Below are 51,010 nucleotides of genomic sequence, written 5' to 3'. Positions count from 1 at the left end.
GGGCAATTTTTTTCCGAGTTTTAGAGTAAATGCATTTAACATGGCAAAACACTAAAAATCTTGGAATGTAATAAACAGTAAGGCAAATTCCGTTGGTCTTTTTAATGTCAAACTGACTGTTTAGTTTAATACACGGGACTTAAATTTACAGTAGCGGCACATTTATGAGCCCCAGAGCTTCCATGTGTGCTTAAAGGATCAGAAAAAAGTCCTGGGCAAACTCTCAGTGGATCTATTTGGATACAATGTCGACTGCAATAATAATCTTTTACTAGATGGGATAATTATTTTCTAGTATCTATAAACTCAAGTATTCACTTCAGTTCTCTCTCTCTCTCTTTCTTTTTTTTTTTTTTCTTTTCTTTGTGTCTTGTGATACTTTCCAGAGTAGAAAGGAATTCCTGACCCACAAACAGGGAGGGGAGTTGTAAATTTCTCAGTTATGTGTTATTAATGTTTAGTGTTTGGTTACTGTCCTTCCTCTGACCTGCAGGAGACGACACCAGTTTGTGTTCCAGTTAAAACGTATTAGAATAGAAGACTAGAAAAACACTTTATTCATCCCACAATGAGGGGAAATTCAAAATTATGTATTATCCAAAAATCTCCTCAGCTCAGCCATCACAATAAGGCTTCTTGTATGTTTAGGTGATACATATTTTCTTGAGTATTTTCAGAGATAACATTGATAGTATAAATTCAACGTTTACCAGCTAAAAGCAGCAACTTTAAACATGTAACGTAAATAGCATTAATCATACGAAGTTGCTACTAAACTCCAGTGTCTACCACGACACGCGTTCATTGATATTTGATGTCATTACTAAGTGATGGTCTTCATGATCAGGGTACCCGCAGGGCCCAATATTAACACCTTCACTACACCAATTTTCTACAGTACAAAGTATCTTCTTCAAAGGGCACAAAACCTTGTCACGTTCTGTGCGTGTTGGCGGCTGGATTTGTCGTCCAGAGGTGTGTGCATGGGCTCCGAACCTGTGCTTTGTCAGGTTGACGGAAAATTAAACACCAAGTCTGAGGCTAATCGTGACGTTTCTGGAGGAGTGTGTGCTCTGCGAGTATGACATGTGGTTAAATAGTCCTTACTGGGGAACTAATGTGACTTTGGAGAATGCACAATGCAACATAGAGATTCACCTCACAGTGGAGAAAAAAAATAAAAATCTTAATCTTACTTTTGTGAAATCTTAAATCCAATTTTTTGGCGCTCTGTAGGAACCAACTTGACACAAATGTGACAGATTAGTTTTAAGCTCTATGAATGGACCAAATTGCACTAATTGTCTCACTAAAGTACATCTGATGTGATGGCCAGTGAAATATGTGAAAAGAATATAGGAGGCCCATCCCTCTGGCAGACTCCTCACATTTTCCACTCTCTTCTCCACAAGAGACATGCATGTTACTGTTTGTACAAGTGATCTGTTCCTCAAGTCTCCCCTCATGGTTCCCAGCAAACTAGGGAGCTGGTCACCAGTGCCAAGAAGTGTGCTTTTGCAGCAGAACAGCCGTAATCCTCCGTCCATCCGCCTCTCACTCCTGACAAATAAACCACCCGAGGACATCAAGGGTGCAGTAAAAAGTGCAGAAACCTCACCATCTTTCATTTGTCATCAATATTCAGTGACACAAACACGGCCTTCCCTGGCTGGACTGAAACACGTTGATGGTCTTTCTCTACACATGCATGTCAAGTAATTGTGCACGTGTCGTTTTTCTAAACCAAGCACAGAGACAGACGGACCGCTCCATCTTTACCTTTTCTCAGTCCCCTCCACCCCACCCCCACCCTTGCCTCTTTCTGTTCTCGTCTTTTTCTGTGTGCTCGTCCTCGGTAACAGGTTGATCTATGCATCTTCTTCTGACATCCGTTATTCCGGATCTTTCCAAGGTACGCTGACAATGTTTGTGAGTGATGATGATCCTCTAGACAGGAAACCAGGAGACACAAACTCATTCTGCAAGATGGATTAGGAACTGGTTCAGGGACTAGTTATAGAGACGGAGCCAGAGGCCGAATTCAGTTAGGCGTATGTGTGCTTACATTCATGTACTTTAACTGGCTTAACACAGACAAGCATACACACAATGTCTAAATTGTAGTCTATAGGAAACATTTTTAAATCAGTTTGATTTACAAATTCACATATGATACATACCTGAATTTTAACACATTCCGTACAGTAATGTTGTTATTTCCCACAAACACAATTACTATAAATTAATCACTAAGACCTCACAGGATAAAGAGTAGCATAGTCTGAAAGACTTCTGATGGCTTGAACAGAAGTTTCATTTCACATCGATCCGTGCATTTTCTATACCATCTCAATCCGATTCAGGGGTTCTGGAGCCTGTCCCAGCTGCCTTTGGGCAAAAAGCAGGGGGTCGCCAGTCATTCGTTTCACAGATGGGTTTAATTTTACATACCTACCATATCTTCTGAGAACGCACACTCCTCTCTGTCTTTCATCAGATATTCATGATATAGAATATCTCAATATAAACACAGCATCCATGTTTATTTGAAAAAAAACAAAAACAACATTCAGCATCGGCCTCTGATTTCCAATCATACAAATCAGTGCAGTTTTAGATGAAGAGATGTTTTTTTTTTTTAAGAAACTTTGAGGTGTCAGAATGGAAGAAGAAAAGAAAGCATCAAATCACTTGTTAAGCTTGATGTGTTTTGTTGTTTGAGCCCAGCTAAGATTGAAAGTTAGTTTTCTATTTTTTTTTCTTCATTTTTTTGTTTTTAGTTTATTTTTCTACATGTTACTGTGGGAGTAGACACAGCGAGGACTTAGTTTTGCATCTCATTTGATCAAAAGACTTGATTTTTTTTACTACTCGTTCATTAAAACCTATAGCAGACATCAGATTGCTTTCTGACTTTATTTTTCAGTTCCTTCACATATAATATTCTTCATTCACTTCACACTTATCATAAGATTCAGGTTGGGGCTCATCAAATCCATTGTCCTTTAGAGAGGACTCGTCATTTTAATGTCTGTTACACTAAATCAAACAGGAAGTCATACATAGAGGCATCAAACACATTCAGCCGAATATTTCAGTGGAGTTGATCTTCATCATTTGATTATTTGCACTGAAATAACAACATACTAATTTAGATTGATTTGTTTTTGTTTATTTTACTCTGTAGCTTTACATGCTGCACACTTAGAAGCACTGTATTTCACAGTGGCTACATACTATAACCCCAATTCTATGAGATGTGAACCAGCTGTCTAAAAATGATCTGTTGATACCCGTGGGGAGAAGTAAGGTTTTAACAAGTAAAGTTTTATCTGTTTTATTAATGATTTTTACTTGACTCCAGTTTCAATTGTCATTTTAAAGATAAGTTGAAACACTGATGAGAAAATGGCTGCGTGATAATATTCGGTGGCTCGGAAAAGGCGCTATACTCTAACAATGTGTTCTCGTTTGTGTGAGTGCATGGTGTACATGGCGCACATGAGAGTGTCTTTGCAGAATGTAAACACATACTGAGACTTCCTGTCTGAGAACCCAACTGATGGGGGGGGGGGGGCTTTAGAATGTGAGGGAGGGAAATGGGAAGGCAGAGTCACTGAATGAAGTGAAAGAAGAGAAATGATGCTAAAACGAGAAGAAAAAAGGGAAGAATAAGATGCAGTGAGAGCTGTGAGACTAGCAACAGGTGGAGGCAGAGAGACATGAGGATGTTTTGATATTATAGCAAGAGAATCATACTCTGAGCTACAGACGAGCTGCGAAAAGGGCAGAATTGACAATAATATCTTGCTGCTCAGATTTGAAGGAGATCGCTTATGATTGCAGCCTGCCAGCATGAATCAAAAACACGAGAGGAGAGACAAAATACTTTCTGAAAAGCTGAACATGTCAAGACAAAAAAAAGTGACTAATGTCAAAGTGGATGTTCGGTGTTGATTTGAGAGTCGGTCATCTCTGGATGCCAATGAAGGATTTTTGGATTAGGACAAGGGGACAACTTCAGCGGACACAGGTTTGATGAGTTCAGAGTCAGTCGGCCTAATCTTTCTCAGCTGGTAAGTAGACGTCGTTTAAGGTCTTTTTTTTTATATTGTTTTAGTTATGTGTCATCCAGGAAACCAAACAAATGATAACATGCGCATAGAAATCTAAAAACAACAATCTTGAAGACAGGGGCACATACAGTGTATTTTCACATGTTGGGGTAACTTATTGCAGGAGCAGAAATTTTTGCAATCACATTGAATAAACAAGCAAAATGATCTGATATACCCCCCCCGCCCAAAGTTTCTAAAATGAATGGTATATGAAGTCAAGGTTATAGAAATACCTTGCCAGCTTTTGTTGGAAGCACAAATCCAACCATCTCTAAAATTAGAGTCATAGCAGCAACAAAATGTTCTGTTTGCCTCGAGGGCTCCTCTGTAAAGCTATAATTTGATGATGTGCAGCGTGAGAGCGCCGCACCACTATCCCATCATGTCTATCTCCCTTTCAGTATATTTCTGTCTTTCAGACAGTAACAGCAACACACACACACACACGCACACACACACACTCACACAGAGGACTCCCATACTGCTGGAATTTATTTGGACAGTGTTATTTGTGATCTGCCTCTAGGCCTTCTGTTCTCCTCTCAGTATCCTTTTACAGTTATTGCATCACAGCTCTCTTTGATGTTGGGGAAGGAGAGCAACAGTAGGATGGAAATAGTAGTGCATCAGATTTTATCTGGGTTGACTCAAATCAGAGACAATCACAACCATTTGTCGAGGTTTTCGTACCCGTAATTCAGTGTTTTATCGAAGCACCTTTGGAGGCAATAAAATCTTTGAATTCTTTACAACCTTTTACGAGTCTTTATGAGATTTACTCACTTGGATCTAGACTGTTTATCTGATTCTTCTTTCCAGATTCTCTGAAGCTTCTCCAGATCGGATGAGAAGCATTTGTGAACTAACAAACAAGGCTTTGGATGGACCACTTAAAACAGTCAAAGACTGAGATGTTGAGCTAGTCTTTTGTCTCTGTTCCCTGCTGTGTTAATATGATCTAACACATAATTTATCACGTTTGCTTGGCAAGGAGCCCTTTGCCTCACATTTCAATGCACACGGTATCCCTTCGGTGCCATATTTCACTGTGCAGAGGTTAAAAGACTTCAGTATATAGTCCTGCTACATCTGATATAAATGCCAATTAACTGTGGCCAAATGTTCTTTGCTACTGTCATCATTGTCACGAGACACGTCACCAGGGTAACCTTGGAAACGAAGGCAAAACCTGTTGCATAGGAGAAAAATATGTCTTCTAACATTGCTTCATCTTTTCCTTAACCTAACCATGTGGTTTTGATGCAAACACAGTATAACAACAACAGTCCTTCACAATAAACTAACTCCGGTCTCGTAAGGGAAAGTCCTGCGATTTGTTCCTCTACCATCCCTTCAGCCTCTAAAGTCACATTAAAAGTACCCAGTACGTTTAGCCTCTTAGCGCCATTAGAGAGCTATTAGGGAAGTGAATAGCACCTTCATACTGCAATTATTTGTGTTTCCACTGCAGTCTAAAATACCAGAAAGAGTAGGCAAACTGTTCATGTGGGCCCCTTTGTACAGGTCTCTGCTGATGTGTGTATTTTTATTTGTACTTTTGAATATAACTAATCTGAAACTATCAGAAAGGGATGTTTTCGTTCTCTGAGTCTCTGCATTGTCCTCATGTCACACTGAATGCCCGTCTCCCTCCCATACATCGAGCTGGGCAGGAATGGCCGAGTCTGAACATTGCATTTACAAACAATAACAACTGTCCCAGCAGTACAACTCAAAGATAACCTCTTTTATGAGCTCCTTTGGGGACTTACAGTGAGATGACCGAAACTGAAAATTGGAAATGAAATGCTGGAAGTACATGACTAAGCAGAAATCTTTAGTGCTGCAAGTTCTATAAGAATTGAACAGTGTCAAAATGCTCCTGTCAAAACATAGCCTATGATGCAACTCTAGATCAATGCTAAACCCAGAAAAAAACATGTTAATTCTACCTGTTGATGGAGAGCAGATGGGATGGTAATCCTTTTAGCAGGCACTCACTTATATAAAGGCTATTTTGAAGCAGAATGACCATTGGGGTCTTAGTCATTTCCCCGTCTGAGGCCCTTCTAGTTCAGTTACCCAGTTTGTCTGAGCAGCTAAACCATTATTAAGGCCTCTGTGCTCCTGGGAACACTCATTCCTTTAGAAATGAGTTCATACCCTTTCCTGGTCTGTGCCCTCCTGCAGTTTTATCATGAAGGGCAGAGGGTTCATCGGACTTTCCTTGAGTCTAATATTTGTGTGTGTCTATAGTACAATGGCCAACAGACGTTTGCCGCAATGGGCTTCCCTAAGCTCTGGGCTTTTTAAAGCAAACAACTGGCATCGGACCATCATAACTTGCTGCAGCATACGGTTTCTGCATTGCAGAATCTGGTAGTTATGTTACACTGTTAGTTACAGCATAATCTGCTGATTTAAGTAACTCATTAAAGTATTCAGGCACGACTGGAAATTAACAGCTCTTTGTAATTCCTTCCTTCTGTTGTTTTCATTAGTCCAGGCATTTTCTTACAAAACTGTGTTTTTCTTTGGTGCCTCTTCAGGCAGTATCACAGCAAGGCTGATATATTTGGGATTCTGTTGAAACCCTTTGACTTTGTTCCATTTTCCTCAGAAGTCAGAGCTGGGGATGACGTTACACCCGAGTTGAATGTGTTCCAGTTATAAGTCAGAAAAAAACAGTAGGATTTGCTCGTTTCTCTGCTCACTGACCAGAGTAGTTATCATTACTAATCATATTGATTAGTAACCACTGATCTGACAGAGGTTGGACAGTACTATGTGCGTGACGTGAGGGGCAGCTATGTTGAATTTTTTAAGCCGGGGGCTGGTGAGGCTTCTGAGACTTTCTGTGGTCGAAAAATCCAACTAATTAAATGAAGGAATACAATCATACTCCAGACCAAAGACAAGTGGTTATTATTAGATTATTAGGGACGTTGGGGTTTGTCATATGATCATGAATGAATCCCTCTTAATTTATCCAGTCGATTTTTCATTCCCAGAGCTGAGCACAGCCTGTAGCTGTGGACATCAGTTAGGTCAGGATGTGTTTGGGCTCGGCATTTATTTTCCCACAGCTCAGCTTTAGTCAACAAGCCATCACTGAAAACCACTGGAAGGTATTACTTGTTACTGCCATCTGTTCTTAACAGAGGAAATACATAGTTTAACACACAATTTCCCCAGAGTGATGCTCATGACACTCGTTAGCAGTGTTAATGATGATGAGCTAGCTCCAATAAGCTGACTAATATCAGGGGATGTTGCTGTGAAAATACCCATTTATTTTCTTCATTGGTCTTAATGTTCTGTGGCAACACTGATTTTGTTCCTGAAGATGAATCACATTATTCATGCCCCAGCCACAGCATAGCATATTATTCTCATTAGCCAGAGTAGGCTATATCTTTCATCAGCTGGATGATATTTTGCTCGGAGTTGAGTTATGAGCAATGAGCATGTGCAACACAATATGCTGAGCATCTCAAATTCTCCAGTCTGGGGTTCACTCGAGCAATTAAACTGCATTTGTCATGGCAGAATACATGACATGCTCGCCTCCAGCCAGTTTTGGGTTGATACTTGTTAAGAACTCCAAGGAATGGAAAATGTGTTAACATCCTGTGACTTGGCAGTTTTTAGACAGTATTTGAAATAACACTGGATGCAATTAGAATTTTTGGATCTCCTTCACTGTCTTCACCTCATAATTTATGTCCTCGGATCAGCTTAGTCAAAGCATATGTATTTTTAAAACAGCCATGTTAGCATGTACACTGAATATCATGTGGTCACTGACTGCCCTCTGCTGTCTAATGTTCTCATAAAAGAGAATCTCATAAAAGCAGGATGTTATCAATGAAATGTGGAAAAAAAAAAAACACCCATGACCCTTGATATTCTATTCTATTCCAATTGGATACTTTAAATTGCCCCTTTCTTGTTGCTTCTGCACTGCTGTGTGTGCGCTTGTATATTGTACACTCTGTTGCAGTTATCTCACTACTGTTTGGAAGATGTTGAATGATAATCTGTGGATGTTTCATCCGGTGTCCTTTCTCTTGGTTTTTGGAATGTCATCCATAATGTCACATGGCAGCTAAAACACATAAATAAGTAGAACCACTTGTTATTTCAGCCAATAAATTTGTTCTCGAGGGTGGAGAGGTCTTTGCACTGACTGTATCCACTAAGTGAATGTAAAACTTTTAGCATAATTAATCAAATTAAATGACACACAGATTGAAGCCGTAAATATCCTGTCCCCACACAAACAGATTGCACATATTTCCACTGTGTTTATTCCTGTTATGAGAAAAATTTGACATCTTTCTTGAAGTAAATAAATAAACACAGTCCAGCTTTGAGATCATGGCTGATTCATGCCAGCCCAAAATGACTCTCTAAATTACGTGAAACCTCACTGCATCTTTCTTTTATTTTTTGTGTTGACTCCATTGTCACATATTGGCCAGAATTCAGATGATGTTCCTTTTTTTTTGCATTTTGTATTTAGAGATTTTTTTTTTCTTTTTTAATTAAAAAAACGGAATTAGATATAACCATAGGGTTAGAGAGAGCATAGGCTAAATCGTTCAGATATTGGTTTCTAAGTGGCTTTGTTAGTTTTTCTGTGCCAACAGCAACAACCGCTGAGGGGTCATATGTGGAATGAGGGGGCAAGTGTGTGAGCCTGTGTGTTTGATAGATGCAGAATAAAGATTTATGAAACAAGAAAAGTATTCAAAGTTGAACAAAGATTACAGTCCCAAAACATGATTCCAGTTAACACTGACTACTGTCAATGACACCTTTGGATATGACGAAGACTCCATTACAGTGGACAAGTAGATTATGTGAGAAAGCTGAGTCATGGCACATCAGTTCCACTCTGTCAAAGGACATTGGAAATGAAGAGCATGTCATTAAATGAAATGCAGACTGCAAATACTACAGCAGTCATTTGTTGAGTGTGGAAAATGAAATAAACACTGATGTGTCTTACAGTCTTACTACATCACAGACTCAACATCATCTGTGTCACCGTCGTCATTGATGCGGATCAACGTCATCAGATCACCACTACGATGAAGTACAACAGCACTGAATCCTGGCTCTTGATGAATACTTCGTTTTCCATCCGTCCTGTAACAACCAGCCCAGCTAACATCAGCATGGAGGCGTATCTTCTGGCACATTTACATGAAGGACTCTACAATGACTTCTATGGCCTCTGGATCGCACTGATGGTCATAAACTCTCTCATTTTCTTGGTAGGACTACTTTGGGTGTCTTAATACACTTCTTCTCTTTCGCAACTCAATCGTAGCCTACGTTGCTAGTCTAATTCTCCTCTACTGCATATCTCCCTCTGTTTTCCAGGTGGGCATGGTGCTCAACACAGTTGCACTTTATTGTTTTTGTTACCGCACCAAACAGAAGACCACCTCGGTGATATACACCATCAACCTGGCGGTGACTGACCTCTTGGTGAATCTCTCTCTGCCCACTCGCATACTGCTCTACTACAGCGGAGGAACTTGTCTCACATGCTTCTACATGCACATCTTCAGCTACTTTGTCAACATGTACTGCAGTATCCTGTTTCTAACCTGCATATGTGTTGACCGATATCTCGCCATTGTGCAGGTATGTGTTGCAGGTCGTAGTTTGGCTTAACAGTTTGTCTAAGTAACTTTGTCTGAAGCGGCACCACCCCTTCGTACTTGCTGATCTGGACTTTAAAGAAGGAATCTGAAACGTCTTGTGTTCTTTTGTCCTTGCAGGTTGAAGCTTCACGTCGATGGAGGAACTCGAGTGTTGCCAAGTGTGTGTGCATTTCTGTCTGGCTGTTTGCCATCGTGGTCACCTACTCCTTTCTCTCCTCTGCCTTCCAACATACAGGCTGCTACCTCTTAAAGCTTCTCTTTCTTACAATCACTGAGTTCTTCCTACCCCTTCTCATCATTTTGGTCTTCACGTTGCGCATCATGTGGGCCCTTGCTGATCGTCGCCTGATGCAGCAGAGCAGGTAGAACCAATGTTACACAAACAGATGCAATGAAAGAGACCCAAACAACTTGCACATCTTAACTTGACAATATTTTACATAATACATATCTACTGATACAAAAATACACAATACAAGACTAAAAGGTCGAGATCGTGAAAGCATTACTCCCTTCTGAAGCAACGAAAGCAGTTGTAGCATGCAGCTAATGTCAAGTCATATTGATGGTGTTTTTACAGGGAGAGGAGAAGGAGGGCTGTTCAGCTGCTAACCACTGTACTGATCATCTTCACCATCTGTTTCACACCTTTCCACATCAGACAGGTGAGTGCGGCTCTTTAAAACAACATCGCCACCTTAAAAATCCAATTAAACATTTGACCCGTTTGACCTCAGCTTAACCATCTATGACAAGGACAATGACACGGTTGTGCCAAGGATTCTTCAGTACTCTCTCCAAAGACCAACCACTTCTTGGGGAAATTGAAAAGCAGAGATATGTAAATGGCACCTGTGTAAAAAAAAAAGAGAACTGAGAAGCTTTCAAAAAACGTGTCAATGTATTGGACACAACACACACCGTCAACACTATCCTAAAACACAGCTCACCTCAGTTTGTTCCCTCAGGGTTAATCGAAAAGTCCGTGAAGCAGTGGGAAAAAAAGACAACAACAGGATGTCATTCAGGATGTCATTCATTCATATTCATTCGGTCTGAACAAGTGGCTGCATGGTGGCAAAGAAAGGGAGGATGATTAGAAGGAAGGGAGAAGAGCTGCCAGAATGCAAGACATGTAAGACACCTACCACGGCTTTGCTATGTATCAGGGCACTTGGAGTCATGATGAGGAAACAAGACGAGATCAGCAATGAACAAAAACATTCAAAGGGAAAGACTATTACTGAGAAGCCTGCTCAGCAGTAAGAATGGGGATCCAAGCCACCAACTTGTGGTCTCCACTAATTGTTATATGCACGGCTGGGATAGTGAACCAGTCACAGGAAGAAAATAGATGCCACTGATGTCAACACATTAAAAAAAAAAAAACCTCTGGCTTAATAAATAATGAACAATTGGGCTGGAAAAAAGGAGCATTCATGAATCCATAAAGTCAAGTCCCCTTTAATAATATAGAACGTTTAAAATGACTGAAATTGACGAACATGTATTGCAGAATCAAAGCACAACAACAACAAACAAATACACCACAGTAGAAAAAGTGAAATCTGCAAAAAGGATTGCATTGCTCAACTGAAGAGGATGGCCAAGAAATAGAGATTGGTTCTTTAACAATGATTTGAATTTTTCAACTAAAGGAGCAGATTTAATATGAGCTATAATTTAAGCTGTTCTGCAACTTAGGAGAAGCCACTCCAAAAGCTTGATCACCCATTGTTTTTTGTCTGGTTTTTGGCACATCCAGAAACAGACGGTTGGCAGGCCACAAGTGTCTCGCTGGGGTATGAGCTTGCAAAAGGTCAACTAACGTGGAGCCTGTCCATTAAGGCATCGAAAAGTAACAAGCTAAATTTTAAAATTCAGATGAGAAGTTAAAAAGGCATGGATCACCCTCTCCAAATCATGAAGGGGCATGACAGGGTTTTAACTTTGCTAGACATTATAACAAGAAGAAACTGGACCTAGCAACAGGTCATTGTGAAATTAGAAAACAATGGCAAATAAACACCTAGACTCTTCCCAGAGGAGTGATAATTACAAGCTAAAGGGCCAAGAGTGCCTATCAGCAGTTTAGGATGTCCAAAAGCCTAACACATCATTCTTGTTTTCATTTAGCTAGAGGAAGTTTGAACTCATCCATGACTTAATGTAACTCAGATAAGCAATCAGAGATTGCAGCGAACATGTGACAATGAAATGAAATGTCATGTTTGTGGAAAAACTGATGCAATTGGCAGTAAAGATATAAAGAGAGACTATGGGGCAACACCTCAGGTGTGAGGCCATTTCAGAGGAGTGATCAGTTAGGTGGACTCCTAAATCAATTTCCAACTGTGATTAGATGATGGAATGAGCTTTGGTGTCAAAGGCAGCTGTTAAGTCTAAAAGCACCAATCAAATCATTTAAGGTTAATCGGTTAAAATCAAATCATTAAAAACTACGAAAGGATCAGATTCAGTGCTGGGTTGAGGCTTGAAAGCAGATTGGAATTGTTTATTTTCATCAGGATGAAAAGCAGTGTTGCCCCTGAGTATGCACAGCAAAAAGGTGGGTAAGATGCTAAGTTTAACAGTGTACACTGAAGGCCAAAACCATGGTGCTGGGAGAGTGAACAGGAACAACATCAGGGCCAAGTATTGATTAAGAAGTCCCGTTGGGACACTCCATTGAAAGTGACTGAGAAAAGCAAAGCCAAGATTTAATGGGGCCCCAGACAACAATACAGCAGCTGGCCAAGTAACAAGACAGTGGTGGTGGACAAGAAGCAGAAGCTGGTTGTGATGGATGTGTTAATCTCAGCAGATAGGAGTATTATGAAGAATGGACAATTCAAGGAACTAAAGGAAAAACTGGTACAGATGTGGAAAGTGAGGTTCAAAGTGTTCTCGGTGGTAGGAGCATTCGGGCTGTGATGAATTCCAGGTACAACAACTAAGATCTCCGTCCAGAGGAGTGCAGTCCTAATAGCTGCTTAGTCCCTCAGATTCTGTGGTATTTGGTAAAGGAGGAACACATACACTTCACCCAAGTAAGGAGAACAAGTGGCAACCTTAGGAGAACACTGTATATATCTATATCAGTTATCTTGTCTATTATATTGTGATATTATTTTCTCTGATTGTTCTTTAAATGTTGCTTTTCTTAAATGAGAAAGTAAACGGTATCAACTCCTGCCTTTATCTGTGAGCAGTATTGCTTTGCTAGAAGAAGGTACAGGCATAAAAATATAATATTTTTTTGGAAAAGATAAGATGTGGGAATGATAACGCAATAAATTTGCACATTGTTATGTTAACAGCCGTTGTCTGTGACTGGCTTTTTCTTTTCGTGTCGTAGGTGTTGGTGTACTTCTACCCTGATATGCCCCACCATGTGATTGTATACCACTTAACCGTCACTCTAAGCAGTTTGAACAGCTGTATGGATCCAGTTGTCTACTGCTTCGTTACAAATAATTTCCAGGTACGACTCGGAAAGTCTTGTCCTTCCTCTCTACCACCCATCTATCCTTCCCTGAAACCATAATATGTCCACCCGTGACTCGTTCATCCACTCTGTTACTCACTAAATAATTTACCACCATTGCTGCCCCCAGGCCACTATGAGGCATCTTTTCCGTCGCGCAGAGCCGGAGCAGACCAGTGGGGATATTGTCAGTATGCAGCACAGCTCCAAGGCCTCAGGAGGGACAGCCAATGCAACCACCAATAATGTGATCATGATGACCAAGATTCCCAGTGCTCTGCAGAGAGACAATAAGAGGAAAAATCACACAGTGTAAAACTGTTTTTATACAAAGGGTGCTTAGTGCTGCAGTTATGGAGATGTCACTGTGATATTTCTGGGCTTCATTTTATTATTGGTGCTTTGCCATCACCTCTGGACCGACACCAAGTAAAGCCTTTCATTTTTCAAAATGAGCACCAACCAATTCACAAATAGAAAGGCCAGCTGGTTCCCCAAACTGCATGAACACAGTGACACCAGACCACATTTTTTGTCTGCAGCTAAACTCTAATATATTGTTAAAGGACATTCTGATCCCTTTGGACCTGTTCATTTCCATGTGGTAAATTCATATTTTCTTGACTAAACTGACTCAAGAGTATAAGTATCACGTGAAGGAATTGTACAAAAAAAAAACTGTCTCATTAAAGTTTTTTCAAATATGTTGAAACCCTATCTATGTCATTCCGATTCAAAAATTATATAATTTCCATTGAAGAGTATTTGCTCAACTAAATATATGCTTTCCCAAGTAATTTAAATTTCAAACCCCAACTTTGTCCATAACAAAGAACAGCATAGTATAAAGGTTTCATTCATACCGTACTACACTTTAAATACATTTTTAGGATGAGCATAGATTGTTACGATGCCAGTTATGGGGCAGATCCTGGTGACCATTAAAGGCATCTCCATATCTGCTTGGGACCACTGGATTCTTTTTATAGTACATTTTACAGACAAATTCACTCGGATCAACTGCTTACAGCAATGGCCCGTCATTCACCTGTAAAGATTTCCCTCATTTTTGAGAGGTTTCCACATATAAATAAAAGATTGAATTATAAAAACGTTTTGGGAAGTATGTCTACCTTTCTACAGCAGAGGGCAGCATTTCACTCCATTTCAAAGACCATTACAGCAAACCATCAAAGAAAACGATGTAACTCAGTGGAAAGTGTTTGGATACCTAATCGACGCTAGGTAGAACTGAATGCTCGAACGTACACCAAAGATCTGAAGGGAAAATAAGGTATTTAAGTGAGTGAAACACTTCCTTGCCCTATGTCAATGGACTAATGTAAAGCATATCAGTTGAAAAATAAAATGGCATTGTCCTTCGACAACATGTTTACAAATAAATGGAAAAAAATATAGAAAATCATATGAATAATTTATTTTTTCTTTTCAATGTGAAAATGAGTATAAAGTCAGATTGGTGAGGCCTATCATATCACTGCATTATTATTACTGGTGTAAGGTAGCCTCGTGTAATTAACTCCAGAGCTACTCCTATTGGTAGTTTAATGACGTCTTACTACATCATGACCACGCCCCTCTTTGTTACTGTGGAAACCTATGAAATAGATGACTGTAGTAAACCAGATGGTCACTGAATTAGCTGGCGAAAGTTAGCTGGATTGCTAACCCAAACTGACAGTTTTTGCTTCCTCCATAGCGAAGACTGTCGTGTCGTGCCGTGCCGAATTACTTGTACTATACCAAAGAGGACCACCCCCCCCCCCCCCCCCCCCCACGTATGTTATTTTATATTTGTTTCGATACTATAGGTGGGTCTGTCTGTCTTTCCTCGCTAACGTTAGCTGATTAAATAATTAGCCCGCTAAGATAACTATCGCAAGTTTAAATAAGATAGCCTTCAGTATGTCCACAGTTAGGCATTTTTTGATCCATTTAGAGGCAAAAACACGTAAAGTTGTACACACCATTTTCAACGGCTAAAATGAGTAGTAGTACCTCGTTATGTACTGAAAGGTAGGTAGCTCAGGTAAGTTTGCAGAGGCTTCCCTGAACAAAACATGTTATAATTGGTTCAACGAGCAACCCCTGTCGGACACGCACATTCCTGTGAGGAAAACGCTTTCAGCCCTTCTCAAGGGAGGTTCGGGGTTTATATATCAGTTGTTGTTTTTTTATTGTACAAATTTACTTATAACGATATATCTTGACAACTGAATATATGCGTCTGAATTATTGCGTGCATCTGTTAAAACAGCGTAACACTGCACAGGACTGTCTCTGACTGGAATTGCCCTTTGAGGGTATGCGTCATCTCAAAGGTTGTAAAGTAGGTCTGTCAGCTTTAACTGTCCACACTTGTGCAACAGTCAAAATGTTGTAATGTGTATTTCTTAAGGTGGCTTTTGCTTGTGCTTCTGAAGTTAGTTTTGTGGTTTGAAAGTAACATTTCGGATGCCACTGAGCAATCTTTGGTTTATGTAGGGCAACATGTTTTGATCCACTTTGACTTTCTTGTGTTCTATATATTTTGAACCCCTTTTTTTAGATCGAATGTTTGGAGTTTAGTGGCAGGACAGCATTTCGGAAAAACTAAGAGGTTGTTATTTTTTCCCCATCATGAGAGCCAAATGCGCTAAAATATTTTTACACATGGGAACCTTCTGGTATTTGACCCTTGCTGTCATATTTAGAAAACAAGGAATTTTTAAAAGATGCACTTAAAAGGTCCCAAGTATTACAGTATGGTAGTGTGTTGAGTTTGGACAGGCCAAATTAAGCCCAAGTAAATGGCCTGCCCCTTTGCTATATTTGAGCCTTATTTAATCATCTAACATGCGTCTGTTTTCCTGCAGGTAGATGTGTGAGAGCAGCAGGGGGTATTTGCCAAAGAATTTCCAGATGTTTTAACTCTGACTTGCTCAAAGAGACCGACGGGCACTGTTATGGACTTCTGCTGACTCATCCAGCCATATGCTCACAGACTCTTGCACACGCTCCAGAAAACAAAGTCACAGACCTGTTGGAGTGTTTGCCTCAGCTTACTACAAACGCAGCTACTGGAAAGCAAAACACTTCTCACCCGCCGCTTCCATCTATTTTGCTCAAGCCTGCTCCTCCCCTCTACATACCCTTGGAGCTGCACAGATGCTTTCTGCTCTTCCTGAATTTTAAACTTGAGCGTAAGCAGCCATGAGGAGAACCCTTGCTCTCCGGCTGGGCTTCTGAATCGTGCTGAGTGATCCTTTATCAACATGATGGCCGCAGGATAACATTTTCTTAACCACATCAGGATTTTGGACTTATTCATCCCATTATAATGACGACTGTTGCCTCTTCATTTTATTTCCTTTGAACGCTATGCTTGCAGATTAGCCTTCCCGGACAGCTTTGGCTCCTGTTACAGTGATCAGTCAAGATGGAAATCCCGGACCTTACATAGTCTGTCGGCTTATTATAAAGTAGTAAAATCATTCTGGAATTCGTAGAGAAACGTAAGTTTCCATAAATTCAAACCAGGCTGAGATGGGAGGTGAAGCAGAGGAGAAAGAGGCTTTGGGCCCTCCTGAAATCATAAAATCCATGCAAGATGCAGAAGACAGTGAAAGTGAGAAAGAGTTGGAGGAGGAGCGGAGAGCAGCTCGGATCCCCCGGCATCGCTGGGTAATGCATGCAGCAGTGATGTTTGGACGTGAGTTTTGCTACGCCATGGAAACAGCCCTGGTGACACCAGTGCTACTGCAGATAGGTATGCAATACAGAGACACTCTTCTCTCCTTGTACTTCAAGGGATGTTGTTGTCAAGTCGGTCCCTGTTATATTCTGTCCGAATTGTCAAGATGAATTTGAGGCGCAAAACATGTTAGTTGTGTTAAGTGTGGAGCGCAGACATCAGCAGAATCTGTTTTACTGCAGCTTGTACATAAAAGAATAGCTAAGCACACATGCCAAACTCGATATGCATTGAACAGATCACTCACATATAAAGTTTTTTGATCCCCTCCACTTTAGCCGCACAAAGGAATGATTATAATTCCTGTCGTATTACTGTATGATGATCTCATACTGGTGTTGACGCAGGCTGCGACCTTAGATTCTTCCTATGAGGTATCTTGAAGATATAGTTGTTGCAATATTCCTCTGCCTAGTGTTGGGAAATTGGCAGAGCTGCATTTGAAAATTAGCCGCACTCAGCTTTGGGTACGTGGGTTTTATTTCACTTCCTGTACCAGAACAGTTTGGTCTGTGATGAAGCTTGCAAAGGTTATTCAAAAGAGATGCACATCGGTCCGTGTTTAACCAAAGTAAGGTGACACTGGACAGCATTGTGGAACTTGATTGTTGGGCCATTCATCTCCCTGGCTGCACCTCATGTAAACTCCAGCAGTAGCCACAGAGGGGCTGCAGTATGCAGTTAGGTGTCGAAGTTTGCTACCATAGCAGAAACGAGACAAAGGCGAAATACCCCAGGCTAGGTATGACAAGAATGTATAACACAGCACATTTCATTCTCACTATTTTCCACTCTGTGAACAATATTTACACTCTATCCTGGACTTTTTCTTTGAAATATTTCAAAGCATCAGTCTTTCCTTTTTTTACATGTCACTAATCTCAGTGAAATGTATTTATTTTTTTGTGGTTTAATTTCACATTTGCAACGTGTGAATGTAAAATAGATCATTGTCTTCTTTTTATATCCCCTAGAATCAAAGAGTTTCTTAGTCAGCCATTGACTCTTGACTTGGAGTTCATATGTAAATAGTTTAGCAGAATATGCCACACTGCTTGTTTGGGCTATCTAAGTGGATTACTGGTAACAGTTGCTGGACAGCAAGACATTTGAGTTTTTTGGGGTTTTTGCTGTGTCCTTGCTTCTGAAGTCTTTACATTCAGCTTTGTAAACGTTTGTGACAACACTACCCTCTGAAACATTAACATGTAAAGCTTAAATTAAGCTAGTTAGCTAGTCGGGATGGGTGACACATTAGCTTAGTGTTTTTGAAGGCTATAGGCTCTGTTTATCTAAGCCAACACCTTTTAAACAAATATACTCTACAGGCTTTATTTGTAGCTAAGGACAGAATAACAGTATTGTATTTACTGTCATGTGATGTTGTTTATTTTCAAAGATTTCTAATCACGGTTATAATTTTTGCCGTAGTCAACCAGTCCTACATAACATGATGAAATGCTTTACTACTGCATGGAAAATAAAACATAGTCACATCTTCTTTATTTTGCTTTTAAAGCTGCCATTGTTAGTCTTATTAGCAAACACCAAGGATAAAGTACGTTAAAGTACTTGTTCTCTTCATTTCTTTCTGTTGTGAGAGAGCAAGACGAAAAGTGAAGTGAGAAGCATTTAAGTATTATGATAAATATCCAAACTTTTAGAAAAACGGTATCTGGAACAATTTTACCACAAACAGTGTCCTGTTTTCTTATCTGGGAGAGTTGCATTGTCAATTTGAATCAAAAGCGACTCTCAAGGGGCAGCAAACAACATTCTGGTGACTGCAAGTGTGACTAGCTGCCAGCCAAACTGCATGAACATAACTCCACCTTGTTGTATTGCCCACGATCAGCTTTACTTTCTTGCAGCACAAACCTACAGCACGAGCGTGTCATACTTTTGCAGAAAGTTCACCTGTGAAGTTCTGTGTTTTACAGCTAATAGTAGTGTAACAGATGTAATTTCTCACAGGACAGGTGTGTTTCCTTCAGCCCCAAATAAACTTATTGATAGCATTTCTTCCCACAACGTGCATACGTGCAGGCCCCCACTCATAAACTCTCGGGCGCACTGAAGAATGCATGTGCTGAAATAGAAAGGACAGATGGATGGCAAGATATATTTGACTTCTAAGAGAAAGTTATCTTTCTTTTTGTGAACTTAAGTAAGCAAGATAGCATGAGCAGAGCAAGAGCGTAACATGTTCCAGTGAGAACCAGCCAGAGCAGAACGTGCCCTTCTTTGCAAGAGGTAGACACATATTACCTCAGAGCAAAGTTATTGTTCCAATAACAAAAAAAAAACAGCTGACATTTCCCATTAACTTTCCCATTAACATTGTTATGGTGCATGGCTGGTGTATATTTTAGTATTTCATGTTATAACTGGTCAGCCGCGGCCGCTGTATTTGGGCAGGATGGGCAGAGCCCCACCTTCCACACCCCAACCTTTCTTTTATAGATAAAATATAGATAATTATAAATTATAGATAAAATATTTATTTCAACTTCAATCACAGTGGGAATTAGGGCTGTGTTGAAAAAAAATCGATTTTCCGATTCTGAATCGATTCGCCTATGATAATCTGATTATCGATTCGTCCGTCCAAAGATCGATTTTTTTTTGTAAAAAAAAATAAATAAAAAATTTTTTAATTTCCCCCAGTGAACTTTTATAAAAGTTTACCCAGTGTTTTTACAGTTTAAAATGTTCTGTTCATTTTCTCTTAAAATGTTTAAGGAAAAGTGCACTAGTAGTCTACAATATTTTAAAAAATATATATTTTTAAAAATGCTACGTTATGAAATACCAGTGAATACCCCTGAACACTTAGTGCGCTGCTGCATATTTTTGAAAACAAATCTTTAGTGTGGTTTTAGAACAGATTTCAACATGCTCATAGTAGACACCATTCAGTGTTTTTTACAGTTTAAGTTTAACATTTTCTGTTCTTATGTTTGCACTTTAAAGAAAAATACACAACGTTTACATTTTATACTTTCAGTTTCAGTACTTCTCAGTTTATTAAGTGTGAGCAATGCACTTTTAAAATAAAAATGCTTTTGGTAGCAACAGCTTTTGGGTGAATTCTTAATTATTTTCAATCATAATAATAATGCGCTGGTTAGTGTCCCAGTAGGAGTCCACTGTTGCACATATAGACACCTCAATTATGTCCTCTGTTTATTGTCCTGGATTATCTTTCTTGAAGGTAGATTGACCCTTAACCTTTTCACCAGTCTTCCAGCCATCAGTAACTACCAATACTTGTATGATTTGCTGTTTTATATCGATATAATAATAATTTTAATATGTTGCTTGCTTCTCTACACAGTGATGAAATGAAGGAAACAGCTTTGATACGTTTTTAATAACACGTTTTTAATAGCACCAACCCTCGGATCGAATCGGAAATCGGATCGAATCGAACAAAATTGATTCTGAAACTTGAAAATCGGAATCGAATCGATTCTTGAAATTTGAATCGATACCCAGCTCTAGTGGGAATCGTATTACACCATATTGTGGCTTGTGACGGACTTTGCGAGTGGAATCTGTTTTTATTTTCGCTGAAATATAGCCTACCTCCAGTGTGGCTGCTTAACGTTAGATCTATGGCCACTGGCCAGGGCAGATGCCTGGTCTGCCCTCAGCTAAGCCCGGCCCCACCGCCCCTTCTTAGAACTCTCGAGCACATTCTACCAATCAGAATCACTGTAGGCCCCTCGTAGCATAATATCATGTAACATTTAGCGCGCCTGTATAGATGCTATTGGGGCAGGTGTATGATCTGCCCTGGACATGGAAAGGACTCAAAGGGTTTAAGAAATATTACTCCGCCCATCTAGCCAGTGGGAACTTCAGTGCCGCCAAATTCCCCTACAAACTTGTTGGATAAAACGGATAACTATGTCGGATTTGATGAAGGATATTGGCTGTTTAATCCGGATTCACGTTTGTGGTAGGTAAAGATTTTACTTTATAGTTGCTATCTTACAAAGTTTAAGTGATTGTGAACGAGGTCTTTGCAAAATGGGAAACTGGGAGTGATTTAATAAAATATCTTAGCTTGATGAGCAAAGCAATGTTGAGACAGTAAACAATGTGTTGACAGCTTCGTACATGTACAGTAGGTTACTTGTCTGCTAGCTTAGGTTGGAGCACTGTCGGTGTGTGTGACATGAAGCATTTTTCGGAAAAGGCAAAAAAACACGAGTCCAGCAAGGCGCATCTGAATTGTGCCATGAAATTAGCCATGCAATGCTTTGCGACAAGTTTCCCTCTAATTCAAACGTAGGCAGTATTAATTCCTTTCACAAACTTTCTCTTCGCTCATTTTCACGTGGCTTTTGTGTTTGTTGTATGGCAGACTTTTATGCGAGTGCGCCCCCCCCGCGTATGGTTGCATAGACTATTGACCTATTGCGTATGCTCCATAAAAGCTTGCATTTTGATAACGCAGATCATCTGCCCCGCCTATTTTCCAGACCACGAGCCGCTACTGTAGCTGGTCACTATTGCTTGACGGAGAACACAAATGGCTCTTAAACTATGTATTGGTAAGTAAGAGCTGTAATGGCTATGATTGGATAAATTATGCAAGGTGGTAATTCCCCTTCGGTGCGAAGAAAGAAAATAATAAAAAAAAAAGAAAATGCTCTGCCCAGATTTACATGTTGTAGTAATTTACACATGTTTACACATTTACACATGTTCCTGCATGAACAGCTGAATAGTTTGTTATAAGTTATTCAAAACAGAGTCTGTTAGATGAGTAAATTAGAACAGAAAACATCGAAGCACATAATGTGAGCTCTTCAGTCAGCTGCTCTGTAGTCCAACTTGACGACGGGGTTTATTAAAGCATAAATAGATAGATAAATAATACTCAGCGATCGTGTTTGATAGAAAATGGTCTTTTCAGACAAAGAGGAGTGCAGAACAGAGCAGAGCAGTGTAGCATGGTCCTGTCCTAACAAGTCCAAATGGTCTCAATAGGCAAGCATAATTAGATTTCCCAAAGCATTTTTCCTAATTTCCTTCCAAGGGCTTTTATTTGATTTCAGTTGTCATCTTAGAAATACAAGCAAGACTCCAATCTCTTGATATTGGGAAAGTACAGATGGCAAAGGCTTATAGGATCTTGCTGTAATGGTGCATTTTACAATGCTGGCAAAGGAAATTGAGCACTTTTTCCCAGAAAAAGAAGTTCGAGATTAATGTTTTAGCAAAAACACACTTTGATATATGTCTGTCTTGTTTTGGCTGTAGTCGCCATTGTTACATTTGAATACATTTGAATACATCTGCTCTGTGTGTCTTCTAGGTCTTCCTGAGCAATATTACAGCTTAACCTGGTTTCTCAGTCCTATCCTGGGTCTCATCTTCACACCTCTCATTGGCTCAGCCAGTGACCGCTGTACTCTGCGATGGGGCCGGAGAAGACCATTCATTCTGGCTCTCTGTGTAGGTGTGCTGATTGGGGTGGCGCTGTTTTTAAACGGATCATTGATTGGTGAGTAGGTTTGAAATGAGTTTGTCTGTCCTATATTGTAATCCCTGCAGTTTAATCCAGCATGTGTGCCTGTGGTTCATTTTCAGGCCTTTCCATTGGTGACAGCCCGAACAAGCAGCCAATCGGCATCATTCTCACTGTCATAGGTGTGGTGGTGTTAGACTTCTGTGCTGATGCCTCCGAGGGGCCTATCAGAGCTTACCTTCTTGACGTTGCTGACACCGAGGAGCAAGATATGGCCTTGAATATTCATGGTCTCTCCGCTGGTAGGACATTCATAGATGAAGACCCACACACAAGCCATCCATATAAGATTGCTGCTTATAAAACAAGCCTCACACTACTCAGGCTGTGTTCGAAACCGCCTACTTCTCCTACTACTCCCACTACTCCTACTAGCTTTAACTTTTCAAAAGTTGTAGAATACCAAGGCACTCATCTTCTTTGTAGTTAAAATGCCTTTATTTTATGGGCAAAACATGATTAAAACACTTTGACGCGTTTCGGCATGAAGCCTTCGTCAGGAAGTGCTACAACTTTTGAAATTAACAAATCCTATCACCAAAGAGCACCATCTCTACAAAGTACTAGTTCCAGGTAGCACTCCAATTGGACTTGATTCTCTAACATTAACTTTTTTTAAGTTCCCGGATGCATACTAGATTCGCCGAAATATTGGGTATGCATCATGAGATTACTACTCATACTCAAACTATCCAAGATGCAATGTAACGTGACATCGCCAATCGTCATTTCCTGTCAAAACGGCAATTACAAGCTAGCTACAACGAGGGTAGGTTTACTTCCTGTTTTCAAAACAAAAGCACCAATTGTATCGTAATGGCTTTTCCAATGACAAAAGGAAACGGGTATTTTGTTTGTGAAAATAACCGGAAGTGCGTTGCTCACTACGGCTAGCTTTAGTAGCGCCGAATTCGTCGGAACAAAATTGTAAATAGCCGGTATTTTGTCAGATTTTCAACACGTTGGGGATCTAAACGACTACTTTCTCGCCTGAAAATGTTTCAAATGTTGCTAAAGTTATATATTTACAGAGTTTATAGCTTAAGCGAAATCAGCTTCAGGCCGGCTGATTTCGGCTCGGGCAGGAGCGAAGTGCACTGTGTGTAACACTGCATACTGTCTGATCGATGAGTATGACGTTTACAAGTAGTATGTAGTAGGCGGTTTCAAACACAGCCTCAGACTTACACTGCCAACTTACAGTGAGCCTCATTTCCCTACCAGGCAACAGAAGCCCTTTGACTGATGTGGTGACATCACTTGCCATTAACAGTGATTGTATCACAGTATACAAACAGGCATAGCAGGACTATAGCAAAAACTTTAAGTTTGAGGACACAAAGATTTGCCTAATCATTTAGTTTCTTATTACACACTGAATATGACGCTCCTTTACACATTTACAAAGCAAGCTACACTAATAAGTTACACAGTAACATAACTCTCCATACACATTTCCAAATAATGTTGCACAATAATACCTCTATACCCGTTTCTCTAGGGCTCGGAGGAGCAGTCGGTTACATGTTGGGAGGCCTTGACTGGACTGACACAGCTCTGGGCAGAGCATTTAAATCCCAACAACAGGTGCTCTTCCTTTTTGCAGGGGTCATCTTCATCGTTTCTGTCACACTGCACATGCTCAGTATCCCTGAGCAAATTTTGACTTCATCCAACCAGCTTAAAGACACCGAAGGCGGAGAATCTATTAGCCAAAGGTCTTCATGGCCAGTTGGCAACACGCCCCCTTTTCTAGATGTAGTTGTAGAGGAGGATGCTTTTGCACAAGCCTCATCTCGAGAGGACAAGGAATCAGAACCTGAGAAAGGGGAAATGGACTTCCTTGCAGTTGACAGAGTGCGGAGTAAAAGTGATTCAGTCTTAGCCATGCCAGATGCTACAATCAAGTTGGATCCTGACCTTGACAGAGAGCCACAAGTTTTCTTGCCTGATATGCAGTTTCTACCAGAAACAAATAGAGATTTAGAAGATGCTTTTCAGCCATCTTCTGACAATATTGGGTCCTCACCTCCTCCTGGTGAGCCGCCCTCTATCACTGATGGGATGGAGGTCACAGAATCTACAAATACAGTTTTGTCTGAATTTAAGGATTCAACAAATGGCCAGCCGTCTTTCTCTCAGGGAAGCTCCGCCTCAGAGGATGCACATCTGAAACAGGTGAAACCGTCCGACACAAATACAGATGTTATTTACGTTTGCTTCAAATCATTTTGAGACCATCATCATTGCGTTGCCAATTGTTGTCAGTATTTTTCCTAATGTTCTTGACAGATGTATAGAATTCCTCAAAGACAGGGGTTTTTTTATGTCCCAGCAGGTTAAAGCTGCCAATGGTGTCAGCGCTGGCTTACCCTCCACTGACCTTTGCAAAATCATCAAAGGACACACCTCCACTAAGCCGGGGAACCGCACTACGAATATGTCAGTTTCACCTCGTCCACACCCACCGACCTTCTACAGACAAGTATAATTTCATTCATCACTTCAAACACTATTTCCTGTGATGTTATACCATAGCTGTTCTTGTAAATGTAACAAGGCTGAATTTGGTCTTTCCTTTTTCTTCAGCCCTCCTTTACGTTTTCATACTATGGTCGAGTGAGATCACAACGCCATCGACTAAAGCACACAAGACCTTCAAGCCCTCGGCCAATCACCACCTCTCGCAGTCTGAATGATCTGCGGGACATCCAGCGACGTCCACGCAGGCGAAATTTGCAGCCGTCTGTTAGCAGTCTTTCCTCTGAGAGCTCCAGCAGTGACGATGGAGCAGACGGGGGTACAACTGTGCGGCTGCTTTGGCTGTCCATGTTGAAGGTGGAGTAAATTGGAGTTTGTTTTTTTGTTTTTTGTTTTTCTCCTCCACACTGTTATACTATGCTCCTAGCCACCCTTACATCACTAAATATCTGCTGTTGCAGGTAACAAACCAGTCTTCAGTTGAATCCCTTTTTTGCTAACATGCTACCTGTGTGTGTATTTCCCTGCACCACAGATGCCGAGTCAGCTCTGGAGATTGTGTGTGTGCCACCTCCTCACATGGTTCTCCATCATAGCTGAAGCTGTGTTTTACACCGATTTCATGGGACAAGTCATTTTCAATGGAAACCCTAAGGTGCAAGCTACACACACCTGTCTCTGTGTGTCATTTTATCGAAACATCAGATGATGTTGATGTACAGTAAAAAAAAAATTACAGTACTTTATGGTATATTTCTGTTTTAAAGTCTATTTGTCAAGTGTACAATAATGTTAATGCAATGTTTCTGCTTTTTTTAAGGCACCATCCAATTCTACAGAGCTACAAGATTATAACAGAGGAGTTCAGATGGGCTGCTGGGGACTGGTGGTGTATGCTGCAACTGCTGCTGTCTGTTCTGGTAAAACACATTTTAAGATTAGGATTCAGCCAAAGAAAGTTGAGGATGAGCTCCCTGTCCTTTTTTTTTTTTATTTTTTATTTTTTCTCGTACAACTGATCATTTGTCTTTATCCAGCCATCCTTCAGAAGTCTCTGGATAATTTCGATCTGAGCATTAAGGCCATCTACATCGTTGGAACTTTGGGATTTTCAGTAGGTCAGTCAACAGTAGAGCATGCCATAGAAGACTATGGAACAGTTTCATGTACAGTGATGCTTGAAAGTTTTTGAATGTTTGCAGTTTTCTATAGTTTTGCATAAATAAGCTATAACACCGTCAGCTTTTTACACAAGTCTTGACATTGGATAAAGAGAACCCAATGTAAAGTAACAGTATGTAATACTGGGGCAAACTATCGAGAGAAATCGACACAAATTAGACTGAATTAGTAGACTTGTACATTTATATTTGAGGAATATGATTTGATATTGTATCTCTGTGAGATGCAAAAGTATGTAAGAAATTAATTAGTCTTTTTCCCTGTGAGTGTGACATCTGTTTTGTTTAAACTATGACTATCTGTCAAATTGTGATCTTCAGAACATATATTTGTCATATATTAACAGTTTGGCCTCCACAGAGGTCCACCTGCAGGAGTGGTCGACCAGAGCACTCCATAAGAAAAAGTCGTAAAAGTCTGGGAAGTCATAAATCAACCCAAAGTAACGAAATATTACGTGGACAAATCGAAGGTTGATAGAAAACTGTTTTTGGATGGATGAGACCAAAATAAAACTATGGGTTTGAATGAAGAAAGTTAATCTTTGAAAAAGAAAAACCCGGCGTTCAAGCTCGGGAATCCTCAGTGAAACACGATGGGGGTGTTATTATGGTTGGGTCTGATTTACAGACCCAACCATAATCAACCATTGCTGTTATGGATGAAACAATAAGTTTTGTATTGTTGAAGTGAATTCAAGAGGTAAATGTTGGGCCATCTGTCTGTGAACTTCATGCAAAGTGGTTTATACAGTAAGACAACAAACCAAGGCACACGAGTCACTCTATGAAAGAACGGTTAGAGAAGAGCACTCTTAAATGTTTTGGAGTGACCAAGTCACAGTGCTGACCTAAATCCAATTTCTATCTTGTGCTGAAACCTGAAACAAGTAGTTCATGTGAGAAAACCCAACAACATCTCAGAGCTGAAGCTGTTCTGTTCGTTCATTTTCATGTAGAAAGGCAGAACATTGTGAAGGATTCACAAACTTTCAAGCTGCACAGCTGCAGTCACAGCAGACGATGTTTTCTCTTCTCATAAAGTCACTTACACACCGTATCCTCCCTTATTTCAGGAACAGCAGTCATGGCAATCTTCCCTAATGTATATGTTGCCATGGTGATGATCAGTACCATGGGCGTCATCTCCATGAGTATCTCCTACTGTCCCTATGCATTACTCGGGCAGTACCACGAAATAAAAGAGGTATGATCGCACAAATATCTTTGATGTACAATAAAGCTGATTAAGAGCAAAGGAGACAGATGTAGACTGGATGTTCAATAGTTTTCACTTTTCACTATTCAATAGATGCTTCGCAATCAGTTAAAATCTTGACTTTCTTTTAAAGCTTGAGTAGTTTGTGAATGCATCTGGTCTCAGATCATTCTCTGATGTGTCTGCCCATCGAGCACTAATAGCATAAAGCAGCAATAAGATGAACCATTTTATATCTGCTTCTCTCTGGTTCCTTTCTCAGTACATTCACCACAGCCCAGAAAACACCCGAAGAGGTTTTGGTATTGATTGTGCCATATTAACCTGCCAGGTAAATCTTTACTCTGTTTTTTTTTATCTTTGTGGCCAAACCAAAGTGTCCTGAATGATTCCACAGACATCTTTGATTGTGCTATGGACTGTAATTCGGTGGTAATAATAAACCTGTGGTAACAGTTTTTTTGTTTTCAGGTTTACATTAGCCAGATCTTGGTTGCCTCGGCCCTTGGATCTGTGGTTGATGCAGTTGGCAGCGTGCTCGTCATTCCAATTTTGGCCTCTGTGGGCTCCTTCCTCGGGTTCCTTACTGCCTGCTTCCTCATTATTTATCCTGATTCTGAGCCGAGCAGCTCGGAGCAAGAGCAGATTGTGGATGGTTTACCTGGAGAGGAGGATCAGAATGGAGAAAGGACCAGTGACCAGAGACTGGCTCTACTAAACCTTGCAGACAGCGGTAGTTTGAAGAAGACAGAGCATCACTCTTCTGTTGCCTGAGCGTAGGAAGAATTGATGAGGTTTTTTTCTTCATCAATATAAAGACACTTCATGTGAAAATTAGACCAAAACAACCTGGTGCACATATGCGATGGTGTGTGCCTTCTGGAGGAGAAATGATAAGAAAAAATGGAAAAGATGGCAGAAAGTTGACATTCCATCTACAGAAATCTGGGCAGCGTAGATTTAGATAGATTATCGTCTTAGAGAGAACTGGCTCAAAGAAACTGTCGGTTCTGGGCTGCTCTGCTTTTACTGTCACTACCTCAACTCTAGTACCAATGGATGTTTAGCTGGTTTAGTAACTACAAGTAAGCCATGAAAACATGAAAAGCCACACGACAGGGATCTAATCAAACTGTTGGAAAGTAATTTAAATCAGACTACTGAAGCAAAGATACGACTGATTGCTTAAAACGCACAAATAGAAAGCACAGAGCACTTTGTCTCACTTCTGAACAGTGCGGTCACATTGAAGCTGGTGAGTCACGTAATGCGTGACATTTTACTTAGAACCAAAGCTGCTTCAAAACTGCTCCGTGGCAATCATAATGCTGCACAAGTGTTACTTTGTGTAACCGTGACAAATTATAGGCTAAAAAAAAACAGATGTAGCAGCAATGTTTGTTTCCATTCCACATGAAAGGCCTTAAAATGTTATCATTATTTTACATATGCCAGAAAATACTGACACACAGGTTAAGCCTTCTGAGTGTATTTTAGTTACACATACATATGTATATAAAAACAAACAATTTGTATTCACATTTATGATTCTTAAACCTGTTGTGTTTCAACTTCTTGCCTGTACAAACACCTACCGTTCACAGTGCCATGTTTCTTTAATAATACCCGCTCTAAAAGTAGCCGAGAAGTGAAGCAACAAACATGCTCGACTTGTTTATTTATTTATTTTATTTTATTTTTTTCAGATTACTAACCAATTGCAAATCAGAGTCTCTTGTCGCAAAAGCAACTTGTTGAGGCCTATAAAACTAGACAATCTTTTATCATTGCTTCTGAAAGCTGACTTAATGGGGGGGTGGGGTTGGAATTCATTGTGATCATATTGCAGCGTGGTTTGTTTTGAAATTTACATTTAAAATTCATCTGAACCGGCACATAAGTTTATAATGGAAGTTGATCGCGTCTCATCGGTCAAAGTAAATAGAAGGGCTCTGTTACTAGTGAGGGGATCGTTAGCTATCCCCTGCTGTACATACTGTGAGGTGTCCCGTTGTGATCATCTGGCAGCTCTTCATCTCTGTTCTGTGGTGTGAACAGGACACAGATTTCAGTCCACCCAAGAGTAATGAAGATGGAAGGTAGCAGAGTCAGTTGAGAATTATGGTGAACATTGCGCCGCATGCAAGGTTCATTAGTCTCACACACACAGTGTAACCAGCTGGAGGCTTGTCTACAGTCTTAATTGAACAGCTTTTTTTTTTTTTTTTTTTTTGAGGCACCCATCCTCAGAGCCTTATCAATGCTGAACGTGGGATTTGCTCTCAGTGCCCCGAGCAGCACTCAACTCACTAATAGGAATGTTATAACTATCGGTTTCATTGTGGAATATCAACGTTAGATGCTTTGAAACTTCACAGAAAACCTATAACCCTTCATGATGAACGGATTGAGAACCATGTCTATGTAAGGCCCACAGCTGAACCTGTGCCAAACTCACCGAAATTAACCTTTAAAACATTCTCGGGAAACTTCTCAATCTGCTTTCCTCCTTAAAAATCAATCCCTCAGCTCAGAGGAGGCGGTATAATACCAGGAAACCTGATGGAAAGGTGTCACAGATGACACGTTTTCCAGCTTGAAACTTCTCCCATGCAATCGGCCCTCACTTCTCAGCACACTCGTGAGGGCATTCTTTACTCTTTTATTTAGACCTCGGCAGGACTTCTAAACTGTGTGACTGGTTCAGATTAAACAGGGACTCTGCTGGTGGGACATGGGGTTTGTGTCTGTTTTAAAGCACCTTTTGACGATAATGCTCTTAACCCAGTACAGGGTACTGATGTGGAAAATAGTTGAACGTGCGATATGCCAAGTTGCTGTAAATCAGAAATAGATGGCATTTTCCATCTCATTTTTTTTTTTTTTTTTTTTTCAATTTTCTCTGAGAGCCAGAAACAAGGCCTTTAATGCTGGTACAGGGTATTTTTAGTACAGTTTGATAAACCTTTTTTTTTTAAAGCTGGTCTCAGTGTTCCAGAGATGTCTTCATCTCGCCAGGAAGTTGCTCCTTTGGGAGCCACAAGTTCCAAACTACTGCGCTGGAAGAGGCAAAAAGGGGTAGTTTGTCTTTATTTTTTTTTTTTAAATACCTTTTCTACGTTTTGGTTTGACGAAGACTGTTTCTTCGGTTCTGTTTGCTGCTGTACAGATTTTTATAAACCGATCACAAGGTATTGTTTTACTGTTGATTTTGAAAAAAAAAAAAAGAACAATGCACCTTTTGCTGACTCATGAGTTTTTATTGACAACCTGCCATCTCACACATTCTCTTCTTTGTTAAGCCTCTCAACACCGACCTTTGAACCATCAAATCATAAAAAAAAGGCACTTAAGTCATGGGATGAATCGGTGTTGTGTCTTCTTGTTTTCTATAAGAAATGAGGGGTGGCCACAGTACTATAGGTCAACATGGATGTGTACATTTGAAATTTGTTACGGTTAAAAATTAACAAAAACTCAAGCTGCATTGGCTTCATTCGTTCACAGCATGGATAACATTTGAATTGGTCATCAGCTCTATCTGTTTTGGAGACAAAAAGCTAAATACATTAGTTCACATCTTGCATCAGATGATCAGAAAAAGTTTCCAAACGTGCCAACCACGAGTCCTTAATAATAATTATTGGAATAAATGATTGATAAATGATCTAATCATGCAAGGGCTTCAATCAAATTAAACCATTCCTTAATAGCATAAAATAGCTCCCTTCTTCAAATTAAGTTCACTCAGTGAATGCTAAAATATGAACAATGACATACTCTGTTTTTTTTGTTTTTTTTGCAAATAAGTCCACAAAAACCAATATGCCCAGCTGAAGCTGAGTATATCCTTAGTTAACTGTCTCCATCCTCAGGCCAGGATTAGTTAGTACAGTCCACTTAGTAGCTCTGTAAAATCTGTACGGTCGTTGTTTACTCGACCGTACAGACGGGTTATTCACGAGCCTGGATGATAAATCGGAGCTTTCAGACTTCACGTAATGTTTAAAAACGACAAATCATCGGTGGCTCCGAGAACTTTTTTTTTTTTTTTTTTAGAGGAATCCCATGGTGCTAAAGCTCACCTGTGCACATTACTTTCATTTGAGAATTACATCAGCGTTTAACCTTTTTTTGGTTTTATGGGTTTTAAATCACCTCGCTCCGTAGTAGAGCCCGAGTATGCGAGTTATTATATTCGAAGCTTAAAGGTTTCCTAATTATTCTGCACAGTGCTTCCCTGGTGATTAATGCGCATGTTTGAACGTTGCGCGGACAAACAGGAAGCGGGCTGCAGCTGAATATGGGAACTGTGTGCGGAGCAGCTCATTCAAGAGACACAGCCAGGCGGAGTCGCTGGGGAGTGTGTGTAGCTCTGGTTCTCCTGCTATGAATGAGAAGCGATAAGGAGCCGCGCGGAGGGTCTCTGAGAAGGTTAGTGACATGAAATACGAGCACAGCGAGCCTACAACGAAAGCTGAATTAATCCTTCACGAGAGTTTAGAGTTTGTGGCAGACGCTGATGAGGAGCATCACCTCACCTGTGCTGCGTGTGACTCGCGGTCACGTGTCACAACAGTTAAACTGTTTTCGCTGACTTCCACGCACCGACAAAATACTCTGTGGTTAAATGTTAGATATTAAAACAACGTTATCTTGGATCATAACTATGTGGAAATGACAATCTTCTGTTACTGTGAATACAAGAGAGAGAGGTAGAGGTGTAAAGATGTTTAAAAGAATAACTTGTGTGTCCAGTGATCTATTTTTAACCTGTAACAAATCAGCTGGAGCCAGGTTTTGCATTTCCTCTTTATGTGAGATTCAGATTTTATCACCAACACGGAGCTGTGGAACTAAGTGATGAAAGTGAAAGGTAAACGTGTTCATTTGCTTGTGGTAGCCTATGGCTACTGACGAGCAACTCCGCAAAACTGGAAAAATGCCACAACTGAACACACACAATTTTTCTGTGCCTACATGGAGAGCGATCAAAAGAAGCTCTTGTAAACCAGGAGACATCATGTGTCAGTTGCTAGGCGCTAAACCTCAGGGCTGGGATTGTACATTTGATTCACAGCTAATTGATTGATATCAGATGGCTTTTTTTTTTCTTTTTCTCCTGTCTTTTTTTTTTCTTTCCTTTTAGATTCTGCTTCTCTTCACCAGCTTGATCTGGAAAAGACAGTTACCCCTTTCATTTGCTTCCATTTCTATGAATGCTTTGCCTGTGTCTTGTTTGTCCTTTTTCCCTTCACACTAGTTTCCTGTCTTTTTAAAGGCACATTTGCTCCAGAGTGAACAAAATTCCAACTTGGGGGGGCCCCACCACCAAGAGACAGAAAATACTCATGCAACCGGCCGCGATGGGACAATATCAGGGGATGTTACAGACAGCCGTCATAGTTTGATGTGGAACACCAACCCGCATCCTTGAACCAGAAATGTGCAGACGTATATGGCATTTATTTCATAACGAGATATTGCATTGTGTGATCGTGATCTTTCATTTAATTTCAAACGCATGAACAATGCTATGCTGTTTCAGTTGCTTCTAAGACTGTGAATTAAAGGATGGAAATTTCTAGTCACAAAATAAGATGGTGAAAACACAAAGAGCTCTGAAGCCTGTTCCTCAGAAGAAGCTCTTGAAAGCAGAGAAAGATTTGAAGTCTTAACAGTGTTTCTTGCAGCTGCCCCCTCCCTCTCTCTCTCTCTTCTTTAATGGCATGTGCATTAGTTGCAAGTCTATTAAGAGTTGGTATGGATGTTATGGAACATGTGCATGAGTGAGTCCACTTCAAAGTCATTTTCTCAGTGCTTTTCTGTGCATGCGTTCCTCTTCTTCGGCCCACATGAGCCCAATTTTCCAAGAACAGACCGGACTGTGTAGAGCGTTGGGAAAATTTGATTAAAAAATCATTTGCTCCTCACTGTAGTGAGTCAGCTGTAAGGAAAGAGGAACGGGACATGGAGAGAAAGAGAATGCAGCAACCAATTTGTGGGATGTAGAAAAACTAGTAATCCTATTTCACGCTCACATTTTCTCGACGCAGCTTAATGCATCTCATTCATATGGAAATTTCACGGTATTGACACAAACTAAAAATGGCAACAATGTGTTTTGTTCCTGATTTAGAGGAGTGATCGATATCGCACTATGTAAGTCGATAAATGTAGACATTACGTTAGTGGAAAGACATGATGTGCTGTACATCCCCTAATTGCTTGACCGTGGTGCTCGTTGGTGCTTCACAAGCGCACGCCTTGCAATGTGATGCTAACACCCACAAATAGGTCCAACAATAGAAAGTGCTGGATAATCTTAGTTGTGTTTTTGCTGTTGTTGGTCCTGCAGCTTTGGTCTGCTGTGGAAAAGACAGAAGTCCAAATATACAAAGATTTGCTTTTTAAGTTTTAACATAATGAGGATTTTCCAGTGCAGTTGATGCTTGGACTTTATATCCTCGCTTTTTTTGTTCTTTGTCTGTTTTAGCTTTTTTGGTGATCAAACCAGTTGTTGTTGGTCCCTCCCAGCTCAACTTGCTACAAATCAACATTCGACACAACAAAAAGTCAACGCAGGTCCAGCAGAATCCTGTGCAATCTAATATTAGCCATAGAGACGTCTGCCTTCTTTTTGTAAACAATAAAACTGGGTTAGTTGTAACGTTAACGATGAGCTCATCTCTTCAAACTATTCATTTTTTTTTGTTTGTTTATTTGTTTTGGTTAAAATCATAGGTTGTATACAAAAAAATGGGTGTTGCCACCATGATGCGGCTTATTAGTTTGTGTTCCTGCTTTTGTTGAACCTACTTGTTTGACATTTTGCCATTAGCATCTTGGCTGTTTTGAAGATAAAAGTGACCGTACTTGGATAGGAAGGTGGCTTTGGAAACTAATTTGAGATGAGACCATATTTAATGAGTGAAGTTGACACTTTTTGCGTGTTGGTGTACTAGTGCCAAATGTGTTTTGGGGCCAGTCCCTCTCAAATGTCAGTAGTGGTGCACTTTAAGGCACTTCCTCACTATGTGACTACTACTGTGACCCAAGCCCGGTTGCTGCATTCAAATGCCACATACATTCTATGGTTATGAGCTTCAGCCATGGTGAGTAGAGATGAAAGTCAGCCATGGAGACGTGTGCAAAAAAAAAACAAGTTCACTGCAGTACATCTTGAATAACTTTATATTGTATGCAGCTGTTGTTTGAACAAATGTGGAACAAAATCTAATTGCACCGTGAAATCCTGATCCAGGGAAATCCAGCTAAAGTCAGGCTCTTGTTCTGGGAAGATATTGTGTAGCTTTAATGTGCCAAGAAATCATTTTTTGCAGCCTTCCTCCTGGATTAATTCTGTTGTGGGAAATAATAATTGTTGTTTTTTTTCTTTTCATTTTTTTACAAATTACACCAGCTGTTCCCCTGTTGGTGTTACTGAAAACTGCAGCTCTGATAATGAGCTGGAACAACCACTCATTCGTGCGTTCAGGCTTTATTTGACACCGAAGGATGGAAATGAGACACTTTAAACAGTTGGCTTCATTAGCGCACAGTTCAATACAAAAAAAACCTGACTAACCATATTTTGTCTCTTTACCTCTTTATATTTCATTTGACTCTTTCTTCCCTGTTGTTTCAAGTGGTTTGCGATCGAAGCACATCCCAGTCCGCTCAGTCCTGTGACCGGCTCCCGGACTTCGTTCAGTGATGACGGACTATCTGCCGCCTTCTCTCCTCGAAGTCTGTGTGGTGGTGGGAGCACCCAGTGACAAACTTCTGGAAGTCTACCAGGTGACTGCCTCCAAATCCTGAGGCATCCTTTAAACTGCAAAATAACGCTGTCATTTTAGGTTAAATCACATGTGTTTGCAGTCCCACAGTCATGTCCAGTTTTTTTTTTTTGTCATGGAATCGAGTTTGGTTTTGCTAGTTAAAGTTTAATTAACTTTAATTTCGCTTTTATGCAATGCAACTTACATATGAGGATATAACATTACAGCTAATGGGTGTAGGGAAGTACAGGGTAAGTTGGTAATTGTTAAATCCTTTCCCCCTTGCCGGAGGTACCCTAAATGCTTTCCAGGTTATAAATTATGGCGGCATGAAGAGATGACATTACAACATATACACAGCCTCTGATAGTCACAGCTGGCTGAGTAGAGCCACGCCCACTCCAGCAGCCATGAGTGAAGCAGTTTTAGTGAAAATCAACATGTACACCCAGTTGTTGTTTCCATCAATGCCGACCGGTGCCGGAGATTAGAAATACTCGTGACTATTACAGAATCATTTGATGCAAGACTGAATGCCGATCAAACGCAATGTCCCATTGCACTCAAAAGCAAGATGTTGGCATGTGTTAGTGTTTTGTTTTTTTGTTCTTGCTTTCTAATTGTTTATGTGAAAAGGGCTTAATGTAGACCAGCTTTATTTTTGGAAAGAAATCTAATAAATAAATTATTTATTTATTTATTTTTAAAAGGAAGAAATGACAGAAACCAAGAGTAGTCTTCCTTCAACTATTTATTTTAATGCCGTTGTCTTGGGATAACAAAGGTCGTCTTTGTACAATTAACAAGATAATTGTTGATTTCTGGGAAAAACAACCTTTTTGTTTTCTAATGTGGCTGTGAAAACAAGCTTTGGTTTCTTCTGATCGCAGGTTGCTTAATGGTGAGCTTGAAAATGTCGATACACCAACTTTTTATTGTTCATTATTGCTGTCGTCTCGGTTAGGGAGGATCTGTAATATTAAGTCATGGCATGTCTGTGTAATTCCATTCGTTGCACTAGAGTTTAGTCTGCTCTCGAGCACAGAGAGTTGTGTGTGTGGGCATAGATAAGAGTTTACCGAAATCCACTCCACATCGGCCAGTAGCTGCGCTTCAAGCAATCCCGGCGTTTGCGGTGACAAACTTTGATAGTTCAAACTAACATAAGCTAATAACCCGTTATCTTGACAATCTGAGCCTTGTTATTTTGAGATGATGAGATATTCAAGCTGTTATCTCTACAAAATGAGTTGTTGTGAAGTTGAAATGATGATATTTAAAGCAGGAGTGGCCTCTCTTGGCTTCCATTAAGAAATGGATAAACAACGATGCTTCAGCTTTAATTCAGCTTTCAAAGTTTGCATTCTTTCTTCCATTCAGTGAGCCACAGGGCAATAAGTATGATCTCTGGAATGTATATTTTGGATACACTGAAGAGACTTCTGAAGTAAGCTTTTGCTTCCTGTTCCCCCGCTCAGACCCTAAATGATAGTGGAACTCCAGATCCTATCCTGTTGGAGCCGGAGGTTCTTCACGTACTGGCACCTCCCTTTTTCAGCAGACCGCAGGGTGACGGCGAAGTGCTGAAGTCACGTGGGAAGCGACGGCGCTCCTTTCTCCGAAAAAAGAGGGAACAGCCTCCTCCAGCTGCAGCAACACAAAATCCAGGTCTGGTAAATGTAGACCAATACGCAGCAACACCAGGTGCATCAAGGCTCCCAGTTTCTTGTCAAGAACAAACCATTTGCAGAGCCTCAAGCATGCTGCATTTCTAAAGATTTCTTAACTTTATCCATCCCATCGCTGTTATGTAATTTTTTGCCTCATTTTATTTTAGCCACTCTTATTTTTGCAGGTGGAGATGTCCCAGAGCGAAAAGGAGGCGGTGAAGATATCAGTGTACCGAAAGACATTGACCTCATGGCTTTGCCTCAGCTTTGTTTCCCTGGTAACAGATTTTCATTGACATACACACAAAGATGGAAACATAAGCCGGAGGAACTATCTTTCACAGGAAATATATAAGAGCATCTGTGATGTGGATAAAACATTCAGTGTTTAAACTGGCAGAAACACTTAGCGGTAGAGCTGTAAGATGCTAAATGAGAACATGATTCAGGGCAGCGTGTTCATATGACATGAATATTGCTTGAAACAGCCGCTTTCTATATCTCTGAGTAATGCATTTGATAAAGGCCAATTAATCTCTGCAACACGTTGCACTTTTTGTAATAAGATCACAAAGTGTTTTCTTTTGAATTTAGCATTTCTGCAAATTAGTACAGGTTGATTGCTGAGGAAGATCATCAGTAAAACCGATTATGACCAACTCCTGAGTCTCCACATTAATTGGAACATTTACCTTTGAAAAGTGAACATACTCGTGTTTAAACATACATCAAACAAAAGATGAATTGTAATAAGGATCAAGCCAGGCAGTGAAATTGCACAAGCACCTGTTTTGTTTCTTCTTTTCGTATACATCTTCATCATCTTCTTCCTCTTTTTTTTTTTTTTTTTTTTTTTTTCTCCTGCCATTAAGGTCAGTGGGTGCTTTCAGACAGCAGGGACTTTTTCATAGTTCCTGTAAGTGCTGGAGGAAGTATTTCCTCTTTTTTTTCTGTCCACACCATAGGAACTGAGGATGATTGTAGGCCTCTGCACCCCTTTCGGAGGTTTATCAAACAAAGTGCATCATTTAACCACAGCGGGTCAAGTTACCATGGTGACCATGGCCTGCTCGACTGCTCGTAAGATTTTGTTTTTTGTTTTTCTAACCAGGTGGCCTGCAAGTGACTAGTGAACAGAAAAGTGAGCAATTCCATTTCCTGGTTTTCACTGATGTCTTTGGCAACAAGACCCATGGCGTTGTCATGCAGTATTACCGCCCAGTAATGGTACACACTTCTATACATAATACTTAGCAGTTGAACTTTCTATGATTATGCCAGGCAGCTCTATAGGCCATAATGCCGTCAGGCTAAATGGGAAGACATTTTAAATACAGTGGTTAAAATGTAACCTGTAGGCATGTGCCAAGAATAAGCCTTACTATAACCTAAGCTGTAATCTTCTAACTGAGGCCTAAAGTGAAAGCAAGTCACTGTTGGATTGTCTGTTTTCACAGGAAGGGACATCCGTCTCAGAATCAAAGTATCAGAATGGAGCTGGATCCTCTAGGTTTTCTAAGCTTTTCTCTGCCTACAGTTTCTGTATCATATCCAAGTATCCTTACTTCACTGCACTCAAAGACTGCCTGTCATGGTGAGAAACAGCGCAATAAACCAAAGAATGTTCCATTGGCTTAAATTGAAGTGGTTTTGCCTGCCATGTTTCTATGTTAGGAGTGCATTTGTGGACAAGCTAAAGGTGTTGTTGTAATGCCCGCAATATTTCTAAAACTTAACTGAGCAATTCACGATTTTAAGAATACATTTTCTGTTAGCTTTGTTGCGTGCACATGGTTCCCTTGTATATTTTGCTGTAACTCCGCTTTTCTTCGTATGTGCTAGTCTTTTGATCCAGCTGAGAACTTGTCGGTTATCGGACATGGAAGATAGAGTGAGGGAATTTGCAACCAAGCTTACGCTCGTGCCAATTCCGCCCCCTGGACAGCTACATTTGGTGTGTGTGTGTGTGTGTGTGTGTAAGAGTAAAATTGTCATCAAATATTTCTATAGACTTTTTCCAGACGATATTATTACACAAAGGAGGCAGAAGAGTCACTTTGTGTTAGATTATGTTGTCAGCACAGTGCGGCACATTCATTTCCACTAATTCAACCGGTAACCCTGTTTTTTTTTTTTGTGTTTCCCAGATGTTTACATTGCGTCCTCTGACCATCGCATTACCCTCCAGTGAGGACAAAGACCACCGAGTTATAGATTTAGACCTCCACCTGTCTCTGCTTTGCTTCAGGCCACAGCAGCTCATGCAGGTATTACACACACAGTGTCTGTTTGTAGTCTGACAAGAATAGTCTTCTAGTAACTGTCATGTCTCTTCCTCTCTCTGTCCCCCGTGTTTGTAGGTGCTGTCTTGTCTCCTGCAGGAACAGCGGGTGGTGTTGTTTTCGGCCGATTGGGCCAGACTCACTCTGATGGCAGAGAGCTTGTTGATTTTTCTGCAGGTCGGTTCAAAATCTATATGCAGATGTGAAAAGTTCCCAACAGCGTTGTATTTTGTCCTGATTTGTGTTGAATTAATCATAACTGAATAATAATGACTGAATTATTACGGATTTGTCTCTCGGCATATTTCCCTATTTGTAATGTGTATAAATTCATTTAATGGTACTGAATCATCCATAATCCCTCATTTCGACAGCCATCCTTTCATTTTTCGGTCTGTTGAAATATCTTTCCATACCTGCCTGATCTTTTCTTCCAGCCTCTGTCATGGCAGCATCCTTATGTTCCTGTCCTGGCCAGAGGCATGCTGGACTTTCTTATGGCCCCGACCGCCTTTCTCATGGGATGCCACCTTAGCCATTTTGCTGAGGTTGCTGCTGTAAGTTTGGAATCCCCCACATTAAACTACTCAGTGCAAGTGTTACCCTTTTTTTTTTTCTTCCTTTGACATTCTTTAATCTTTGAAAAGATAAAGCTAAGAAGCCATCTTACTTCAAGTTCAACTAGAATAATGCAGTTTTGATTGGATTTCTAAATTTTTGTTCTCGTTTTTTAATTGAACCTTTTAATTTCTGTTGCTCTTTTATCCAGGAAACTGATGATTTAATCTTAGTTAATATTGATGATGGAAGCGTTTCCACTTCTTCTTCCGATACTCTTGACCTGCCTGATATTCCTCCAGCTGCCGCAGACTGCTTCACACAGAGGTGCAGTACTTCCTGTAACGCCAAGAATTTTAAACGGTGGCACATTAAAACCTGGCAGATACATACACGCTTTTAGTCTATATTTTAGTCTTTATTTTTGCAGGTGTCAGTCACTGCAGGTACATTTCGACTTGCATCAGTGCCACAGTGCAAGCTCCACTGACATCAACGAGCATCGCGCACAGAGAAGAGCGTGGCAATACAGTCTCAATCACGACCTCCAGAGGATCGCACTGGAGCTGATTGTCAACATATTCAGGTTCTGTGGGCGCTAAGATAAAATAGGATGGCTCGCATACGTCGACGTATTGTGTTGGGGTTCAGTACATGTGTATTTGTCTTTAACAGGGATGTTAGCAGTCATCTGAATTATGAACATCGAGTGTTTCACAGTGAAGAGTTCCTAAAATCCAGAGAGCCAGCTGACCAACTTTTTTACAAGAAGGTAAACACTAACTCGGTCCTACAAGTGGTTGTTAGCTTGAGTAGAAGACAAATAAGCTAGCAAATGTGGATTGTTGGGCTGGCTTATCAAAAGAGATGAACATGGCTGTGTTGCAGGTCTTGGACACACACATCTTCCACTCCTTCCTCAGGGAACGCCTCAACAAGAAAATGGATAACTTTGCGCGAATGGAACTCAGCACTCGTTCTGAGATGCACAAGTATGTTACTGAGTCAATTTAGTAAGCCTCACAGTAGCTGGTGGTATTATTGACATTGACCACATGGTCTTCTAATCCCCTCATGGTATAATTAGAAAAAGACCACCACAGCTTCTAAAGATGTATATCGTTGGCAGGAAACTGCTGGAAGATTCAGAAAGGAGCATTTGTAGTGGGATCTCATACCTCATCACATGTGGACACACAGTAGTAGCACAAGCTTTTGAAGTCTTCGGTGTCTAGCACTGTCTTTCTTTGGGGCCCTGCAGATTGAAGGCTATGGTCGAGGTACCACGCAGACCCACCATGCAGGAGATTCAAGCCCGGAAAAAGAGCTCCACCACTGAAAACAGGCTGAATAAGAGACTGGGGATGAGTCTCCCTAATTTGGGGGATGGACAAACCATCAGCTTCCAAAGAAACTCGCTGCTTACCAGGATCATGATGTCTGACTCGGGTGAGCCCTAAATCTTTGAAAGTTCTCACCAAATGAAACAAAGCTGATGTACTTTATCATTTATTTATTATTACATATCTGTTTGTGCAAAATGATGTGAAACCTTTGCTTTCAGTGTTTAGTGAGACCTTACTGGTTGAATACACCTGACTCAAATTTCACCTCAAATGAACTGCGAATGTAAAGGTTTCACAAACTTTTGCCAGTCAAAGAAATGGCTGGATCATTTTCTCAATTAATACTTGGCCAGCCCTTCTGTTACCGTGTCCTTTGTTTCACTGGGTTCTGTCAACTTTTAGCAAAATCTGACTATGTTGCAAAACATATTTATGCTAAATTCTAATTGGGAACATTCTAAAACATTCACTGTACAGAGGCACACATGGTCAGAACTTGAAAAAAAGAGGCCAGTGAAAATAAAACTCTTTTTCTCTTCCATTTCTCCTTACCTCCTCTCATCTCTCCCGTCCAGCTCTGAAAATACCTCCGAAGCCTGTAAAGGTGTTTAAACTCCCCGACTTCCCAGTGTCTCTGTCTTTCCACTCTGTACAAAGTTATTACACCGAGCTCATCCAGCTGCTTGGAAAATCTATTTTCACCGTCCAAAATGAGAATTCTACCCTACTGGCCAGGTAATGTTTTTTTTGTTTCTTTTTTTTTTTACTATTTCTTAAGCTCTTCTTCCACCTTTTTAGAAAGAACTTCTCATTTTTAAAGTGTATGTTCTAATCCAAAACTCATTTACCGTATGTAGATTTTACTACTTGCGAGGTTTCATCAACACGTTGTGTTCAAGGCGACTTGACGCTCTGAGTGATTTCCAGAATCTCTACAAGACCGACACCGCCATATTCCCTACACACTTGGTCACGTGGCTGGTGGACTCGCTCCACAGAGACGAGAGGCAGCAGGCCCACAGACGACCTGAACTCAAGAGACTCATCTTCAAGGTCCTTCAGCCTTCACCTTTACTGTTCTTGTGGTTGGACACCTGTTTGATGCTGTGGAGCTCCACTCGTGTTAGTGATAAAGCCGTATTATCGTACTGATTTCGTTTTTTTTTCTTCATTAGATAAAGACGGATAATGAGAAATCGCTCATCCAGACTGATGATCACATCAAGAAGTTTGAACTTCCTCGAAATCATCTGCATCAGGATCAGTTTGTACGCTGTGTTCAGGAGTGCGGAATTGTCAAAGAGGTGGCGACTATACACCGTTTATTTGATGCTCTCACTGAGGGTAAGAGAAGACAGAAAGGTTCAGACGTACAATTTAGAGATTTGTTCTGATTTTTATTGTATTCCTATAATTATGTTTTTTTTTTTTTTTTAAATCAAATTGTAATCCATAGTTTCCTCTCAAACTGTGTGGCCAGCAATGCAATCCAAGGGAAAGTGGTGATGGTTCAGGTTCTGCATCAAAATCTGCAATTAGTCATTGTTACATTTTCTAGACCTTTTCCCAGACGTTTTATTCGATTCACTCTGAGCTGACGTGTTGGACACAGAGGTGACTGCACAGTGATTATTTTCTCCAACAGCGTTGCATGATAGAATTTTGAATCGGTTACAGCTGTAGTTGGATTGAAGCAACTGTCAGATGATCTGTTTTTACACTCTGTAAGAGAAAAGTCTTTTTCAAACCCCCTTTTTTTTTCACTCATACGAATGAAAATAAGCAGAAACTATTTATCAGAAACTAAAACGGCTTGACGGAGAGTAAAGATTAAACTTGCAGTCACTCAAAATGCGCCAGAGTGTGAAAAATAAATCAGTTTCACTAGTAATTTGCTTTATGTTTGGATCATCAAAGTATACTGACTTTATCTTCTTTGTGGTGTGTTGATCAGCCAGCTTCTTCATCAGCTATAAGATGCAGCACAGTAGGGATCTTTGAGAGGGAAAGCGTCATAGATTAACAGTTGGAAGGGTAATTAGTGCAGTTTGTCAAAGCAGAATGAGCTTGCTTGGAAATCCCAGTGTAAATCGAGGGAAAACACGAGCAAAAACAAGCGTGTTATGTGTTAAAGGTCATGAAATGAATTTAGACCTTTACAGTTGTAATCGTAAGCCCATTCTTTGAACTATTTTTAGAAGAAAGTTGTTTTGTTTTTTTCCTTCATTCTTTCTTTGGTTCTTATCTGATGTGAAAGGCAATCATGCGTGGCTGGATGGAAGAGAAAAGACGCCAAGTGTGACGGTATTCTCAGACTGAATGCGGAACTAAACGAGCTCTTGGACAGTGTTATCATTTTTTTTTGTGTGCTTGCCCTCATGCTGGCGTCTGCCTTTGCTGTTTGTCAGTCCTTTTACTCCGATCTCACACTTGTGACCGTGATATCCCAGGAATGCGTTGAGAGAATTCGTTCAAATTTGGCACAAATTTCACAGCAATACCCAAAGAGGAAAAAAAGTGTTGACGTTGCTACCGTACGTTTCCAAATGTTCAAAATACAAAAAAAACATTGCCTTATTCGAAACAATGATTCAGTAATAACATTTCATTTTCAAAAGGTTAAAGGTCAACTTCACTGTCGCATCACAATGTTGCAAAGACAGTTTTGTGGCTTTTACTCAATGGAAAAACTCAGAAATCGAATGAGAGATGAACTGGAACTGCTTAACGGAGAAAAGGACACCACCCGCTGTTCCTGCAGGAGGCGAAGCATACAAACGGCGGCCGTGGCTCAGTGCTCACAGCTGGAGGAAGTGGAAGTCCACCTCCTTGCCACTGCCGAGTTGTCCTTGAGCAACCGTACCCCTGTGCTCCCCGGGCTTGGCAGCACCAGTGTATGGCATCTGTCTCCATGAGTGTGTGACCCTGTGCATGTGCGAGTGTGTGTTCAACAGGAGCCAACCTGGATGGGTCAAATGCGGAGGAGTAATTTCCTGTGACTACATGACAATAAAGTAATCTTAATCTTGAACTTCGACCCACATACAAACATTCCTTCCCCTTTGTCCCAGGCCAGCCAAAGCAGGTAGAGCCCGACCTCTTCAGAGTTTTCTACACCGTCTGGAAGGAGACGGAGGCTGAAGCACAAGATGTCAACCTGCCCTCTGAGGTCATCAACCACCTTGACAATAGCGAATGTGTCTACAAGTTGTCGTCCTGTGTCAAGACTTCCCACGGTGTCGGTAAAATCGCCATGACACAGAAACGTCTGTTTTTGCTGACTGAGGGACAGCCGGGCTTCCTGGAAATCACAAAGTTCAGAGACATACAGGTCAAGTGTTGTTTATCCCATCTCTCACTTTTGTGCTTCCTGGACCACTTTTTGAATAAGTCCCTCCCCCATCTCACTGCAGAATGTGAAGATTGGCTCGGCTCCTTTTCTACTCGTTCGTATTCCCTCTCTTCGTATCCAAACCTCCAGCAGGCCTGAGGTGTTTGAGGCCAACCTGAAGACGGAGACTGAACTGTGGAACCTCGTGGTCAAAGAGATGTGGGCTGGGCGTAAGATGGCAGACCAACACAAGGTACAGCACTGTCAACATAGGTTATTGGCACATTTTTAATGACCTGGCTGGGAAGATGCTGGAATGGAAAAATGTTTTTTTTTTTTTTTTTTTAAACATAAGCCGCTCAAGTGGCACACTTGGAATTTGTTTGCTTATATAATATTTAACAGTGACCTGTTCAGTGTTTAAATTGTCAAGTGTTGACATTTAGTTTTTCAGCAGAAAAAGCCTTATGTAAATTTGACCACACCATCACTTCTATTCTGTAATGATTTAGCAAATATAGTTGGTATATTAGTTGGATCATAAAAGTTGGACCCGAAACTGTGTACATGACCTCCTCCGGAGAAAGAATTATATTCAGTATAAGTTCAACTGCGGTCTAATTCGATTCAAAGACGGCAAACTCTGGCTGTAGGCTAAACTTACCTCAGCAATTTATTGATCCAACTTCGTGGTTCACCCATGTGCGCTCACATTTTTTTGCCATTTAATTGACTTTTTGTCTCTTCCAGGACCCTCAGTACATGACTCAGGCTCTGACCAACGTCTTGTTAATGGATGCTGTAGTGGGCTGCCTGCAGACTCAGAGGTCCATCTCTGCTGCCACAAAGCTGGTTTACTTTGATAAGATCAAGCATGAAGGTCTCTCATGGCGGTTTTTCTCTGCTTCCTCTGCTGTTTATTGGCATCATGGTGCCTATATAAAATAAAAACTAAATTTACATGAACCTTTGGAAATAGGCTGCAAATTTCAGTAGTGGTTGGTTCTATTATGGAGATTAATCTGACAGTATTTTATTTTTTTTATTAGCCAAATAATAGCCAAATAATGTAGAAAATTGTCAAAGAGAAGCGTGTGTAAACCCAAAGTGTTTGTTAAAATGATTATGTTGTTTACCAGAGTAACTCCTGATTGATTTTCTTAATGTCTCTTATGACACCGCTCTACATTCTCCTTTTAAAAAGGATTAATTCATTATATTTGTCTCTGACCAGTGCCTATGATGGTGCCTAAAACTACCTCAGAGACCCTAAAGCACAAGATCAACCCATCATTGGACCTGGCGGAGCCTCAGACTGTACATGTGCTGCTGTACACTCCAGGTATCTGATGGAACCAGATTACTTTTTGTTGCGTTTCTATTTGCTGAGAAAATATTTTAACATGTGGACATTGAGCCATTTGCGTGGACATGATTAGTCAGACTGGAGAAGTCTTTCAGATATTGAACATGACGGTAAATGAGCAGAAATACAGAATAAACCCACACATCGTCTTATTGTCTTTAGAACCACACGTGCTGAGTATTTTCTACTTCTTTTCCTTTATATTAACTGGCATTTACAGCTCGGAACTTCACAGATGGATTCACTTGAATCGGTTTTCACACACTGACTTATCTGATGAGACATTCTCATGTGCCTCACTTTATTGTCTCTGTATATTAAACAGTAAAGCTGTACATTGATTGTGAAAGTCACATGACACCCGCGGTTAAACGGTGATAATTTGCCGTATGGACTTCTTGAAAACCCAGTTTTGAAAAGCACTCTGCACACTTAACAGTTTTGGTCACTGTCGTTGGCATCCGCGAATATCCGCAACATCTGTTGCCTCTCAAGTTTGGTACGCAACCCTAAATGACGAAACAATTACAATTTAAAAGACATAATTACTGTATAGGTTGAGGGGACGCTCTTATCGAGGCCCTTCAAATTATTTTGGAAATAATTAGATTTAACAACTCTGTGATGAATTGGATATCAGACTCTGCTGTGATAACTTTATATGATGGTGTCAACAATAAGCTGTGAGATCCACACCAAAGTATTACCACTTCTAATGGGTACAAGATGGCCTCCAAACACTTTGCTATCCCTGCTTCAACAATGCAGAACTTTAAAAGAAGCTGAATGCTGACATGGAACAATTGGAGGTCCTGGTTTCAGCCTGTCAAAAAAAAATTGAGTCTGGAGAGAGGAAGGATCTTCACCACTTTCTCTCCACTTCTCTCAAACTTCACCTGTTTTTCTCTTATTCCAGGTCAGCTGACCTGCAACGACTCGCAGAGCGAGATGAACCCAAAGCTATGGGTGGCCCTCAGTGGAGGTAAAGTGGTTGTATTTGATGCAGCCAGCTGGTCTATGCTGCATGACTGCATTCAGGTCGGAGAGTTGCAAGTGGTGAGAGCATCAAACATCTGTATGTATAGCTTGGGGAAATGTGGAAAATGTTGTGTGTGTTTAAAGCTGCATTCAGTGTACCTCCGTAGTGGGAAATCGTGCCTTCAATGGACAAAATGGAGACATGTCTCCAAGAAATCTGACTTCTGCCAGTGTTCTCTGATTTGACTTAATTCCAAGGAAATTCAGGCATGTTATTAGGTGTAGAATAACTTCCAGTCATATGGCACTGCGGGTAATTTATTTCCTATGTTTTGATGAGTAAACACAGTGTTTGAAAAAAAAAAAAAAAAAAGACAACATATAGAGGACATTATTTGTATCTATCATGAAACCAGCTCCACTATATTAGAGCATTTATTAAATCAGCTATGCTCTCCTTCATGAACCTTTATAAACTGTTTATGGTTAAAAACATATAGCTCCCGTGTACTCCGATCAGCCAGAATATTAAAACTGCTGAGAGGTAAAGTGAGTCGAACAGATCATCTTGTAAACAGTGCAAAGTTCTGCATGGAAAACCCACATCCGTGCATTCACATGGATGTTATTTTGACACTTACTACCAGCAGTATTCCCTTATATGGCAGCAGGACCTCCCTACCATAGTAGCCCCCCTGACCAGTGGGGAGCAGTGGGCCCTGGAAAAACTTCTTAGTAAGGGCTCAAAGAACACGACTAGAGTCTGAGGTCTTCATCCGCCCTGCGAACTCACCAGATGCGGATCTAGAGGCAGTTGTGGGAAATAAGCCCAGTCCAAAAAAGACCCCAACTCGCAACCCACAAAGCCCCAAAGGATCTATTGTAAACATTCTGGGGCACCCTCAGATGATCTTTGTCCTCACCCTGATTGGTCAGAGCTCTTCTGGCAACATGAGGGGAACCTAAATGATATTATGCAGATGGTCATAATGTTATGGCTGATCAGTGCATGTGACTGTAGGATATTTAACATTTCCCTGGAGACACATTTTTCAGCTTTCATCAAGAAAAATAAAAAATCTACCACTTAATGTTTGAAGCCATCGCTGATGGCTGAAAGTTGCGTGTTTGCTCTGTTTCTACACGTGAATACTTTTTTTTAATTGAATTCGTTTGTCTTTTTTAAACTAATATTTCACAAATTGTTCACATTTGTGTGTTTCATCACTGCACATATTTGTCAGAACTTCATGATCTGAAAGTCTTTTTTAAGAGACAAATATCATACAGTGTAATCACGGAGATGCATTGTATGAATACACGAAACCGATGATTCCCACGTTTTTGTGTCGGCTTGAGTACAATTTTCTCAGGGTGGTGAATCTGAGCCGTGGCCTCCTTATCTTTGTAGACCTGCATGATGGGACTGGTCCAGGAGCAGGTGTGGATTGGTTCTCAGGACTCCGTCATCTACATCATCGACACTCACAGCATGTTGTGCAACAAACAGCTGACTGAGCACAGACAGGAGGTGACCGGCTTCACAGCGGATACCAAGGATCAACACAGCAGGTGTGGATACGATCATCTCCTGTTAACAATTACACAGTTTACAGCAGTCTTGTAAAGGCGAGTGTAAATTTATAAATGAACCTCATGCAGCACTTAAAAAAAAAAAAAAAATTAAATCCATCTCCTCTTTGTGTCCCAGTCAGCACACATACTCCTGCAGCTGTGATGGGACGATCCTGCAATGGGACTCGTCAACTCTTAAAGTGAAGAAGCAGTTGCACCTCACCTGTGACCGTCTCTCCTCCATACAGATCCATGATGGCACCTTGTGGTGCTGTGAGTACACTTTTACTTTTTGATTTCTGATTACACTAACACTCAGTATCCGACAGCCTTTTATTATGTATATTTTTAATCCTATTTTATTATGATATTTTTTGCAGCTTCTTATCTGACTGCGATTTCGCTTCTTTCAATTCGTTTTTTTTTTTTCATTCCAGCTTTTTTCATTCCAGCTTTAGTCACTGGGATGAAATTGTGTCGAGCACATGGTCATTTGAAATCTATAAAGGACCGACAATGTCGACGTATTTCTTCCAAATGCATTTGGCCCCCAAAAAGCTTTCCTAACAGGAGTCTCTGTGTATGTGCAGGCTGCGATGACGGTATTGTGGAACTGAAAAAGAGCGGTATGCCACAAAGGAGGATAACGCTTCCCGATGACATGCGGAACATTGCCAGTGGCTTCAGCTGTTTTGTCGTCATCCCAGAGGTGACTTTGCAATCCACCGCAATTATGTCAGTTAGTTAGAAAACGGGTGGGTTTTGACAGGAAATGGATTGAGAAGTAAGTCAGTCTGGCATCTACACGGTCACAGTAGATGGCTGTAGCTGTTAAGAAGTCGTCAGTGGAACCACTGAAGCTGAGACTTTCAAGTATTTACTGACAATATTTCCCAAATAAGACAGAACTGTGTCGTAGTGTTTTTCTGGATTTAAATACTTTTTCATCTCCTAAAAGTATGCCTGCAGATTTTAACTATCAGGACTGTATGTTTCAGCGAGGGCAGCTGTGGACGGGCTGTTCAGACTCTGTAGAACTGTGTCTCTGGCACATTAACAACCACAAACATCCATTCAAAAGAATCCCCCTGCCGGGCAGTTCAGGAGTCACCTGTATGATTCAAGTCAAAAACCAGGTGAGCTTTGACAAATTTCAGGCGAAAGCCTAATTCTTAGTTGTATCATTCGCATGATGGTTTTGGGAGGCCGCAGCACATTTACTTCATAGCTAAATAATCTACACAAAAAAAATCATCTCCACTGTAATCACTTGTCCTCCGCTACCTCTCATCTTCTCAGATCTGGGTGGGCTGCCGGGGACGTAGCGGCGTCGGAGGTCAGTGTGACGGTCAGCTGAGGAGCCAGGTTTTGGTGGTGGACCCAGAGAGTCTCGTGGTGGCAAAGGAGCTACAGGCCCATTCTGACAGCGTCCAGACACTCTGCTCTGCAGAGGATCGCTATGTCCTGAGTGGCTCGGCGCAACGTGATGGCAAAATCGCCATCTGGAAAGTTGAGTAGAGAACAGGAAGAGAGAGCAGTAGAAAGATAAAAAGGTGGGCATAAGAGAAGAGAGGGAAAGCCTCAGCGGGTGGAGGGAAAAAAAGCATTTTAACACAGAAGCAAGACGTGACTCGTGTTTTCTCTTTAGGTGGTTGAAACAGGAAAATCTGTGATAGATTTAAACAAAGATGGACGGAGGTAAATAAGTCTCTCTTTTGTTTGTGGTAATATTGGAGTGATAGTTGAAATTTTCAGTGACAAGCCAAACCTTTAGGAATGCACAATGTGTAAAAAGGTGAAATCTGTGCCTATATTTCTGTATGTATTAAAAATTACTGTTACCACGGCAGTAAAAGATATTCTAATGTAAACTGCCAATCTTTTTGTCATCAAACATTAATAATAAATGACGTTTTCTCATATTTTCATGTGCAATTTGTGTGAAAGTTTTTTAAGTTTATACGCAGCCTTCCTGACTCGCTTTGTCCTCGGTTTCAAAGATCCGTCTGCAGTGAGCATGGCGAAACGGGCTTCTCCTTTTAGCCTTCGAGTAGATATGTCTGTAAGTGAATATGGAGACTTTGTTAAAATGACCGATAAATACACTGTTTTGAAACAGCAAAATGTTCTATGTTCAGCTCTAAGTGCAATTCATCTTACATGTGATAGTTCCTGTTTATGTGTATATCTACCTTACACATCTTGTCATCCCTCCAAATCCTCCAAAAAGTTCAATTATTGTGAGCGAATGTGTTTAAATGAAAGTCCTTGAAATATGGAAAACCTGGTTTTAATGTCTTGCTTGGTTGCTACACAGTATTGTTGTTATTAAACCACATTAATCTCTGAACATGTTTATAAAGTCTGCACAATTATCTAGTGGGCATTTTAATTAAAAATTACTTTACATTCAACAGACTTTTTTTTTTTCACTAACTTTTGAGCAGGATGATGTTAAATATCAAATGATGCTTAAATTCACTTTAGTGAATAGTTGTTTTTTTTGTAAAGTAGTCTAATACTATTTCAGCTTATGCCGAATGGTAATTTCTCTGATATTTGTGAGTGTATACCATAGTTAGTATTAGTAATAATATTTCCTCTGATATTTTGGAGTCTTTAAAATCTGGAGAAGACCAGAACTGAACCATGCATTGTTGAAG

At 40.5% G+C, this 51,010-nt stretch overlaps 3 protein-coding genes across 4 annotated transcripts; all 3 read left to right on the top strand.

Moving 5' to 3' along the window:
- The first annotated feature begins 9,151 nt into the window (after positions 1–9,151).
- LOC142380762 (G-protein coupled receptor 20-like) lies at positions 9,152–13,936 on the top strand. The gene is made up of 6 exons (XM_075466665.1): positions 9,152–9,400; positions 9,510–9,776; positions 9,914–10,158; positions 10,377–10,461; positions 13,155–13,280; positions 13,414–13,936. Exons 1-6 carry the CDS (start codon positions 9,215–9,217, stop codon positions 13,597–13,599), a joined length of 1,095 nt encoding a protein of 364 aa, XP_075322780.1. The 5' UTR covers positions 9,152–9,214; the 3' UTR covers positions 13,600–13,936.
- A 2,272-nt stretch (positions 13,937–16,208) lies between these two features.
- Positions 16,209–30,681, top strand: LOC142379986 (solute carrier family 45 member 4-like). The gene is made up of 12 exons (XM_075465418.1): positions 16,209–17,052; positions 22,367–22,555; positions 22,642–22,821; positions 24,081–24,757; positions 24,918–25,064; positions 25,169–25,417; positions 25,596–25,715; positions 25,881–25,980; positions 26,098–26,178; positions 27,318–27,448; positions 27,723–27,791; positions 27,932–30,681. Exons 1-12 carry the CDS (start codon positions 16,830–16,832, stop codon positions 28,232–28,234), a joined length of 2,469 nt encoding a protein of 822 aa, XP_075321533.1. The 5' UTR covers positions 16,209–16,829; the 3' UTR covers positions 28,235–30,681.
- Positions 30,682–31,771: 1,090 nt separating this feature from the next.
- On the top strand, positions 31,772–50,269 carry LOC142379985 (DENN domain-containing protein 3-like). 2 transcript variants are annotated; one of them, XM_075465416.1, is made up of 28 exons: positions 31,772–31,894; positions 35,110–35,260; positions 36,720–36,909; positions 37,097–37,189; positions 38,023–38,138; positions 38,369–38,505; positions 38,754–38,865; positions 39,059–39,178; positions 39,272–39,370; positions 39,631–39,750; positions 39,963–40,078; positions 40,182–40,337; positions 40,427–40,523; positions 40,640–40,743; positions 41,013–41,200; positions 41,673–41,832; positions 41,955–42,150; positions 42,273–42,441; positions 44,169–44,428; positions 44,511–44,681; positions 45,179–45,308; positions 45,663–45,770; positions 46,711–46,850; positions 48,184–48,344; positions 48,484–48,620; positions 48,938–49,056; positions 49,346–49,483; positions 49,647–50,269. In XM_075465416.1, the coding sequence occupies exons 2-28, from the start codon at positions 35,177–35,179 to the stop codon at positions 49,863–49,865; spliced, it is 3,840 nt and encodes a 1,279-aa protein (XP_075321531.1). In that variant the 5' UTR covers positions 31,772–31,894; positions 35,110–35,176; the 3' UTR covers positions 49,866–50,269. The 2 variants fall into 2 exon arrangements, with proteins under 2 accessions (XP_075321531.1, XP_075321532.1); XM_075465417.1 differs by lacking the exon at positions 31,772–31,894 and having other exon boundaries at positions 34,879–35,260.
- The last annotated feature ends 741 nt before the right edge of the window (positions 50,270–51,010 follow it).

The sequence above is a fragment of the Odontesthes bonariensis genome, chromosome 5, assembly GCF_027942865.1.
Source record: "Odontesthes bonariensis isolate fOdoBon6 chromosome 5, fOdoBon6.hap1, whole genome shotgun sequence".
Classification (NCBI taxonomy): Eukaryota; Metazoa; Chordata; class Actinopteri; order Atheriniformes; family Atherinopsidae; genus Odontesthes; species Odontesthes bonariensis.
This window is presented reverse-complemented; position numbering and strand designations above follow the sequence as displayed.

What these genes read in the sequence shown, in the direction of transcription:
- LOC142379985 (XM_075465416.1), top strand. Translation starts at nt 35,177, where the DNA reads ATGACGGACTATCTGCCGCCTTCTCTCCTCGAAGTCTGTGTGGTGGTG. An exon ending in AATTCTACCCTACTGGCCAG is followed by an intron (nt 41,833 to 41,954) that starts GTAATGTTTTTT and finishes TACCGTATGTAG; the next exon opens with ATTTTACTACTTGCGAGGTT. An exon ending in TCAAGAGACTCATCTTCAAG is followed by an intron (nt 42,151 to 42,272) that starts GTCCTTCAGCCT and finishes TTTCTTCATTAG; the next exon opens with ATAAAGACGGATAATGAGAA.
- LOC142380762 (XM_075466665.1), top strand. Translation starts at nt 9,215, where the DNA reads ATGAAGTACAACAGCACTGAATCCTGGCTCTTGATGAATACTTCGTTT. An exon ending in GATATCTCGCCATTGTGCAG is followed by an intron (nt 9,777 to 9,913) that starts GTATGTGTTGCA and finishes TTGTCCTTGCAG; the next exon opens with GTTGAAGCTTCACGTCGATG. An exon ending in CACCTTTCCACATCAGACAG is followed by an intron (nt 10,462 to 13,154) that starts GTGAGTGCGGCT and finishes TTCGTGTCGTAG; the next exon opens with GTGTTGGTGTACTTCTACCC.
- LOC142379986 (XM_075465418.1), top strand. Translation starts at nt 16,830, where the DNA reads ATGGGAGGTGAAGCAGAGGAGAAAGAGGCTTTGGGCCCTCCTGAAATC. An exon ending in ACCAGTGCTACTGCAGATAG is followed by an intron (nt 17,053 to 22,366) that starts GTATGCAATACA and finishes TGTGTCTTCTAG; the next exon opens with GTCTTCCTGAGCAATATTAC. An exon ending in TTTGGCTGTCCATGTTGAAG is followed by an intron (nt 25,418 to 25,595) that starts GTGGAGTAAATT and finishes CCTGCACCACAG; the next exon opens with ATGCCGAGTCAGCTCTGGAG.